Source organism: Trichosurus vulpecula, chromosome 1, assembly GCF_011100635.1.
Source record: "Trichosurus vulpecula isolate mTriVul1 chromosome 1, mTriVul1.pri, whole genome shotgun sequence".
Taxonomy (NCBI): Eukaryota; Metazoa; Chordata; class Mammalia; order Diprotodontia; family Phalangeridae; genus Trichosurus; species Trichosurus vulpecula.
In genome coordinates this window covers 373,374,891-373,446,979 of record NC_050573.1, presented here as the reverse complement: position 1 = coordinate 373,446,979, position 72,089 = coordinate 373,374,891, and the positions used below count along the sequence as shown (strand labels likewise).

At 36.5% G+C, this 72,089-nt stretch overlaps 2 protein-coding genes across 2 annotated transcripts; one reads left to right on the top strand and one right to left on the bottom strand.

The window, feature by feature from the left end:
* The first annotated feature begins 31,274 nt into the window (after positions 1 to 31,274).
* Positions 31,275 to 44,340, top strand: SYT4 (synaptotagmin 4). The gene is made up of 4 exons (XM_036742327.1): positions 31,275 to 31,855; positions 34,753 to 35,570; positions 37,975 to 38,095; positions 41,095 to 44,340. Exons 1-4 carry the CDS (start codon positions 31,822 to 31,824, stop codon positions 41,400 to 41,402), a joined length of 1,281 nt encoding a protein of 426 aa, XP_036598222.1. The 5' UTR covers positions 31,275 to 31,821; the 3' UTR covers positions 41,403 to 44,340.
* A 4,848-nt stretch (positions 44,341 to 49,188) lies between these two features.
* LOC118832717 (coiled-coil domain-containing protein 134-like) lies at positions 49,189 to 50,257 on the bottom strand. The gene has a single exon (XM_036740050.1). It carries the CDS (start codon positions 50,140 to 50,142, stop codon positions 49,462 to 49,464), a length of 681 nt encoding a protein of 226 aa, XP_036595945.1. The 5' UTR covers positions 50,143 to 50,257; the 3' UTR covers positions 49,189 to 49,461.
* Positions 50,258 to 72,089: the final 21,832 nt, after the last annotated feature.

The window sequence follows — 72,089 nt, the reverse complement described above, 5'->3', positions numbered from 1 at the left end:
TAAAATGTGTCACATTATAATTAGAATAACCCTGTCTTCAACAAGTTATGTCCACACCCTTTTTATATAATTTTAAATGGTAATTTTGATCCATTTTTACCAGATTTCTGTCAACTAGAGCATATAAAGGGCATTGTACCCATTTTAGAAATGAGAAGACTAGAGTAATCACTATTTAATGAGGGATTTGTTTTGCTGAGACTTTTCCTTGAGACTTTTAAAGCACTAGCTATGACTTGAAAGAATTTTTTCTCTTGATTTGTTTTTGTTAATAATAATTAACTAGTAAGTTATTGTCTTGAATTTGAACTGGAGGGAGGAAAAAATATAACAAAGTCCAATCTACAACATGGTTAATTTCCAATTGTTTCCAATAGATGACTCTTGTATATCAAATAAGTCATAGAGATTCACTCTACCAAGCATTTTTTTAAATTTGAAGATTTTACTAGTTTAATGGTTTTTACATTATAAATTCATTTAATTCCCACGAGGTTCATCTAAACCAGAGGAAAGAAAGAAAGGTCAGAGAAATGAAATGACTAGTCCAAAGTTACATATGGAGCATGTGGTAAAGCAAGCATTTGGGGCAGGGGGTGGGGGGCAGAGACAAGATGGCCATGTGAAAACAGCTTCTTACCGGAACTCTCTCACAAGTTATGTCAGATTCCTATAAAAAAGTGAATCTGAGCAGATTTGAGAGAGTTAGAAACTGTGAGAAGTCTGAGTAAGGCAAATTTCCAAGCTAGGAAAGTCTGAAAGGCCTAAGGCATGAATCTGCAGGCTGGGAGAGCACTCAGTAGGTGGAGCTGCTCCAGACGGCACCAAAGCAGAGGCAGCTGGGGAAACCAATGTAAGAGACAGGCTGGGAAAAAGCTGGGTGCCTGAAACCGGTGGAGATCCCCAAGCCTCCCAACACAGGACAGCAGTCTGTGGAAACAACGAGAGGCAGTGCAACTCCACAGGCCCTGAGACATCAACTCCTGAGGCTTACAGCCAACAAATCTGAAACACATCTTCTTGAACTTTCGGGGGACATAATGGCCAGGTAAATGGCTCTAATCCCTCCCCCGCCCTGACGCAGAGAATTCCTCAGGAAAAAAACCCTGGAATAGAGGAGACAGAAGTGGGGCTTAAGCGGCCAAATAGTGGGAGTTCCTGAGTCCTGGAGGGGCAGAGCCAGCAGGGGTCAACACCAGGAGCCCAGACATACCCTTGCTCCCTCAGACGAAGTGCCAGACACCAGCTCAAACAACAAACAGCTGAGACCATTGTTGTAGAGCAGCAGTGCTGGAGAGCAACCCCAGGGGAAGAGACTTCAGGCAGCCAGACCCCTCCCCCACACCTCAGGAAAATGAAGGCTATAATCCACAAAGCCAGTAACTAGACTCACAAGCCACAGAATAAGAAAGCTGGGACAGAGAGCCCTGAGCCCCAAAAGCAAATATTTAATGTAAAGCCAGGAAAAGGCTAACCAACATGAAGAAGAACACAAAAAAAAATGACCATTGGTTCTTTTTATGGAGACAGGCATGACCAAAATACCAATTTGGAAGAGGATACCAATGACACCATACCCACATCTCGTACCTGAAAAGGGAATATGAACTGGTCTCAAAACCCAAAAATCATTACTGGAAGAGCTAAAGGAGGATTTTAAAAACCAAATTAGGGAGCTAAAGGAAAAATTGGAAAAAATAGAAAAAAATACACTGACTAAATCAAGTCTCTAAAGATTAAGATTGGTGAAATGGCTACAGAGATTCAGAATCTAAATAGAGAAAATGACACCCTGAGAGGTAAAATCAAACAATTGGAAAAGGAGGCTCAAAAGCAAAATGAAGACAGTAACTCATTAAAAATTAGAGTTGAGCAAGTAGAAGCTAAATACTATATGAGGCATCAAGAAGTAGTAAAACAAAATGTAAAGAATGAAAAAAATATTTTTTAATAATTAATTTAAATTTATGTAACATATTTAGTTTTCAGCATTGATTTTCACAAGAGTTTGAATTACAAATTTTCTCCCCATTTCTACCCTCCCCCCCACTCCAAGATGGCATATATTCTGGTTGCCCTATTCCCCAGTCAGCCCTCCCCTGTATCATCCCCCTCCCCTCTCATCCCCTTTTCCCTTCCTTTCTTGTAGGGCAAGATAAATTTCTACACCCCGTTGCCTGCATATCTTATTTTCTAGTTGCATGCAAAAACTTTTTTTTTGCTTTTGAACATCTTTTTCTAAAACTTGGAGTTCCAAATTCTCTCCCCTCTTCCCTTCTCACCCACCTTCCCTAAGAAGTCAAGCAATTCAACATAGGCCACATGTGTATCATTATGTATAATCCTTCCACAATACTCATTATGTGAAAGACTAACTATATTTTGCTACTTCCCAACCCATCCCGCTTTATTGAATTTTCTCCCTTGACCCTGTCCCCTTTCCAAAGTGTTTGTATTTTTTTTATTTTTTTTTATCTTCCTCCCTCTTCTTTCCTGTGGGGTAAGATACCCAATTGAGTATGTATGGTATTCCCTCCTCAGGCCAAATCTGATGAGAGCAAGGTTCACTCATTCCCCCCTCACCTGCCCTCTCCCATCCTCCCACAGAACTGCTTCCTCTTGCCACCTTTATGAGAGATAATCCACCCCATTCTATCTCTCCCTATCTCCCTCTCTCAGTATGCTTCTCCCTCATCCCTTAATTTCATTTTAATTCTTTTAGATATCTTCCCTTCATCTTCAACTTACCCTGTGTCTGCTCCCTCTCACTCTTTTATATATATATATATATACATACATATATATATATGTGTGTGTGTGTGTGTGTGTATGTATATGTATATATACACATATATATATATACATATATATGTATATGTATATATACACATATACATATACATACACACACAGATACATGCATACATACACATTCACTTATATATATACATATATATATATATATATATGTATATGTATATATATGCATATTCCCTTCAACTACCCTAAGACTGAGGTCTCATGAATCATACACATCATCTTTCCATGTAGGAATGTAAACAAAACAGTTCAACTTTAGTAAGTCCCTTGCAATTTCTGTTTCTTGATTACCTTCTCATGCTTCTCTTGATTCTTGGGTTTGAAAGTCAGATTTTCTATTCAGTTCTGGTCTTTTCACTGAGAAAGTTTGAAAGTCCTCTATTTTATTGAAAATCCATATTTTGCCTTGGAGCATGATACTCAGTTTTGCTGGGTAGGTGATACTAGGTTTTAATCCTAGCTCCACTGACCTCTGGAATATCGCATTCCAAGCCCTTCGATCTCTTAATGTAGAATCTGCTAGATCTTGGGTTATTCTGATTGGGTTTACACAATACTCAAATTGTTTCTTTCTGGCTGCTTGCAGTATTTTCTCCTTGATCTGGGAGCTCTGGAATTTGGCAACAATATTCCTAGGAAATTTCTTTTTGGGATTTATTTGAGGAAGCGATCGATGGATTCTTTCAATTTCTCCTTGTTTATTTCTTGAAAGATGATATCTAGGCTCTTTTTTTGATCATGGCTTTCAGGTAGTTCAATAATTTTTAAATTATCTCTCCTGGATCCATTTTCCAGGTCAGTGGTTTTTCCAATGAGATATTTAACATGGTCTTCCATTTATTCATTCCTTTGGTTCTGTTTTATAATATCTGGATTTCTCATAAAGTCACTAGCTTCCAATTGCTCCAATCTAATTTTTAAAGTAGTATTTTCTTCAGTGGTCTTGCGGATCTCCTTTTCCATTTGGCTAATTCTGCCTTTCAAGGCATTCTTCTCCTCATTGGCTTTTTGGAGCTCTTTTGCCATTTGAGTTAATCTATTTTTTAAGGTGATGTTTTCTTCACTGTACTTTTCAGTATTTTTTGGGTCTCCTTTAGCAAGTCATTGACTTGTTTTCTCGTATCCTTCTCATTTCTCCTACCAATTTTTCCTCTACTTCTCTAACTTGCTTTACCAAATCCTTTTTGAGCTCTTCCATTGCCTGGGACCAGTTCATGTTTTTCTTGGAGGCTTTTGTTGTAGGTTCTGTGACTTTGTTGTCTTCTTTAGGCTGTATGTTTTGGTCTTCTTTGTCACCAAAGAAAGAATGCAAAGTCTGAGACTGAATCTGGGTGTGTTTTCGCTGCCTGCCCATATTCCCAACCAGCAAACTTGACCCTTGAGTTTTTCAGTGGGGTATGACTGCTTGTAGACTACAGAGTTCTATGTTCCATGTTTGGGGGGAATGCACCAGCTCTGCCACATCAGCACTCCTCTTTCCCCAAGAACCCCCAACCTGGGCTGGGCTTAGACCTTCAGCAGGCTGTGCACTCCTGGTCTGATCTGCCACTTACTTCCTCCCACCAGGCGGGCCTGGGGCCAGAAGTAGCAGCAGCTGTAGCTGCCCAACCTCCCCTGCCCCTGGGGTGGAAGCCAAACCATGAACACCTTCCACTCCCACAGCTTTTCCCACTAACCTTCTCTGCAGTCTTTGGTGTTTGTGGGTTTAGGAGTCTGGTAACTGCCGCAGCTCACTGATTCAGGGCGCTAGGGCCCCCTCTGCCCGGCTTCTGGTCTGGTTTGTCCATGCCGCTCAGGCTGGGTTCTGCTCCACTCCGTTCCCAGCTCCCAGCTCCCAGCTCCCAGCTCTGTGTGGGATAGACCTCACCCAGAGACCATCCAGGCTGTCCTGGGCTGGAGCCCTGCTTCCCTCTGCTGTTTTGTGGGTTCTGCAGTTCTAGAATTGGTTCAGAGCCATTTTTTATAGCTTTTTTGGAGGGACTCAGGATGGAGCTCATGCTAGTCCTTGCTTTCCAGCTGCCATATTGGCTCCGCCCCACGAATGAAAAAATATTTTAAAAAAATGTGAAATATCTGATTGGAAAAACAACTGACCTGGAAAATCGATCCAGGAGAGACAATTTAAAAATTATTGGTCTACCAGAAATCCACAATGAAATAAAAAGCCTTGACAGTATCTTCAAAGAAATTATCAGAGATAACTGCCCAGAGGTTCTAGAGCCAGAGGGTAAAATACTCATTGAAAGAATCCACCAATCACCCCCTAAAAGAGATCCCAAACTGAAAACACCAAGAAATATTATAGCCAAATTTCAGAATTACAAAGTCAAGGAGAAAATACTGCAAGCAGCCAAAAAACAGGTCAAATATCGTGGAACTACAGTCAGGATCACGAAGGATCTCTCAGCTTCTACGTTAAAAGCAGCAGAAATTGGAATATGATATTCCTAAGGGCAAAGGAACTGGGACTACAACCAAGGATCAACTACTGAGCAAAATTAAGCATAATTTTTCAGGCGAGGAGATGGACATTCAATGAAATGAGGGAATTCCAGACCTTCCTGATAAAAAGGCCATCACTCAATGGAAAATCTAATCTTCAAATACAAAACTCAAGAGAGACATAAAAATGTGAACGGGGGGGGGAACCCACACAAATCTTATTAACCAATACGGGCAAATTATTTGCATCTTGATATAGGATCATATCATGTTATATATGTTTTATATATTTATATGTATATATACATATATATATATATATATATGTATATACAGAGAGAGAGAGAGAGAGAGAGAGAGAGCGAGAGAGAATAATACAGCTACTATGACAATTGAAAGGGATAAGCCTAGAACGTAAATGTCTGTATAAAATAACTGATATAAGGATAAAAAACATAATTAAGAAATGTAAATGGAGGGTTATGGGAGAAGATGTAAGGAGATAGTAGAAAAGTGTAAATTACACCAAATGAAGAGGCACAAAAACATATTTTAGTAGAGAGAAAGAAGGGAGGTAGAAGAGCAGTATTTGAGCTTTACTGTCATCTGATCTGGTTCAAGAAGGGAATAACATACAGTAATAAGTACAGAAATCTAACTTGTGCTACAAGTAGTAGGAGGGGAAATGGGGGAAAAAAAGAAGGGGGTGGTCAGGAGGGAGGGGAGAAGTAGCAGGTGGGAAACGATAAGACAAGGGAGGGAATCAATAGGGAGGGTAAACTGAGAAAAGTGATGGTCAAAAAAGCAAAACTTTGTTGAGGACTGGAAGCGGAAAGGGAGAAATAAAAGCATAAATGGGGGGAAATAGGATGGAGAAAAAGATACAGATATAAATGATAACTGTGAATGTGAATGGGATGAACTCTCCCATAAAACAGAAGCAAATAACAGAATGGATTAAAAACCACAATCCTACAATATGCTGTTTATAAGAAACACATTTCAAACAGGGGGATACACACAGGGTAAAGGTAAAAGACTGGAGTAAAATATATTGCACCTCAGCTAAAGTACAAAAAGCAAGTGTAGCAATCCTAATCTCAGACAAAGCAAAAGTAAAGATAGATTTAATTAAAAGAGATAAGGAAGGACACTACATCTTTCTAAAGTGCACCATAAAAATGAAGTAATATCACTGTTTAACATATATGTACCAAGTGGTACAGCATGGAAATTCTTGGAGGAAAGGTTAAGGGAGTTACAAGAAGAAATAGACAGCAAAACTGTAATATTGGGAGACCTCAATCTCCCCCTCTCTGAACTTGATATATCCAACCTCAAAATAAATAATAAAGAAGTTAAGGAGGTGAACAGAATTTTAGAAAAGGTGGATATGATAGACCTGTGCAGAAAACTCAATGGGGATAAAAAGGAATATACTTTCTTCTCAGCAGTACATGGCGCATACTCAAAAACTGACCATGTGCTAGGCCTTAAAACCTCACAACCCAGTGCAGAAAGGCAGAAGTAGTGAAAGCATACTTTTCAGATCCCGATGCAATGAAAATCATTTGCAATAAATAACCATGGAAAAATAAGCTAAAAATTAATCAGAAACTAAATAATCTAATTCTAAAGAATAAGTGGGCCAAAGAACAAATCAGAGAAACAATTAATAACTTCATTCAAGAGGATGACAATAATGAAGCAACATGCCAAAACGCATGGGATGCAGTAAAACCAATTCTTAGGGGAAGCTTTATATCTCCAAATGCTTACATGAATAAAATAGGGAAAAAGTAGATCAATGGATTGGACATACTACTGAAAAAGCTAGAAAAAGAACAAATTGAAAATCTCCAATTAAATACCAAATTAGAAATACTGAAAATCAAAGGAGAGATTAATAAAATTGAAACCAAGAAAACTATTGAATTTATAAACAAAACAAAGAGCTGGTTTTATGAAAAAACTAATAAAATTGATAAACCTTTGGTCAATTTGATTAAAAAAGAAGAAAGAAGAAAATCAAATTACCAGTGTCAAAAATGAAAAGGGTTATTTCACCTCTAATGAAGAAGAAATCAAAACAATAATTAGGAATTATTTTGCCCAATTGTATGCCCATAAATTTGACAACCTTAGAGATGTGGATGAATATCTACAAAACCATAAATTGCCCAGGTTAACAGAAGAGGAAATAAAATTTCTAAATAGCCCCATCTCAAAAAAAAAAGAAATTGAGCAAGCCTTCAATGAACTTCCTAGGGAAAAATCTCCAGGGTCAGATGGTTTCACATGTGAATTCTATCAAACATTTAAAGAACAATTAATTAATATACTTTGTAGACTATTTGGGAAAGTAGGTGAAGGAGTCCTACCAAATTCTTTTTATGACACAAATATGGTACTAATACCCAAACCAGGTAGCGTTAAAACAGAAAGATAATTATGGACCAATTTCCCTAATGAATATTGATACAAAAATTTTAAATAAAATATTAGCAAAAAGATTGCAGCAACTTATCATGAGAATAATACACTACGACCAGGTAGGATTTACTCCAGGAATGCAAGGGTGGTTCAATATTAGGAAAACTATTAGCATAATTGACCATATCAACAACAAAATAGCAGAAACCATATGATCATCTCAATAGATGCAGAGAAAGCCTTTGACAAAATACAACACCCATTCCTATTAAAAACACTAGAAAGCATAGGAATAAATGGAGCCTTCCTTGAAATTATAAATAACATCTACATAAAACCATCAACAAGCATTATGTGTAATGGGGATAAGCTAGATGCATTTCCAGTAAGATCAGGGGTGAAACAAGGATGTCCATTATCACCCCTATTATTCAATTTGGTACTCGAAACACTAGCTATAGCAATAAGAGAAGAAAAAGAAATTGAAGGAATTAGAACAGACAAATAAGAAAGTAAATTATCACTTTTTGCAGATGATATGATGATTTACTTAGATAATCAAGTAAAAAATTCTTGAAATAATCAACAACTTTAGTAAAGTGGCAGGATATAAAATAAACCCATATAAATCCTCAGCATTCCTATACATTGCTAACAAAGCCCAACAGCAAGAAATAGAAAGAGAAATTCCATTCAAAGTTGCTGTAGGCTCTATAAAATATTTGCGAGTCTATCTGCCTAGACAAACCGAGGGACTATATGAACATAATTACGAAACACTTTTCATGTGAATAAATTCAGATCTAAATAAATGGAAAAATATCAGTTCTTCATCTTTAGGCCAAGCTAATATAATAAAAATGACAATTTTACCTAAATTAATCTATCTATTTAGTACCATACTAATTGAACTACCAAAAATTATTTTATAGAGCTGGGTAAAATAATAGCAAAATTCATCTGGAAAAACAAGAGGTCTAGAACATCTAAAGTATTAATAAAAACAAATGCTAGAGAATGTGGCCTAGCCATACCAGATATTAAACTGTACCACAGAGCAGCAGTAATCAAAAGTACTTGGTACTGGCTAAGAAACAGAGTGGTAGATCAGTGGAATAGGATAGGTAAACAAGATGGAGAAATCAATGACTACAGCAATCTCCTCTTCAATAAACCCAAAGAAGCCAGGTTCTGGGCTAAGAACTCAGTATTTCACAAAAACTGCTGGGAAAATTGGGAAATTGTAGGGCAGAAACTGGGCATAGACAAATATCTTATACCATATACCAAAATAAAGTCAAAATGGGTTCATGATTTAGGAATAAAGGCTGATAATATAAGCAATTTGGGAGAGCAAAGAATAGTTTACCTATCAGATTTATGGAAAAGATAAGAATTCTTGACCCAACAAGAGATAGAGAGAACTACAAAATGCAAATTGGATAATTTTGATTATGTCAAATTGAAATGTTTTTGTACAAAAAAAGCCAATGCAACAAAGATTAGGAGGGAAGCAGAAAATTGGGAGAAAATCTTTACAACTTGTGTCTCTGATAAAGGCCTCATTTCTAAAATATGCAGGGAAGTGAGCCAAATATATAGGAATACAAGTCATTCCCCAATCAAGAAATGGTCAAAGGATATGCACAGGCAGTTTTCAGAGGAAGAAATAAAAGATATCTATAGGCATATGAAAAAATGCTTGAAATCACTGCTGATTAGAGAAATGAAAATCAAAACAACTCTTAGGTACCACATCTCTCCTGTCAGATTGGCTAAAATGACAAAACAGGAAAATGATAAATGCTGGAGAGGATGTGGTAAATTGGAACATTGTTACATTGCTGGTGGAGTTGTGAACTGATCCAGCCATTCTGGAGAGCAATTTGAAACTATGCCCCCAAAGGGCTATAAAAATGTTCATACCCTTTGACCCAGCAATACTACTTCTAGGCTTGTATCCCAAAGAGATCACACAAGTGGGAAAAGGACCCATATGTACAAGAATATTTATAGTGGCTCCTTTTGTGGTAGCTAAGAATTGGAAATCAAAAGGATGTCCATCAATTGGGGAATTGCTGAACAAACTGTGGCATATGAAGGTAATGGAATACTATTGTGCTGTAAGAAATGGGGATGATAGGGACTTCATAACAACCTGGAAAACCTACATGACAAAATGCTGAGTGAGCGGAGCAGAGCCAGGAGAACATTATACACAACCACAGATATATTGATTTTGTGAGGACTAACCCTGACAGATTTTGCTCTTCTCAGCAACACAAGGTGCAAAGATAACTCCAAAGGACTCATGATGGAGAATGCCGTCTACAACCAGAGAAAGAACTATGGAGTCTAAATTCAGATTGAGGCAGACTTTATGCTTGCCATTTTTTCCCTTTTTTTCTCTCTTTGTTTCTGTTTTCGTGTTGTTGTTGGTTTTTTTTTTTTTTTGGTTCTGTTTCTTCTTTCTCATGATTCATTCCATTGGTCATAATCCTTCTCCACACCGTGACTAATGTGTAAATTAATTCAATGCAAAGTTATACATGTAGGATATATGGGATTCTATGCCATCTTGGGGAGGGAGAAAATTTGGAGAAAATTTGAAACTCAAAATTATGTAGAACCGAGTGTTGTAAAGTAAAAATAAAAAAAGAAAGTTAAAAAAATAAAAGAATACATGACCTAATTATTGCTAAAAAAAAAAAAAAAGCTAGCATTTGAACCCAGGCACTCTGATGCCAAATGTGGTGCTTTTTGCACTAATCCACACTCCATTTTACAAATGGGGTAACTGAGGGTGCAAAAATTTAAATGGTGGAGCCTGGACTAAAATCCAGATTTTCTTATTTCGACGTCTGACAAAAATGGAGCTAATAGTATTTTCATATTGCTATTATATTTGAATCAAAAAGATACTGGGATAGTCTAGTTAGAAATTAAATAAATCATATTGAAATAAATGCCTATCTTGTTCACTCCTTTTTCTCCACCCTTATGCTTACCCTCAACCCACCATGCAAGCAGATGAGGCTGATTTCTCAAAGGCTTTTTCACTATAACAGGAGATTTGGCAGTTCCTAGAAAACTGTCAACATTCTGAGCACCAGCCACCGTGCTAGACTGCCTGTTATCTAAAGGCCAGTTTAAATAAGGCTGAAATAGCTCTGCACCAGAAGATAAGCCATCAGGTGATAATATTTGCTTGTTTGTTTGTTTTTTGTTTCCTTCCAGTTATAACAACTGAGAAAGACCATCTCCTGAGCAATGAAATCTGTATCAGTGAAGGGAGTATTCATGCTGACAAAATCAGAGTTCCTTGACACAGAAGTTACATAAATGGAATTTTCAATATTGCTATGCATTGTATATGATAGAAATTCTGCACTCTAATCTATTTGGAGACCATATATATTGTGCTGGGAGTTAACGTCAAGGACCTCCTACCTGAAAATAATAATAGGGTTTTGTGCTGATTTGGAAAAATTCATTAAAATCCCTGAGAATACTATTGCTGTATCACATTAGCTTAATCTAAATGTCATAGTTCAGCATAGCAAAAAGGTCATTTTGGGAGTTCCTGTTAGAAAGCTTTTAGTAACCAAGACAAGGACATTTCTATCAGATTTTAATATATTGACCCTGAAATATATTTAATGGAAAATAAAAAGATTCTGGGACAACAACTAGTAAAATCCATTTTTTTTTATTTTAAGGAAGATAAAGGACAACAGTTCTATAGGAAATAGGAAAGGTTAAAGAAAGAATACAGTTTCCATTCAAACCAGGTTTCCTGATGTAGAGAAACACACACACACACACACACACACACACACACACACACTGCTGAGTTAGGATTTGGTATGTATTTTACTTTTCCACCACTTTCTAATGTTTTTCTTTCTGAACCATTGGACTTTAGTGTGGCCCTCAATGACTATTGCACAAAATAAACCAAATAAAATACAATGAAAGCTCATAGAAATGATTCAAGTTTTGGATGACTACAGCTAAACCTATATAGAACAGAAAGCAGAAAATGTAGATCATAGCTCATACAACAAAGAAGCATATTAATCATGCATACTTTTAATGGAATAAGGCCAGATGTACTATCTATAAGCCCAAAGATTCTATTTTAAAGAGTAGAAATAACAAAAATTCAAGAGCAGGTAGAATGAATAACCTATAATACATATACTGATAGTACTTAGTTGCCCAGGTGAGTCACATAATTTTTATCTCTTTTTGTTTGGTTAAGAATTCATTTTGATACTGATGGGCATATTAAAATTTCCTGAACTTTAGTATAGGAGACCAGGTTAGAAAACCTTTCTATACCCTGAAATGGGTGCAAAGAGCAGCTGATTAGGAGCTGATGAGGGGGCCAAATTAAGAATATCTTGGATATTGATCCTGAGAAATCCTTAGAAGAAATAAAAAGGAAGTTATAGTCAAGGGATAAATAGAGCCGTCTGCCTGCAATATGCCCTTCAATCATATAATAATCCAACTCTGAAAGATCCAAATAACTCTATACCTCTATAGTGAGAGAAGCAATTCCAATAGTCACTTCATTTACTACACATCAGATTTCAATCTTGGTGACATTTATTTAGCCAAACCACAGTACTTTTCATTCCATGCAGAAAATTATAGAATGGGATAGTGCATTTTGAATAACAGAAGACTTTTTTGCAGTAAGACTAAAGATGGAATTGATTCCTTAACCACTCCTTGAAACATAACTTCTCTATATTGGGATCCTAAAGGTAAAAATTAGCTTTTAATTTGTGTCCCTTAGCAAGTGAAGGAAGGACAATAACCTATCACCTATTCCTTCCCTTCTTTCTCTCAACTTCTTCCCCTCTCCAAGTTATCCTTGACCACAGAAGCATTTATTAATAATACGTGCAAAACACTGCACAAGGCCCTGTGGGAATAAGAGAATAAAACCAAATGAATAATCTTTCCCAGACTTAAAAAAACTACCATTACATTTGGGGGCATAGTAAATAAACAGACTTGTGTGTTTAAGTGTGAGTATACACATATACTAAATACATATGTGTGTATGTATATATGTATATGTATGCATATACACACTAATTATATACATTAAATATATAGTGTAGATAGAATAAATATGCACTGTCGTATGTGTAAATATGCGTTGTGTGTATACAAACATATGCATGAATGTGTATGTATACATAGATACAGATGTATGTATATGTGTATATACATGTGTGTATATATATGTGTGTATGTATGTATATATATGTATATATGTGTATATATATGTATATACATATGTAATTGAGCACTAACTAGGATAATCAAAAAAAGCATCCTATAGGATTCAGAGCATGAGCTGTACCTTGAAGGAAGCCAGGATTCTAAGAGCTAAGGCCAAAGGAGATAATGCATTTTTGTCTAAGTAAAGAAACAGAAGCAGGAGATAAAGTGGCAAGAATGAGGAATAACAAGTAGGCCAATTTGGATGGAAGAGAAATTGTGTGAAGCAGTATAATTTGAAATAAGTCTGAAAGAGGGACTGGATCCAGATTGCAATGATTTTTAAGTGCTAAGCTAAGGATTTTATATTTTATCCCATAAATAGTAGAGAGTCACAAAAGTTTCTTGAGAAGAAAAATGGCATGGTGACATCTGAGCAGGCAATTGTCTAGAGAAAGGAGGAGAGAGAAAAAAGTATGGGAAGCTACATGTCTAATTCTGAGGTTATTCTAATCATCCTGGCAAAAAGATGGTCGCCTAAACTGGGGCTGTGATCATTTGCGTATAGAAAAGGGACTAATTTGTGAGATGTTGTAGAGCTTGACACTAGATACATTGTTGGGAGCAAGACAATGAAGAGTCAAGGATGATTCTGAGTTTTTTGTTAAGTAGGGGAATGACATGGTGAGACTTGTACTTTTGGAAAAATCATGTTGGCAGCTATATGGAAACTGAAGCATGAGTAGATATGAAGTAAGAAGCCCAATTAGGAATTTAAATCAGTTGTCCAATACAGAAGAAATGAGACTCAATTAAGAAGGTGAATATGTGAGTTGAGAGAATGGCCTATACCTGAGAAATGTTGTGGAGAAAGAAAATACAATATTTTTAATTTATTGGTTATGTTGGCAAAGGAAGAGCAAGGAGGTGAAGATAATAATGAGAATTGAAGGGTTATGCTTGATGGTGCTGAAGCTGGGAAGTCTGAACAAGAGAAGGGTTTGGGGAAAAATAATAAATTTTGTTTGAATATGTTTAAGATGCATAGAGGGCATCTAATTCAAAATTTCTGATAACCCAAAACAATTGATTGGAGCTCAATAAAAAGGGCAAGACCAATAGGGGTGGGAAATCTGTGGCCTTTTCGGTCCTTCGATGGGGCCTTTTGACTGAGTTCTGTGACATTTGGATTAAGTAAAAGGACTGCACTTGAGGCCCTACAAGGCCAAAGTGTGACCTCGAGGTGGCAGGTTCCCCACTCCTTATTATTAGATAAATAGGTAGATAGATGGATAGATAGATAGATAGATAGATACGCAGATAGACATTGATGATTAAGTCAAGACATAGCATATATTGAGAGAAGAGGGCCCAGAACTAAACCTTAGTGTACAACCACAGTTAGAGCATATGACCCAGCAAAGCAGACTAAGAAGAAGTAGTTTGATCAGAAGGCATCTAGACGAGCTCACCCTCATTCAATGGATGAGAGACCATTAACTAATTCATTTTTTTTTATTTTAACATTTTGGGGATCACCATATAAGGAGTCCTTCAGCTCTAAATTTCTGGAATTCTGGTAGCTGTAAATAAGATCAGATTTGGCCTTTATGTTCAAAATACTAATCCTCTTACAGATTTTAATAGTATTTTATTTTTTCCCAATTACATGCCAAGATAATTTTTAGCATTTGTTTTACAAGATTTTGAGCTCCAATTTTTTCTCCCTCCTTCTCTCCCCTCTTCCTAAAATGGTAGGAAATTTGATATACATTACACAAGTGCTCTCATGTAAAACACATTTCCATATTAGTCACAGTTGTGAAAGAAGAAATGGATCAAAACAGAAAAAAACACAGAGAAAGAATAAAGTAAGTGAAAAAGTATGCTTCAATCTGCATTCAGAGTCCACCAGTTCTTTATCTGGATATAGTAGCATTTTCTTTCATGAGTTCTTTTTATTTGTCTTGGATCATCATGTTGCTGAGAAGAGCTGATTCATTTATAGTTGATCATCACACAATGTTGCTGATACTGTGCAAAATGTTTTCTTAGGTTGTACTCATTTCACACTGCAGTTCATACAAGCCTTTCCAGATTTTCCTAAAATTTGCCGTTTTATCATTTCTTATTACACAATACTATCCTACTATACTCATATACAATAGTTTGTTCAGTCATTCCCCAAATAATCGACATCCCCTCAATTTCAATGTTTTGCCAACATGAAAAGAGCTGCTATAAATATTTTTGCGCATTTAGGTCCTTTTCACTTTTTAATGATCTCTTTGGAATACAGACCTAGTAGTGATATTGCTGGATCAAAGGGTATGCACAGTTTGATTACCCGTTGGGCATAGTTCCAAATTCTTTTCCAGAATGGTTGGATCGGTGCACAATTCAACCAACAGTGCATTAGTGTCCCAATTTTCCCACATTCTTTCCAATATTTATCATTTCCTTTTTTATCATATTAGCCAATCTGATGTGTGTGAGGTAGTACCTCAGAGTTGTTTTAATTTGCATTTCTCTAAACAAAAGTGATTTAGAGCACTTCTCCATGTGACTACAGATACCTTTGATTTCTTTATCCAAAAAACTGCCTATTCATATCATTTGACTATTTATCAATTGGGGAATAGCTTATACTTATAAATTCAACCCAATTCTCTATATATTTAACAAATGAAGCCTTTTTCAATGACACTTAGTGTGAAGATTGTTTCCCAGCTTTCTACTTTCCTTCTAATCTTGGTTGCATTGATTTTGTTTGTGCAAAAGTTCTTTTTTATTTTTTAATTAAAAAAAAAAAGTTCTCTATCTCTTGTTTGGCTATGAATTCTTTCCTTCTCCATAAATCTGACAGGTGGACTATTCCTTGCTCTTCTAATGTGCTTATGGTGTGACCTTTCATGTCTAAATCATGTACCATTTTGCACTTCCTCAATTTCTTTCTTATTTTTTGGTTGGATTTATCCAGTTCTGAAAAGGGGTAGTTGAGATCCCCCGCTAGTATGGTTTTGCTGTATATATCTTCCTATAACTCATTTAACTTCTCCTTTACAAATTTGAATGCTATACCACTTGGTGCATATATGTTTAGTTTAATATTGATATTACTTCATTGTCTGTGGTACCTTTTTAGCAAGATGTGTTTCTTTCCTTATCTCTTTTAACTAGGTCAATTTTTCCTTTTGCTTTGCTCGAGATCGGGATTGCTATGTCTGTTTTTTTTTTTTTAACTTCAGCTTAAGCATAATAGATTCTTCTCTAATCCCTTACCTCTACTCTGTGTGTCTCTCTGCTTCAAGTATGTTTCTTGTAAATAACATATTATAGGATTCTGGTTTTTGGTCCACTCTAGTATGTGCTTCTGTTTTATGGGAGAGTTCATAACATTCACTTTCACAGTTATGATTACTAACTGTGTACTTCCTTCCATTCTAGTTTTCCTTCTGTTTATTCTTTCTCTCCTTTCACCTTTTTCCCTCCTCCCAGTGTTTTCCTTCTGTCTACCTCCTTTCTCTGTCTACCCTCTCTTCTGTCATGCCCCCTCCCCACTTTACTTAATCTCCTTCTTTCCTGTCAGGAAAGATAGATTTCTATATTCAACTGATTGTGTATATTATTCCCTCTTTGAGACAATGCTGATGAGAGTAAGGTTCAAGCAATGCCCATTGCCCAACGTCCCATCTTTCCATACACTGTAATAGGCTTTTCTCAACTCTTCGTGTGAAAAAATTAGTCTCATTTTACTTCTCCCTTTCTTCTGCATACAGTGTGCTCTTCTTTCTCATCCCTTTGTTAATTTTTATGTCATCTCCTCAAATTCACTTTATACCCATACCCTGTATGTATATTCTTTCTCACTGTACTATTAGTAGTACAGTTTTTTTTTTTTTTTAGAATTACAAGTATCATTGTCCCATGCAGGGATATATACAGATCAGTTCCAGTGACTCCCCTTTTGTTTTATTTTCCCTTTGTAATTTTTTAGGCTTATCTGGGGTCTTGATATTGGAGATCAATTTTTTTGTTCAATTTTGGGCTTTTCCGTATGAAAGCCTGAATTTCTTCTGCTTCACTGAATGACCATTATTCCCCATATTGTGCTTAATTTCACTGGGTATGTGTTTCATGGTTGTAGTCCTAGCTTCTTTGCCTTCTGGAACATCATGCTCTATCTCCTCCAATCCTTTAATGTTGCACCTGCTAAGTCTTGTGTAATCCTGATTGTGGCTCTCCAGTATTTGAATTATTTCTGGCCACTTGCCGTATTTTTGACTTGGCCTGATAGTTGTAAAATTTAGCTATAATGTTCCTTGGAGTTTTTATTTTATGATCTCTTTCCTGAGGTGATCTGTGGATTCTTTCAATGCCTATTTTACACTCTGATTCCAGGATATCAGGGCAGTTTTCTTTGATAATTACTTAAAAGATATTGTCCAGGTTCTCCTTTTGATTATGGTTTTCAGGGAGTGCAGTGATTCTACCATTGTTTCTTCTGAAGCTATTTTCTAAGTCAGTTGTTTTTCCAATGAGATATTTTATATTTTCTTATATTTTTCCATTCCTTTGAATTTGATTGACTCTTAAGACCTCATAGAGTCATTAGCTTCCACTTAACCAATTCTAACTTTTAAGGAGTTGTTTTCCTCAGTTAGTTTTGCACTTTCTTAGCCATTTGTCCAATTATACTTTTTAAGGAGTTGCTTTTTTTGGTGGATTTTCGCATCTCGTTTTCCATTTGGCCAATTCTATTTTTTTCTACTGTTTTCTATTTCCAAGATGTTGACTCTTCTTTTTTCATAATTCTCTTCCATCACATACATTTCTTTTCCCATTTTTTTCTTCTACCTCTCATATGATTTTAAGCTCCGTTTAGAGCTCTTCCATGGGCTTAAAACCACTTTCCATTTTTGTTTTTGACTTTTCCCTTAGGTGTTTTGACATTTTTGTCTTCTTCTGAGTTTCTTTTTCTTCCCTGTCACTATAATAAATTTCTATGGGGAGACTCTTTTTTGTCATTTATTTTTGCTCATCATTTTTTTTTTTGCCTTTTCCCTTTATTTAAAGTTTAGCTCTGCTCCTGAGATGGAAGGACAGTGTCTCAGGTGTCTTCTGGCAGAGGCAGCAGATGCTGTCTATTTACTTGCTGCTGCACTGATGTTGCCCTGAGGCCCCCAGAGGGCAAGACCAGACCTCATGTCTGGTGCTATACTCAGGGGGTGGATTGGTGAGTGGCTGGTGTTGCTGGAGGTTTCAGGAGGTCTGTCAGCTCATGTGGTGTATTAGGAGGGCAGAGTTTATAATTTCAAAGAGGATCACATATATGTCTGAAAGGTTTGGAACCGCTGGATATAAGAAACTCTCAAAGTAGGAGGCAGAAGAATTAAAGCATATATTTAGGCTCCACAGTAACCAACCCATGAACCAGCATCCCCATTTTGATATATTGATCAAAAGCTCCAAGCCCAATAAGTCCGCCTCACAGGAGTAACCAGGAGGCCACAGAGAACCATGATGGTGTAAAGCAAAATCATATACATGCTTCCCCTCTATGGTAAAAAGATTACCCACTGGCCTCAAGTCCTTGTTCAGCTTCCTCCCGTAGGTCAGCTCTGCTACCGGCAGCTCCTGCTTCAGCTTCGGCTGTGGCTGTAGCTGTAGCAGCCTCTGGCTCCAACGAAAGCTGTTTTTAACCATCCAGCTTCTGCAGGGGTGTAAGGTATGCCAGGGAAAGCACAGGTTCTTTCAATCTGCTTAAGCAAGGTGAAAGGGTTGACCGGGAGAGTACAGGTTCTTTCGATCAGCTTAAGCAAGGGAAGAAAGGTGAAGGGGCCGACAAGTTTACTCCAATCCAACATACAAACAGCATTCAATTAGTTCAGGGGAAAAAGCCAAACTATTCAAGGGCACTTGTTGACTAAGTGCTAAGGAGCCCATGTTCGGTTACCAACACAGTGGTGCTAAGCCAGCATTCTAGTGGTGGTGTTTAGCATGTGCTGAGGCCAATGGGTGTTTCTGCATTTCCCGCAGGACTTCACAGAAAAACAAGATGTCGCCACTGGACATTGCCTATTTGCACAGGGCTACTTTAAAGCATGTGGGGATTCTCCCCTGGCTATGCTAAGGCATGGGTGGAGTCCTTGTGCTGACATTTGCCTGCTCTACCATGCTAAGGTTCAGGATTTTCCACTAGTTTGCTGAGGTCGTTCTTCCTGCTGGCTTGATGGGACACTTCCTGACTTGTATTGTGCTCCTCTTTTACAGTAGTAAGACAGACCTTTCCTGATTATCTTCCAAGTGTCTTGGGCTTGAAGATTTTTTCACCTCATATTTTTGCTGCTTCTACTGTTCCAGTATTTGTTTGGGGTATTATTTTATGTTTGTTTGGAGGTGAATATGGGAGATCTACAGTGATTACTCTGCCAACTTAGCTTTCAAAAATCCATCATTTTCCTACTACAGATGTTAAAAACATCCTTCATTAATAATTTCATGAGGTTAAGAAATTAGAGGGAACTGCTGAAAGGTAAATGCTCTCTGGGAAAGGTAAAAAAAAAAATAGGGTATTAGCTATATAGATGTTGATTTGGTGTAAATCTTGAAGAGAACAGTGCCCAGTGAGACACAATATATAATATACCTGAAACAAAGAACTAAATACTATATATAATGAGGTTTCTCTGGAAAATCTATTTAGAGTTATAATTTGGGGCATTGAGGTACATATTCCATCCTTGAAACTCTATGCTGAGAAATGGGACATTTCAATCTAATATTCTACTTTTAAAGCAGGATCAGAAATTTCCTAAATTCCATATCATTAGTGATGCTTTTCATGGACAGTGAGGACTGCAGAGATGAAAGTTAGGGGCAGAGACAGATCATCTTTCTTGAGAGGGAAGTAGTACCAAGGAATCAGAGTTATGATGAAGATCACAATAACTTCAATCATTCTTCCTTTTTGAATTTATAATATTTTGATTTCTCATTAAGCCACTAGCTTCCACTTGCTGCAGTCTAATTTTTAAGGTAATATTTTCTTCAGTGACCTTTTGGACCTCTTTTTCCATTTGGATAATTCTGCCTTTCAAGGCATTTTTCACCTCATGGCCTTTTTGGAGCTCTTTTGCCATTTGAGTTAGTCTATTTTTAAGGTGTTGTTTTCTTCAGTATTTTTTGGGTCTCCTTTAGCAAGTCATTGACTTGTTTTTCATGGTTTTCTCACATCATTCTAATTTCTCTTCCCAATTTGTCCTCTACTTCTCTAATCTGCTTTTCCAAATCCTTTTTGAGCTCTTCCATGGCCTGAGGCCAGTTCATATTTGTCCTGGAGGCTTTTGATGTAGGCTGTTTGACTTTGTTGACTCATTCTGGCTATATGTTTTGGTCTTCTTTGTCACCAAAGAAAGATTCCAAAGTCTGAGTCTCTTAATCTGAGTCCATTTTTGCTGCCTGGCCATGTTCCCAGCCAACTACTTCACCCTTGAGTTTTTCATCATGGTATGACTGCTTGTAGAGTAGAGAGTACTTTGTTCCAAGCTTGAGGGGATACGCTGTTGTTTTCAGAGCTATTTCTACACAGCAAGCTCTGCCACACCAGCGCTTCTCCTCCCCCAAGAACCACCAACCCAGACTGCAATTCAGATCTTAAACAGGTTTTGCACTCCCGCTCTTGTCTGCCACTTAATTCTTCCCACCAGGTGGACCTGGGGCCGGAAGCAACTGCAGCTGTAGTTCTGTAGCTGCACCAACTCCACTGCCCCTGGGGCAGTGGGTGAACCTCAAGCTCTTTTCATTCTGTCCCCAGCAGCTTTTCCCAATAACCTTCTCTATTGTCTTTGGTGTTTGTGGGTTAAGAAGTCTGTTAACTGCCACAGCTCACTTATTCAGGGCACTAGGGCCTGTTCCACCTAGCTCCTGGTCTGGTTGGTCTGGGGGCGGCCCATGCTGGGCTCTGCTCCACTCAGCTCCCAGCTACATGGGATAGACCTTACCCAGCAACCATCCAGGCTGTTCTGGGCTGGAGTCCTGCTTCCCTCTGCTATTCCATGGATTCTGCAGCTCTAGAATTTGTTCAGAGTCATTTTTATAGGTTTTAGGAGGGACCTGGGTGGGGGAAGTTCATGCAAGTCCCTGCTTTCCAGCCCCTATCTTGGCTCTGCCCCCTTCCTTTTTGAATTTAATATTTCTCTTCTATTCCCCCACCCCAATAAAGTTGGCTCAGGATAAGGCCCTGGAATCATTCATCTGTCTAAGGACCAGTTCCCTTTTCTATATTATTCCCTTTTCTTTGTTTTCTAAGATACCTGGACTTCTCTTACTTTTCCATTACCACAAACCAGCCTGATCCACTCTAAAATATGCTACCATCTTTTCCCCATACCTCTGCTTCTAAATAAGTACCTAAACCATACCATTTGAATGTTTTCTAAAAGACAGCTGTCTTTCCTATGTCTCTCTTCTCCCTTTCCCTTCCTCCCTTCTTCCTTTTCCTTTTGTTTCCTCTCCCTTCTTTCTTCTATGCCTACTTTCATCCTTTCCTTGAAACTTCCATTTTCAGATAAATTTTCCTAATAATTTGTACAATTTCACCCTTATGCATTCAAATGCTAATTTGGATATTTCCACCAACTTGTGCAAGCACAATCCAGCACAATACTATTTGCATGTTGAGCAGCATATAAGTGATCAGAAAACCAGAAGACAACTAACAGTTTATAATATAATAAAATATGTGTCAGTAAAAAGGAAAAAAAGACTGAGTATCCTGTCCTAAAATCATTTCAATCACCTATTATTAAGATATGTAAACATTCAAATAAGGCCCATGAAAGATCATTCTAAATTCTAATCAGAGCTAATTATCTTTATTTTGATTAGATGAATCATTATTGGGCACTTATCTAGACCATGGAAACTTTCTCAGACATCAAACATATTTTATAATACATTTCATTTCTGAATCACTTTCCCTCAATTTTTTTCACTTCTATTGTTAACTTTATTGGGTACTACTGTCTATTAACATCACCAGTTGAAGAAAACCTATGCTGATAATTGTATTTCAATTATTAGTTTGCTTTCTTGTTTGCTATATTTTATTTTGTATACTTAAAAATATTTTGAGAAGAGCTACATAGACTTCACCAGAATGCAAAAGTGCAATATGCATATATATATATATATATATATATATATATATATATATATATATATATATATGCATCTGTCACCATATTGCTTAGCAAGGTATTAGGTTAATCCCTGTTCATTGCCATATATGTGTATGTGTGTACATATATAGATACAGATATGTAGTACCTGAAATTATAGAGATCACAATCTAATTGGACACTCAAAATTAGTACATCAAAAATATTTAAGAACCTTTAAGTTCCATATTTCATCTTTCTCCAGGCTGTACTAAGGACTTCATGCCCCAGAAACCTCCTCAACCTGGAAACTCATTCAAACCCTGGAATTCACACTTAGAAAATGCCCTCCATATATGAGGCCTTTAGCTCATTCAAGAATTTTCGCTCAGGGAGTGCTCCAAGGCTAGCCACTTTTTGTTCTTCCCCAGGATCTACTATGCTCTTCTCTAGCTTGCTTCTGTTTCAGATAGCCTCCTACTTTTCTTCAGTTTGCTTTTAAACATTGTTTTCTCTTCTTCTATTTAGAGTTTTCCTTAATGTTACTCTACTGTCAGAATTTAATAAATACTTTCAGATTGACATATTGAGAATGATTTTTTATTATAAGGACAAAAGAAATTGAAAAGGGTCCAGATGAAGAAGACTTCAAGGGGGTTATTGTTTAATTTTACTTCAAATTATAGACTTAAAAATCAAAAACTTCCTTAGCTATAGTTTAAATTAAGAGTTAAGGTTAACAGGCAACAAAGAATGGGAGTATCAATAAATTTTTTTTCCATTTTTGTCTTTCTTACCCCCCAGGATTCTAGGAGCAAAAGTGCGTAATGATTTCTTAAGGCTGGTAGTGAAAAGCTCTTATTGGCACTGCTTTGGAAAGATAATGTGCTTCAACATTTTGATTTGAATCTAGAGGGTGAATTTATATAACTAGCTTAGAGCCAAAGAATTTTTTTTTAAAAAAGGTAAGTGGAAGCTAATGAATCTATGAGGCATCAAGATGTAATAAAACAAAATGTAAAGAATGAAAAAATAGAAAAAAATGTGAAATATCTGATTGGCAAAACAACTGACCTGGAAAATAGATCCAGGAGAGACAATTTGAGAGTTATTGGTCTACCGGAAATCCACGATGAAAAAAGGAGCCTTGACAGTATCTTCGAAGAAATTATCAAAGACAACTGCCCAGAGGTCCTAGAACCAGAGGGCAAAATAGTCATTGAAAGAATTCACCGATCACCCCCTGAAAGAGATCCCAAACTGAAAACACCAAGAAATATTATAGCCAAATTTCAGAGCTATAAACTCAAGGAGAAAATACTGCAAGCAGCCAAAAAGAAGCAATTCAAATATCGTGGAACTACAGTCAGGATCACTCAGGATCTCTCAGCTTCCACATTAAAAGACAGGAGAAATTGAAATATGATATTCCGAAGGGCAAAGGAGCTGGGACTACAACCAAGGATCAACTACCCAGCAAAACTATGCATAATTTTCCAGGCAAGGCGATGGACACTCAATGAAATAAGGGAATTCCAGACCTTCCTGATGAAAAGGCCAGAACTCAATGGAAAATTTGATCTCCAAATACAAAACTCAAGAGAGACATAAAAAGGTAACCAGGGGGGAAAACCTCACAAACCTCATTAACCAATAAGGTTAGGTTGTTTACATCTTTATGTGGGATTATATCATCTTATGTATGTTTTATATGTATGTATATATATATATATATATATATATGTATATATGTATATATGTATATACATATACATATATAAGTCATTCTTGTGAATGGTACAACTATTATGAAATATGAAAGGGATATACATAGGTTGTGAATGCCTGTATAAATTAACTGATGCAAAGATATAAAATATAAATAAGAGATATAAAGGGAGGGCTATGAGGGAATTGGTAAGGAGGTAGTAGAAAAGGGTAAATTACACCAAAGTAAGTGGAAAAAAAAACATATTATAGTAGAGGGAAAGAAGGGAGGGAGAAGAGCAGTATTTGAGCTTTACTGTCATCTGATCTAGTTCAAGAAGGGAATAACATACTCTGATAAGTTTAGAAATCTAACTTCTCCTACGGGAAGTGGGAGGGTAAGGGGGGAAAAAGGGAGGGGGGAGGGCAGAAGGAAGAGGAGAAGTAGCAAGTGGGTAATGGTAAGATAAGGGAGGGAAATAAAGAGGGAGGGTAAACTGAGGAAAGCAGCGGTCAAAAGCAAAACTTTATTGAGGAGGAGAAGGGGAAAGTGAGAAATAAAAGCATAAACAGGGGGAATTAGGATGGAGAAAAAGACACAGATAGAAATCATAACCCTGAACGTGCAGGGGACGAACATTCTCACAAAACAGAAGCAGATAGCAGAATGGATTAAAAACCATAATCCTACAATATGCTGTTTACAAGAAACACATCTGAAACAGGGGGATACTCATAGGGTTAAGGTAAAAGGCTGTAGTGAAATATATTGTGCCTCAGCTAAAGTAAAAAAAAGCAGGTGTAGCAATCCTAATCTCAGACAAAGCAAAAGTAAAGATAGATTCAATAAAAAGAGATAAGGAAGGACATTATATCCTGCTAAAAGGCACATAAACAATGAAGCAATATCATTGCTTAACATATATGCACCAAGTGGTAAGGCATACAAATTCTTAGAGGAGAGGTTAAGGGAGTTACAGGAAGAAATAGACAGCAAAACTATAATATTGGGAGACCTCAACCTCCCCCTTTCTGAACTTGATAAATCTAACCTCAAAATAAATAAGAAAAAAGTTAAGGAGGTAAACAGAATTTTAGAAAAGGCACATATGATAGACCTTTGGAGAAAACTGAATGGGGATAAAAAGGAATATACTTTCTTCTCAAAAGTACATGGCACATACTCAAAAATTGACCATGTACTAGGGCATAAAAACCTCACAATCCAGTGCAGAAAAGCAGAAGTAGTCAATGCATCCTTTTCAGATCATGATGCAATAAGAATCATTTTTAATAAAGTACCATGGAAAAATAAGCTAAAAACTAATTGGAAACTAAATAATTTAATTCTAAAGAGTGAGTGGGCCAAAGAACAAATCAGAGAAACAATTAATAATTTCATTCAAGAGAATGACAATAATGAAACAACATACCAAAACTTATGGGATGCAGCAAAAGCAGTTCTTAGGGGAAGTTTTATATCTCTAAATGCCTACATGAATAAAATAGGGAAAGAGGAGATCAATGATCTGGGCATACAGCTGAAAAAGCTAGAAAAAGAGCAAATTGAAAACCCCCAATTAAATACCAAATTAGAAATACTGAAAATCAAAGGAGAGATTAATAAAATTGAAACCAAGAAAAATATTGAATTAATAAATAAAACAAAGAGCTGGTTTTATGAAAAAACCAATAAAATTGACAAACCTTTGGCCAATTTGATTAAAAAAAAGAAAGAAAAAAATCAAATTACCAGTATAAAAAATGAAAAGGGTGAGGTCACCTCTAATGAAGAGGAAATCAAAACAATAATTAGGAATTATTTTGCCCAACTGTATGCCCATAAATTTGACAACCTTAGAGATATGGATGAATATCTACAAAAACATAAACTGCCCAGACTAACAGAGAAGGAAGTGAAATTTCTTAATGACCCCATATCAGAAAAAGAAATTGAGCAGGCCATCAACGAACTCCCTAGGAAAAAATCTCCAGGGCCAGATGGTTTTACATGTGAATTCTATCAAACATTTAAAGAACAACTAATTCCAATACTTTGTAGACTATTTGGGAAAATAGGTGAAGAAGGAGGCCTACCAAATTCTTTTTATGACACAAATATGGTACTAATACCCAAACCAGGTAGAGTTAAAACAGAGAAAGAAAATTATAGACCAATTTCTCTAATGAATATTGATGCAAAAATTTTAAATAAAATATTAGCAAAAAGATTGCAGCAACTCATTACAAGAATAATACACTATGACCAGGTAGGATTTATTCCAGGAATGCAAGGATGGTTCAATATTAGGAAAACTATTAGCATAATTGACCATATCAACAACAAAACTAGCAGAAAACATATGATCATCTCAATAGACGCAGAAAAAGCCTTTGACAAAGTACAACACCCATTCCTATTAAAAACACTAGAAAGCATAGGAATAAGTGGAACCTTCCTCAAAATTATAAATAGCATCTACCTAAAACCATCAACAAGCATTATTTGTAATGGGGATAAACGAGATGCATTCCCAATAAGATCAGGGGTGAAACAAGGATGTCCATTATCACCCCTATTATTCAATTTGGTACTAGAAATATTAGCTGTAGCAATAAGAGAAGAAAAAGAAATTGAAGGAATTAGAATAGGAAAAGAAGAAACTAAATTATCACTTTTTGCAGATGATATGATGATTTATCTAGAGAATCCTAGAGAATCAAGTAAAAAACTACTTGAAATAATAAACAACTTTAGCAAAGTTGCAGGATATAAAATAAACCCACATAAATCCTCAGCATTCCTATACATTACTGACAAAGCCCAACAGCAAGAGATAGAAAGAGAAATTCCATTCAAAGTTACTGAAGGCACTATAAAATATTTGGGAGTCTATTTGCCAAGACAAACCCAGGGCCTATATGAACAAAACTATGAAACACTTTTCACGCGAATAAAATCAGATCTAAATAAATGGAGAAATATCAGTTGCTCATGGTTAGGCCGAGCTAATATAATAAAAATGACAATTCTACCTAAATTAATCTATCTATTCAGTGCCATACCAATCGAACTACCAAAAATTTTTTTTACTGAGCTGGACAAAATAATAAGAAAATTCATTTGGAAAAACAAGAGGTCTAGAGTATCTAGGATATTAATGAAAAGACATGCTAGGGATGGTGGCTTAGCCACACCAGATATTAAACTGTACTACACAGCAGCAGTCATCAAAACTGCCTGGTACTGGTTATGAAACAGGGGTGTGGATCAGTGGAATAGGATAGGTACACAAGTAGGTGAAATCAACAAGTTTAGCAATCTACTCTTTGATAAACCCAAAGAGGCCAGTTTCTGGGCTAATAATTCACTATTTCACAAAAACTGTTGGGAAAATTGGAAAATGGTAGGGCAAAAACTAGGCATAGACCAATATCTTACACCATATACCAAAATAAAGTCAAAATGGGTTCATGATTTAGGAGTAAAAGTTGATACTCTAAGTAATTTGGGAAAGCAAGGAATAGTTTACTTATCAGATTTGTGGAAAAGTAAAGAATTCATGACCCAACAAGAGATAGAGAGCATTACAAAATGCAAAATGGATAATTTTGATTATGTCAAATTGAAATGTTTTTGTACAAAAAAAGCCAATGCAACAAGAATTAGGAGGGAAGCAGAAAATTGGGAGAAAATCTTTGCAACTAGTATCTCTGATAAAGGCCTCATCTCTAAAATATACAGGGAGCTGAGCCAAATATATAGGAATACAAGCCATTCCCCAATTGAGAAATGGTCAAAGGATATGAACAGGCAGTTTTCAGAGGAAGAAATTAAAGCTATCTACAGGCATATGGAAAAATGCTCTGGATCGCTGCTGATTAGAGAAATGCAAATCAAAACAACTCTTAGATACCACATCTCTCCTGTCAGATTGGCTAAAATAACAAATCAGGAGAATGATAAATGCTGGAAAGGATGTGGGGAAATTGGAACATTGTTACATTGCTGGTTGAGTTGTGAGCTGATTCAGCCATTTTGGAGGGCAGTTTGGAACTATGCCCAAAGGGCTATAGAAATGTTCATACCCTTTGACCCAGCAATACCACTTCTACGGTTGTATCCCAAAGAAATCACGCAAGCGGGAAAAGGACCCATATGTACAAGAATATTTATAGCAGCTCTCTTTGTGGTAGCCAGGAATTGGAAATCAAAGGGATGCCCATCAATTGGGGAATGGCTGAACAAGCTGTGGTATATGAAGGTGATGGAATACTATTGTGCCATAAGAAATGGGGATGATGCAGACTTCATAACAACCTGGAAAAACCTACACGACATAATGCTGAGTGAGTGGAGCAGAGCCAGGAGAACGTTGTGCACAGCCACAGATATATGGATTCCGTGAGGACCAACCCTGACATACTGCGCTTTTCTCAGCAACCTAAGGGACAAGGACAACTCCAGGGGACTCATGATGGAGAATGCTATCTTCATCGAGACAAAGAACTGCGAAGTTTGAATACAGACTGAGGCACACTATATGCTCGCCTTTTCTGCTTCTCTTTTGTTTTTGTTTTTGGGGTTTTTTTTTTTTTTGGTTCTGTTTCTTCTTTCTCATGGTTCATTCCATTGGTCAAGGTTCTTCTCCGCGACTTGACTGGTGCGTGGATTGATTCAATGCGAAGTTATACATGACAGTTATATGGGACTTCATGCTGTCTTGGGGAGGGGGGGGGAGGGAGGGGAGAAAAGCTGGAACTGGAAACTGTGTGGAACCGTGTGTTGTAAACTAAAAATAAATAAAGAAATTTATAAAAAAAATAAAAATAAATAAATAATAGAATTTATCAAGGGATCTTAAAATAGCTTACTCTGATGAAGTCATCTCCTTTAAAGTAAAGTTCATGGTGTGTGTGTGTGTGTGTGTGTGTGTGTATGTGTGTGCGTGCGTACGTGCATGTCTGTGTTACAAATTTAAAGTTAGGGTTAGAATTGGTAAATTAGAGACTAGATCTTAAATTGCCAACTTGCAACCTGTTTTCTCCAGCTTCCCTGCCTGTGTGCAGAGAAACCTCATTCCTGTCTCTGGAAATTTTTACCTTCCATCAGGACTCTGCTCAGGTGCAGATCCCTCTTTTATGCCTTTGATGCACTCCAGCTGTTAGTGCTCTCTCCCTTTTCAAATTACCTTAGAGCATGCTGTTTCATCTCTTTTCTTAGTCACCTTCAGTTCACTCTCTACCTTATATTACATATGTCCTTATATAGGTTGTAACCTCCCATTTGCCCTCCTCCATGTAAGCTCCCTAAGGGCATCCATCCATCTTTCAGTGCTGAGCACTGTGCATTGCTGCACGTAGTAGGTGCATAATAAATATGCACTGTGTTTTCATATTACTTTTAATTAAATTGAATAGAAATCAGTGGTGAAAGAAACATTGTGAAGGCAAACAGGAGAAAACTGCATTGAAGGGTCTATTTCCCAGGCATGTGCGTGTTTGAGGCCTGTATGTTTTGGGTGGTGGAGGTGGTTGCCTAGCAACGCCCCCTCCTACAGTTCCCAGTTGTAAGACAGAGGATTGCGCATGTCAGTCCATTGATCACTCCTTTACTAGGCCAGAGGAGAGCATTCCTCTAAAGATCCGGTAGGGTGGAATACTCGGGTTGCAAGGAAACTTACCAGCTTTCCTCTGCGTGGGGACTTACGCCCACACATCCCATAGAAGTATTGGTCTCTCTGGAGAAACGGGGAGATAAACGACACATTACTCAGCTGGTGAGACGGTGGAAGATGTTGAGCGAAAAGAATTTTAGATAATTCAATCAATAATATTTCTTCTCCCTTTGATTTTATAGCATTGAGTTGTCGCTGCATCCAAAGCTGCATGAGCTCGGGACAGCGAGGTAATCATATCACACTGTGACCACAAGGAGTAAGACGATTCAGTGCGTGGGTGGGGCTCGGATTAAACAGTTAAAGAAATCTAAGCTGTTTATAAATGATAACGTTATGCTACATAAAGGAAGATTTAATGAGGCACTAAATAATATAAAGCAATTATAACCATAAACACACACTATTTATTTATGTAACACATGAGTTTAGTCATACACTACATATGTTAGTGAGATTGGATACACATACTTCAATAAACTGAATGCTTATATTTATGTATCTGTAGTATGCATTGAAAACAAATGCCCACTTCTTTATTTCTTTTAAAGGAAATGTTTTCTTTTATTTCTTTTTCCTAGAGAAAATCTTGCCAGGTAAATCAGTTGCTTAAAGTGTGACTCATCTGTATCAGGTATTAAGATGTGGGTACAGATCTCAAAGCCTGCCAATAAAGGGTGGTGGTAGAAACAATTGCTTTGTGTGCTTTCATAGTATGAAAGTAGTTTTTTTTTTTAATAGGTGACTGAGAAGGTAGGCATTTTGACAAAAATAAAAGCAATGTTGATATATAAAATTTTCCATGATACAGAATATTAGAGTCATTTCTTCCCCCAGACACAGCTTGACTAATCCTCCTCTAAGTCCAACATTTAGTACCTTGTTGATTGTACAGTAGATTCCTGACACTGTCTGCCTATACCACTCCACCCCACCCTTCACATCTATACACAGAATCTCTTTTCAGAAGCTCAGAATCAAAGGAGTTCTTTGACAAACAATAATTATATACATATATACACATACATTTATACACATATATGTATATGTGTATACACACAAATATACCCACTTTATATATTTATGTACAAACATATACCCACATTGTATGCATGTATATATGTGTGTGTATATATGTATTTATGCATGTGTATGTATAATGTATGTACATATGCATCTATACACACGATAAAACATGATTTTCCTTTTCATCTGGAGAAATTAACAACTACCAATACCGAGTTAGATATTTTCAAAATTTTAAGGTATTTTTTTTTCCATACATTAGCAGTCAAGATTTATAACCAAGGGTATCATCCCTAAAGTTTCTTGAAAAACTCACTGAATTTCATCAAAGATGAAAACACATTTGGAAGGGCTCTGAAAACGAAAGTGATTATTCCCATCTGTTTCTAATGATTTTACCAAGTGAAATTTCAGATATTAGGTAGAATAAACTTGAGTTGTTAGAATGGAATAGTTGTTAGTAGTATCAGCAAAAATGTTACATTAATAACAGGACTGAAGGGGAGGGGAAAAGAGAAGGGAAACACCATGGTAGTTTAATTTTAAATGTGTCAATCAGTTGTGGATTTTTTATTCTGACACGGTTTTTGCTTTGAAGAAGAGGGGGAAAAGTGAGAAAAAATGTGTTTGTGTGTGTGTGTGTGTGTGTGTGTGTGTGTGTGTGTGCGTAATTGAAATGGATCACACGAAACTGAAGTTTTCTTTCTTTTCCCTTGCCTTAATCCCCTCCTTGCATCACAACACTGACACACTGAGATACGTTCCCACCCACTCATGAAACCCAAAGATTTTATGTTACAGAGTGACAAGATTGAGTTTAGGGACTTCTATCTCAGTCTGCTTCTGTGTCCCACTGAATAAGACAGCTAATCTCCTGTAGCAGAGCAGTTAAAATAATTGATGAATGTGTGTGCTGAATCCCCTGGAGAGGCTGAAGAAAGAAGGGGGGTAGGGAAAATAGAAGGGAAAAAGGAAGGGGAGGAGGGCAGGTGCTGATTTCAGCCCTGTAGCGTCAGGATTGCGTCAATTTGGGTTTCAACCACGTCTACAATCAAAGAGCGGAGCTACTCAAGAGAGCCAAAACAGGAACGGGGGTGGCAAATCCCTGTGTGAGGGAGAGCTGAGGTTCCTCTCTGCTTCCTCGCCCCCCACCCCCACTTTGCTCCCGCTTGAAGGTCCCCTGGGCTGCACATTGCTGTTTTCATCACGAGTAAAATCCAGCCTCTGGTTCTGGGAAGAGGAAAACAGCCGCTTTCACAGTGAGGCAAGCCAGGGGTTGCTGTTCAGTACCTCGGACAGAGCACGCAGCAAACATGGCTCCGATCACCTCAAGCAGAGAGGAATTTGGTAAGCAAGTTCTTAACCAAACTTAAAAAAGGTTGTGTTTGTTTGTATGTTTGTTTTTCTTTCGAAACTACTGCTTGGAGTATATGTAGCATCTAAAGGCTGCATATGGGTTAGCTAGCCGCTGGATTCTGGAGGATGGGAATGGTCTTCCAATAGTCTTAGTAAACCCCGGCTGTCTCTTTCCCTTACCAGGTATCCTCCTAGTAAACTGCATTCTTCTAAGGTTATTTTACCTTCAAGAAGTTCTCAAAGATTCCGAGAGCTCTATATATTGTAGTAGCAGCAAAGTGTTTTGACATTTAATTGTTGGTTTTATTTTATTTTATTTGGCCTGGTGAGGATTCCTTTTAGGTAAATATCTTGTGTCTGTCATTTGGGGGTGGGGGTGGGGGCCGGCAGCACAGAGCTTAAAAGCAAATATATATTTAAGACATCCTAAAAGATGGAGTTACTTCAAAATAATTTTAAGTAGTGGGCTTTGACACCCTCATTTTACATCAGAAAGTACCATAATTATTTTATGGCCATATCGCTAGGCTTCATTTTCCTTTTTTTTTTCTTCAGAAGATGTTGCTAGGTAGGATTCTAGGGCAGCTTTTCTATCTGTCCCTATTACATCATACCAAAGTGTACTGTTTTCTATTGAAATGTACCCCCCCATTCCCCTTTTAAGTTTTTAGTTCTATTATATTCAATCTTTATGCAATAGGGCAGATCTGTACTTACTTTTAAAATGATTCAGCATTGAAAGTCAAACATTCTCATAAAAGTGTGCTAATGAGAGTGAGGATTAGGAGGGGTGAAGGAACTGTTATTATCACTGGGTGAACTAGATTTTTTTTCTGTTTTCCCCAAATCTATGCATTCTCCCAGTAGGCAGGACTTTGAGAGTAATTATTCTTTTCTATATTGCATTGCATTGTTTAGTTATTTGATAAGAAAATTCAAAGAAGCTAAGGTGTCACTCTAATTGACAGTAATCACTTCTGTTCAGCACTTCTCATTTGGTTCTTTGTAATTACATTGATATTGTGTCCATCACCCATGCTTGATGGGAAAAAAAAAAAAAAAACTACTTCTATTAATGAGCCATTATCTGCGTTGCTTCCCCTCCAAAAAAATCTCTGTCTTGAAATGTAAGATCTCTCCCAGTTCCGAGTTCTTTGATCTGTTTCGTTTAACTGGAATGGTTTACATTACTTTCTACTTTCCTTGAAATATGAAAGAATTGCCTCACAGTGTCACTTTGCAATAGTAGACTTCATGGTCAACCAAATTTTGTGTACGTCTTTATTGCCTTAATAGTAAGGAAAACTTCAAAGCTTATGCCAAGTTCAGCTAGTCGTGTTCAGTTCTTCACTTTTTTTCCTATGCCATACAAGAATATTTCAGGTCTTAGGAATTCAAATATTGATTTCTCATTTCTAAACAATGTAGTTTTTTATATTTCCTTAAATTACTGTTTTTTTTTTTCCTTACTGGACATTTTTGATCAAACATTTCTTAATCAATTCTTCTTCCTTAACTTCTGGTTTGTATTTATTCAGAGACATATACAGAATCCTAAAGAGAAAGAGGCTACTGAGAAGTGTAGTGACAAAAGATTATTCTTTTTGGAGATGTATAAACCAATCTTAACCCTTTGCATTACTGAACTTTCCACCTCAATATGAGAAGGGAATATATATATATATATATATATATATATATATATATATATATATATATATATATATATATATACACATACATAAAATAATATTACAAAACTTAGGTAGCCAGTGCAGAAACCACATTGTATTTACTTTCGGTGTGTTGCTTCTACTGAACATTGATTTGACATGGACAAAATATCTGGACAAGATAATACTGAGCTTTCATATACAGTAGCTAATTATTTGTGGGAGAAATACACATACATATGGAACATGATTACCTTAATGTATAAGCAATGTTACTAAAAATCAATAATTTAATACTCTATTCTCAGGAGGAATGTGAATTTGGTTCTGATTACTGTATTGCCCCATTGAAATGTGCTAAGAAAAAAAATCAGTTATGGACAAGAGCAGATTCTCACTTATGTTCATTCTTTTTTCCTCATTATATGTTAAAAGGAAGCTATTTACTGGAACACACTGTTCTATTTTCTTGTTGTTTGCATTTGTACAAATAGTACTGTTTCTTCCTTCATACTTTGGCAGTCATAAGGGAGGATTTTAAAAGTAGGAAGACAATTTTTTTTATTCTTATAAGGTAATTACATATTTTCTTTCTGTTTTTACTTTGTTTTTAATCAGTTTGTTTCCCTTAGTCCATTATCTGACAAAGAAACTTTTAATGTATATGGCAGATTATGGTAAATGTTGTATAGCTACTTCATAATTGCTATACTTTCACTATACTATCACTATATTTTTGATTCTAGGTAAACTAGTTCAAGGAATCCCTAACACAGTGTTTGAATAGTGTATGCTTTGAAACACATAGTAATGATGCTTCAGGAAAAAAAATAATAGGGAATATGATGTTAATGAAAAAATAATATATTAAGCACTGACCTGCCAAACTGTGGTTGTCCTGTGTTATGATGGAGAAATATTCTTAGGTTAACAGATTTTTTTCCTCTCTAGTTTCTCCCGGTCATTTTGTTTATGGCACAGAACTGAAATGAGGGAGTTTCCATCATACTGTATTTCTTTCTTGGTGTCACCCAGGGGATGTGTTTATACCTGAAGGTGGCGTGAAATATGTACATAACTCTTATCCTGAGCAGCTGGAAAGTAATTCAATCTGTCCAACCTACTGCAATTGCCATCTCTATTATGTTTTTCAAATTGCCTTGTATCTCAAGCTTTACTCCTTTAATATAACTTATTGGCCATTTCATTTTCCAGATGAAATTCCTACGGTGGTGGGGATCTTCAGTGCATTTGGTCTGGTGTTCACAGTATCTCTCTTTGCTTGGATCTGCTGTCAGAGAAAATCATCCAAGACTAACAAGACTCCTCCCTATAAATTTGTGCATGTGCTCAAGGGAGTTGACATTTATCCAGAAAACCTGAGCAGTAAGAAGAAATTTGGAGCAGATGACAAAAATGAAGCAAAAAACAAACCAGTTGTGCCAAAGACCTCACTACATCTTGACCTTGAGAAGAGAGACCTTAATGGCAATTTCCCCAAAGCAAACCCCAAAGCCGGCAGCCCTTCTGATCTTGAGAACTTGACTCCTAAACCATTCTCAGAAAGGGAACAGAAAGAGTCCACTTCCCCCGACAGCTTGAAGTCTAGTTCATCCTTATGTTCTGTAGAAAAACAGGATAAACTTGGCACCCTCTTCTTTTCTTTAGAGTACAACTTTGAGAAAAAGGCATTTGTGGTGAACATCAAAGAAGCTCGTGGCCTGCCAGCTATGGATGAACAGTCAATGACTTCTGACCCATATATCAAAATGACCATCCTTCCTGAGAAGAAGCACAAAGTGAAAACCAGAGTCCTGAGAAAGACCTTAGATCCAGCTTTTGATGAAACCTTCACCTTCTATGGGATCCCATATAGCCAAATACAAGATTTGATCCTTCACTTCATCATCTTGAGTTTTGACAGGTTTTCAAGAGATGATATCATTGGAGAAGTCCTTATTCCCCTCTCAGGCATTGAATTGGCTGATGGAAGAATGTTAATGAACAGAGAGATCATCAAAAGAAATGTTAGGGTAATTGATTTTAAGTATTTTAAAGTATTTGCAATCAAGATTGAGTAATTAGTATATTATTGGTAGCCAATTTACAATATCTAGAGCTTTTACTTGAAAATTCTATCAGGTTTTAAGACATTATTTTTACCATGTTTAATGCTAATTTCCAATATAATAACATGTTCAAAATAATTTCATTTATTTAACTTTATATTTCCATGAATACTTATAATAACTTATAATAATCAAGTTTTATGAAACTTTTACAATATCATTCTAAAGATTTATTTTTCTCTTTTCTCATAAGTATTTGTATTGGTTTTTAGTGAAGTTATTTGCCAAAAAAGCAGAAATTGCATCATATTGAATGTTTATTTTATATACATATGTATATCAACAATATCATTGGTTAGTGATCATAATTTTATTTTAGTCTAGGAACTATCACAAATCTTGTTCAACATTTATAATTTATCAATAGGATGTTATTTAATCTGTTTTTGGCATCATTATCTTTTAGTTTTCCTGACAGTATTAGAAAATGGTAAGACATAAAACTAAACAAGAAAAATTCTGTTTCAACTTAAAGTATCACATTCAAATATCTTCTTCCAGCAGTTCTGTAGTACATTAGCTGTTTAGTGATAGAAATGTCACTGGGGATTTTGTAATTTGAGAACTGTATGTTTTAACAAAGAATCATTAAAAGTGAAGGGGACCTTGCACATGACCAAGCCTTTGCCTGTCTTGTGCCAATTTTTGAGGAGGAAACTTAGGCCCAGGGAGGTAAAAGTTTTAATCTAAAATCATTATGTGACTTTTAACAAGTCCTTTATACCTTCCCCCTCACCTGTAAAGTTGGGAATGGTAAATCAAAATGCTTATTTCACTTCTTGGCTCTAATTTGTTATTCCCAAAATTTATCTCCCTTATCGCTACCTACTTACATTTGTTCATGCATTTTCTGTGCCTGATATGTTCTCCTCACCTAGATCACTTTATCTAAAGATTACCCATCATTCTTTGATATCGCTTTTAAGTGGGAAAAGAATCTCAGGTCTAGAACCCTAGTCTCTTGATTTCTAATCCAGTGCTTTTATGCCATGCTATAATGCTCCACATGTTTGCCTTATGTATTTACTTTACTCAAACTATTTATTCCCAATGAGACTTTTTAGTGTTATTGTAAAACTTCACCTCAAGAGAACACATGTACAGGGAGAGCATATGCACTAATCATAAAGTAAAAGACCATACCTCTTTATCTAGCTAGGCATTTGGAATATTTTGACACAGTTCACACTAGTAAAGTACATAAAAATAAATAAGGTTAGGCATTTTTACTACTTGCATTGTGAATAGGGATTGTATAAGTATCTCAAATATCAAATTAGTATTAATTTCTATATTTTATTTCATAATATGGAATAAATTCACTTCATCAATTGCCCAAGGGCACCCCAAAGTTGAATGTCATCTCATTTTTCATCTGTCTTTTATGTTGGGGACCATACCATGAATATCATCCTCTAGCTCACAGATTCTTATGCTAGAGCCCATGATTTTAAAAAAATGACAGCTACATTTCAATAGCTTCTTTGTAATCCTATGTGCTTTATTTCATAAGTTTTAAAATATTTCTGAAGAGGTCAATAGAGCCTGACAAAACAGTTTAAGACAAAAATGGTTCCCTACTCTTATTCTCAAGCCTTCAAGCTTTTTCTCAACTTTTTTTTTCATTAAAACTTTTGTTTTAAGTTAGTTGTCATCTGAAAAGCAGAGGTCAAATATAACCCAGAGAATTTTGTAATCAAATAAACCCAAACTGAAGGGACAGAAACTCCAAATCAAATTCTCCCTAGACTTTAATACATTCCCTGAGAGCAAAACAAATGGTTGAATCCTATTGAAATCTCTGAGGGATTTTTGAAGAAGCTTTATATCTTTGACTAGAAAGAGCTCCCACAATGAAAAAAAAGTAGGGTCATTTTATTCTTCTCTCACTGTTTAGGAAGATTTAATATTATGTTAATCATTCAAGGTTACTTATACAAATATAAAGTGATCCCCAAAATAAAAGCTATGGCTAGCTGTATATAAACTACACATTGAATCTTCCCTTGAAAAAATTAAAAAGGGGTGTGGCTAACCCTTGGAATATGAAAACATGAAGCAATAAACATGACAACCACTAGATGGCAGACAGAAGTGCTAAGAGACAAGATTGTGATGGTGAGCATGAAGCTTTCTATTATAATTACATTTTGCTGTATTGTATTAAAGTCAGAATAGCAAAAAATCAGTTAAATAAAATAGAAGTCTGTAATAGTGCTAAGTATAGTCTATTAGAACATATTTCACAAGTAACAGAAAATTTATAACTGTCAGAAAGTGTTTATGAAAAGTGTTTTTATTTCTCTAGAAGTCTTCAGGACGAGGCGAACTTCTGATCTCTCTTTGCTATCAGTCCACAACTAACACTCTCACTGTGGTGGTTCTAAAAGCTCGGCACCTACCTAAAGCAGATGTTTCTGGATTATCAGGTAATTTTTCATCTGAAACAAATCCATTTTTATTGGAAAATAATTGATCCAAGATTAGGAAGAATATATATGTGTATATATATGTAATTATGTCAATTTTTTCTTCGCTACAAGGTACACCACATATCCTTCTTTGGTTGCCTAAATCAGCCCTAAATCATCATTGTTATCATCATTATTTATCTTAAGGGTTCAGGAACATGAATAAAACAGGTAAAGTTAGGGTTAAAGAGAGATGGAAAAGTTTTATAAAATATATACATATACATATACATACATACATATACATATATATATATATATATATATATATATATATATATATATATATATATATATATATATATATACATATATATAGTTGGCCTTAGCACAGGAAAGGCTTAGATGAAACCCAGACCAAAGAAGCAAGATTTTTATTTACTTCTTGATCTGGTTAAAAATTTTATAAAACTGGCAAAGGAGTTTAATTTCATGCCTAAGTCAAATTTGCTATTCAAATTTCCATCAAATCTTTGCATTGACTCTCCCTTTATCTTTATTAATCATTTTTATTTACTAAGGCCAATAAAAGTCAGCATGGATTCTTAGTTCTGTGAAAGACTATAGGAAGGAAGCATTAATCAACAATAATTTATTAGGTACTTATTATGTGTGACTACCAAATATACATCACTGTATTAGTTTAATTTTATAAAAGTATTTTTAAGCAATAATCATTGTGATAGGCACCAAAGAAGTTACAAAGATTAGAAAAGCATCTGGCCCTTACTTTGCTAATCTTGCAATCAAATGGGATATGTCATTGTTGAGTTACTTTTCAGTCATGGCTGACTCTTCATGACCTGATTTGGGGATTTCTTGGCAAAGACAAAGGAGTGGTTTGACATTTACTTCTCTAGCCCATTTTATAGACGAGAAAATGAGGCAAACAGGATTAAGTGACTTGCCCAGGTTCACAAAACTAGTAAGTATCTGAGGCTGGATTTGAACACATGAAGACAAGTCTTCCTGATTCCAAGCCCTGTGCTCTAAACTCTGTACCACCTAGTTACCCTGTCAAATAGCATGCAGATAATTATAATATATGATAATACATGATGAGAGAAAAAATTCTGTATGAGACCCAAGGAGTGAATTTGTTGCAAATAGATGCTATCTTGGTTTAAGAAGACCAAAACTAACTTTATTAACATAAAGCTCCTGTCCCTTATTGATTTGATCATCTCATCTTTCTATTATGCCCTAACTATGGACTTCATTCCTGTGCTACCTACTGAGTCTTATTTCTCTCTACAATTGTCTACTTTACACCTTGAAACAATCTCCAATTCTTTCCTATGCTTCAATTCAATTGTTGCCACACTGTGTTCATTCTTCCTTCTTAGTTTCTCTGGTATCATATTTTTGTCCATATTCATTATATAATTCTAGGCTAGACCTTTGTGATTTCTCAAATGGCCTATTACAGTCATGTCCTGACCTGCCTTCTTGCATCTAGCAATATTCTAGCCTGTATCATCTTGTTATTTCATTCCATCCTACACATTGTTATGGTAGGAATCTTGTGAACTTCTTATCACATTATCTCACTGTTTAAAAAGATAGCTCCAGTCTTCCTCCAACATCCATAGAATAAAATTCAAACTCAGCCTATCATTAAAAGTCCTCCATAACTTGATTCTAATATATCCAGTCTTGTCTCAGGGTATTTCCACTCATATTCTGTAAATATGAAAAACAGTGGATCAAGTTGCCATTCCCCAAATTTTTTTTTATATTTTTCTAACTTCTTGCCTGTGTTTACAAACCACCACAATGAGGGATGCATATTTTCTGCCACCCTTACTCTCACCAGCATTATTACTGCCAAATGAATGACTACCCTTCCCTCTAGACAGAGCTTAAAGTCTGCCTCTTTCATGAATTCCTCATTAATCCCTCAAATAAAAGTAATCTTTTCCTCTTTGTATCTGATGTAACATAATACTCACTTTTCACTTGTATCTTTATTATGCTGTTACATACATCATTATTTCTTGTGTCCTTAATTTATTTTTCTCCAGTTAGATTGTAAGCTCCTTTTGTGTAGGGGCCATATTTAATTTATCATTGTTTCCTTAGTGCCTGGCACAATTCCTTTCAACATATATATATAGTAAACTAAGTTTTAAGTTATATAATAATCACTTATTTGATTACATAAAGAGCAGGATACTCAGACAGCAATATCCAATGGAGTATAAGACTGATGAACAGAAAATAAGTATACTAGGACAAAACTTATCCCAAAAAGAGATACACTTTTATAGTTAGACACAAAATTAGAAATTTATCTATGCAAAAATATGCACAGCTACTTTATGGGTAAATGTAAAAATAAAACAAAATGCAGACCAAATGGTTAGAAAATTATTTAATTAGAATGATCCATTGTCTAGTTAGAGCAAAAACAACATATACTTCATCTACAAATACATTTAACAAAACCCAAAAACAATTACATACCATAATAATATAGACTACATAACTTATTTTTCTTTTGTGAAAAAAAAATTAATACCACTGTACAGGCTTTACTTAGAAATTTAATTCCATGATTTTAATTTATGCGTTTTGTGTATATTTGTGTTATTATTAAAGTTTTCTATAACATATATAATGAATTGTCTAGTCCATGATTTTTATTTTACACAGGAAGCTGAGACCTAGAAAGAGTCAGAAACTTATTTACACAAAGGTCATGGTGTCAATGCAAAATTGAAATTAATATTCTACTTTTGATTCTTTAGCCTAGTGTTATTCCTACTATACCATAGTGGAACCTCAGGATGAGGATGTTGTCAGATGGTTTATCAATTCTTTTCCTTTTTATACCTACTAAGTTTTCATCTAGACCTTCTTCTCTTTTTTGGCTACTTTCACTTGCCCTCATATTTTCTACTTCACTACAATTAAAATTCTTACTTCCTCCTACATTTTTTCCTTTGTCATTGCAGATCCTTATGTCAAAGTGAACCTGTATCATGCAAAAAAGAGAATCTCCAAGAAGAAAACACATGTGAAGAAATGCACCCCTAATGCAGTATTCAATGAATTGTTTGTTTTTGACATTCCTTGTGAAGGTCTTGAGGAGATCAGTGTAGAGTTCCTGGTTTTGGATTCTGACAGGGGATCAAGGAATGAAGTCATTGGAAGGTTGGTTCTTGGAGCATCAGCAGAAGGAACAGGTGGAGAGCACTGGAAGGAGATCTGTGAATATCCTAGGAGACAAATTGCCAAGTGGCATATGCTTTGTGATGGTTAGCATCCTAGCAATGAATTGGAACTTAATGATTTTCCATTAACAAGGAGTAATTTTCTTTCTTTGTTAAATGTGATTACAAATGTGATTTGACAGAAAGACAGCCTTTTTGTTAAGACTGTGTTGAATTAGTAGATCAGGAGGTAATTGTAAAATTTTATCATTCATTTTATTCTCCTTCATTAGAGAAATTTGATACAATTTCATAAGAGATTCAACTTCCCTGATGGTAGCTATTGTCATAATGTAAATTTCAGTAAAAACAGTCAAGTCTTTCATAATTATATCATTGTATCCCTAGTTGGTAGCTGTGGTTTTGAGGATGATGACCTCCTCTTCATTTGTCACTGGAACTCATTGTGTCTCTTGAGACATTGACATGTCTCTCTGAGTCCAATATATCAAAGCTCTTGTGAAAATCATTCATTTTTCCTAAAAGTTGGAGAAATCCATTATTTTGATCAATCCAAAGACTTTGAAGAAATGTTCACAAGTTTGATTTATTAATTATGTTATGCATAAATAGCTGTTTTGTATGAAATGGTGTATACTCGTCAGTTTGTGGTTTGGAACTACTAGGTACCATTTTCTCACAGGGAGAATAACTTCAATACCTTCTAAAAGCCAGTTAACACACTTAAATACTTAGTTTTAGAAAAGGGCTCAACTGGGATCCAGTTGTACTGTTGTATTACAGGTGAATTCTGTGACTGAATATTAAAATCATTGTCCTTTACCAAAAAGTTATATGAGAGTATCTTGGGCTCAAACAATGTTAAGCATGAAAGGGACCTTAAAGAATATCTTATTCAAACCCTTCATTTTACAAATAAAGAAACTGAAGTCCAGAAGTGGTTAATTGATTCCCCAAGATAAAAGAGTATAAAATGTCACATAAAAAACCTCCTAGTGAATTGTCTATGATTTTGTCATATTCCCAAATATCAGTATGGCCTAAGGAATTAGAAAAAAGACAACTTGTTTCACTTTGTTATGTCATCAGTCAAAGCAAAGGATAAAGACGTGATACCTAGCTAGAAAACTGGCTGGGAAAATGCTACCTTAAATATTTTTTTTGGAAAATATGGATATTGAAGAGATACATAGTCATTTTTCTGCATTAAGAGATGACAGTAATGACTAATTCTTCATTTAGCTTTTTTAAAATTTTCAATCAATGTGAATGGGCCAACTATTTACATACAAAATCAAATTGAGATTGTAAGGATCTATTGGTTGCCAGATGGAAAAAGGAATTGTTCCCCAAAGCCAAAAACCAAAATAATAAAAATAATATTTAGAAAATAGAAATAAAGTAAAATATCTTTAATCTCCATGCAAATATATTTGCATTAATTCCACATATATTTAGCCCATCCCACTAGCACAGACCTGTGTGTAATGTTTACTCTTCTTGGTTAAGTTGCCCTGGCAGTGTTGCCTACAGACAAACTATATAATTATGCCCTATATCACTTTTCAGGGTTTGGGCTCTGTAGGCCACTTTAGTACTACTAGAAAACAATGCAAAACTTAAATGATCACTTGGAAACAATTATCTTTGGTCACTGCATGTGAATTTCAATGAGAGGGAGAAGAGATGTTGGAAATTCCAATGCAGTTGGAATATGAAATATGCAAGTAAGAAATAAATACCACTGAAAGAATTACATTTTGATTCTTTCAGGTTTTGTGTCAGTACTTTATCAGTTTTTGAGACTGTGTTTGATATCATGGTGTTTATAAAATTCTATGAAATTGCATTTTTGAAATAACTTATACATGCTTTTTATGACAGTGCTCAATATAAAGTAAATGTATTACATTCTGTGTGTATAAAGGACTGGAATCAACTGTCTTTTGTTTGAAAACAATTGTATTTGTTCTTATGTCCCTACTAGTATCTTCATCCCACCACAATATCCTCTTAGAGCATCAAGTTCAATATAGCATCCTTGTGAAAACATCAGCAGCAGAGACAGCCTCATTGAACTATAGAATTCTCAAGCTAAAAGGGATCTTAGAACTCATCTAGTTCAACTGCCTCATTTTATAGATGAAGAAACTAAGGTGCCAAGAGGTTAAACAATTTGCCTAAGGTCAAATGACTAGTTAGTGGCAGAGATGATGCTTGAATTCAGTCCTCCTGATTCTCAAGTGTAATGCTCTTTTTTCTCTACCACATCTAATGCCTCTATGCAGTTATAGGTTCTAGTTTAGGGAAAGGCAAATTGCTTTCTATTTTGATTTCTTTAGCTTCTTGGGCTGTGTGTCTATTTTATTTGAATTTCCATAATGGAATAAGTGAGAAGTTGGTTGGAAGTACCCTTTACTGGCAGCCTAAGCATTAATGTTATTACCAGCTAAAGAATGACTGTTGATAGTGGAGGAAGGTAGGGAGAAAATGTTAAAAAAATTGAAAAAAAAACTTTTTACTACAATACAGATTTGTAAATAGAATTCTTTTTTTTTAATTTGAAACTTTCTTGAGTGTGAAAAGTTGAGTAATTGACTTGTAACTCATTCGGAGGAAAGAAAAGGACAATGAAAAAAATATATATATATATAAAGAAATTGAAACAGGAAGGAACATGTGTCATCCTGTCATTTGAGAATTTTTTTTCTGTTTTATAATGTGTTAAATATCCATGTGCATATCTTGAATTCTGTTAAGGATCCTGCACTGTATCAAACTTGTAAAAATAATTGTTTGTCTGAGTAGCCTGCCCAGTCCCCCTTATTGGGAGGAATCCATGTTTGAAGAACTGTTGTAACTCAATAACTGATTTGTTCTGATGTTGTGATTCAATAGAAGTGAATTGGAAGGAAGCATGGTGTATGAAATTTTCTCATGATTTTTTTTGTGCCAGCTCTGTATGATGTGCCATGTTTGTAAGACAAGAATAAACTGCTGCTTTCATTCATGCCATCCCACCCTAAACTTCTTACCAATGTGTGTTTTTATCTAGCATTTATTACCCCTCTATCTGGGCTCTACAGTTATCTTCTCTGAAATAATATTCTTGGCAACTGCCTCCAAAACATCAGAAGCAGAAGTCAGAACTATAAATGGCGGTGTTTCAGGGAGGGGATAGGTTCAGAGGTTGGCCTCTCTATTTCCACTTTTCTTTTTTATTTTCTATAATCCATCATTTTCTGTACCTATTTCCACAATTTTCTTTAACTTATTTCAAAATTCTTTGCCTATTTCATAATTTTCATTTTCTTTTCTTTCTAATTTCCCTCAGTTTGACTTTTCTATTTCTCTCTTTTTACTATTTGTTATCACACTGGAACTCCTCTATCTATCCCCAAGCTGTGGAGAAAAGTAGGCTAGGGACCTGGTCACCACTTTGAAGGGCCAGATTTTTTTTAATCACAAAAGGGTTGTGTAATAAAGATCCAAAGAGGATGGAACATTAAAAATGGACTGATTCATAAATTTAATACAATTCCTCCACCATGGGGATGAGAAATAAATGGAAGGGAAGGGAAGGGAAGGGGGAATGGAATGACATTTACAAAGTGTTTAGGCTCTGTGCTAAGGCACTGTGCCAGTGCTAGGTCCTTTTTATGAATATTAACTCATTTGATGCTTACAACAACCCTGTGAGGTAGGTGTCATTATTATATTCATTTTACTCTTGATGGAACAGAGGAAAACAGAGGTTAAGTAACTTGACCAGGGTCACACAGCTAGTAATTGCCAAAGGACAATTTTTTTTGGAGCAGGAAAGGCGGGGCAATTGGGCTTAAGTGACTACTTACCCAAGGTCACACAGCTAGTAAGTGTGTCAAGTGTCTGGGACCAGATTTCAACTCAGGTCCTCCTGACTCCAGGGCCAGTGCTCTACTCACTGTGCCACCTAGCTGCCCCTTTAAGGACAACTTTGAAGTCAGACCTTCCTGCTTCCTGGTACAGCACTCTACTGTACCACCAGCTACAATATTATTTGAAGACTGTCTATAGGATCATGTCTCCTTTTATATTAAAGTATATATATGTTTATGTATTTTTGTAGAATCAGAGAGCATTAAACCTGGAAGACACTTTACAGATCATCTAGCTCAACTCCTTATTTTGTAAATGAGAAAACTGAGGTTCTAAAAAGGGAAGTGACTTATTCAAGGTCATATGATTATTAAGTGTCAGAGGCTAAACTAGAGAGAGACTGTGTCTTTTGATTAATAGACTAATGTTGATTCAATCAGCCATATGTTCTTAAATACTGTAAACATGGAATGAGCCAGATAATTATTTAATCCAGGAATGGATATGTAATTTGAAGGTAGTTCTCATAAGTACTGGGGATTCAAATCCCATTTCCCAATACCACTGACAAGGCAGGTCTCCAGAATATGGTTCATTACACATCTCCCTCAGTGTGGTAGGAATGACCATGAAGGTTTATGTCTTTCTCTTGCCATTGGCTTGAGCTCCTGTCCAGGGACTTCTCCTCAGGATAAATCACAATTTAAAGTTAATACTTCCATTATATCACCATTATCATGCAGTAGTTAAATCTCTGAATTATTTAACCAATTAAAATCAATTAGGTTTTGCAAAGAGATATTTAGAAAAAATATAAAAGTACAAATATTTCCAGGGGGCAGATGGGAGGAACAGTGGGTAGATCCCTAGACCTAGAGTCAGGAAGATGATCTTTCTAAGTTCAAATCTGTCCTCAGACACTTACTAGCTATGTGACCCTGAGCAAGCCACTTAACCTTGCTTGCTTAAATTTCCTCATCTGCAAAATAAGCTATAGAAAAAAATTTAAGCCACTCCAGAATCTTTGCCAAGAAAACCTCAAAAGGGGTCACAAAGAGTGGGACCCAACTGAAAGGTGGCTGAACAACAATAACAACAAAAACATTTCCCTCCAAGACGTAGAGGAGCATACCCTCCCATATACTACCTCAGTTTAGGGAGAGAGTGTGCTCAACATTTAAGAAAAAAATCCTACAAAGCATTTGCCCCATCAAGTTTACATTAAAATACAGCATGGCCAGCAGATGAGTTTCTGTTACTCTCTCTCAGTTGCTGTCTATATACTTTTGTGGTGGGTTAAACAAGCTGCTACGATCTTTGCTCATCACCATGCTTGGCTGCTGCCAAACCTGGCATGGTCTCTAGCTCCCAGATCTCTGATGGCTCATTTTCCCAACCTTCAAAAGCTCACAGGGTCACAAGATAGTTTGATAATCCTTCATCTAAGAGTGTGAAAAAACAAATTCAAAAAGGCAAAGAACAAAGTTCCTAATTCAAATGCCAAACTAAAATCATCTGCTTACTGCTTTTGGTAAATATTTTTGGCTGGATTTCAGCAGGAAATAGACCATAAATAATTCTTGTGCATACTCTGATATTTATGTGAAGATTGAATCAGCAATACATGCTTCATATGCTTATAAGTATTGGGTTTACTGGACAGTCCTTCTCGTTTTCATCAATTATATGAATGTCAACTTATCTGAAATGGTATAAGATTTCTTCCATAATTCTCTAACACCCTTACTATTTTCAAAGTCCAATTTCAATTTAATTTATTAAAACAATAGATTGGTTTCTTCACTAAGCACATTAAATCATTCTTGATGAATTGAACCATTTTAATAGTTTATTGCCTTTAGTATATCCCCTAAAGGCCTTGTGTGAAAGCTGACTTCCTTGTTTCTAAAAATTTCATGTTATTTGTGTCACTTCACTAATCTATTTACCAACTTCTTTTTCTTTTATCTATCTATGCTCTTTGACTTCTCCAGTTTTTATCTTTAAAGACTCACAGAATCATGGAATGTTAAAGATAGAAGGGACCTTGAAGATCATCTAGACCAGTAATTCTTTCCATTTATTTATTTATTTAGTCATTCTTTTTTTATTTGTTTAATTTATTTAATATATTTAGTTTTCAACATTGATTTTCACAAGAGTTTGAATTACAAATTACCTCCTCATTTCTACCCTCCCGCCCATTTGAAGATGGTGTATATTCTGATTGCCCCATTCCCCAGTCAGCCCTCCCTTCTGTCACCGCACTCCCCTCCTATCCCCTTTTCCCTTCCTTTCTTGTAGGGCAAGATAAATTTCTACACCCCATTGCCTGTGTATCTTATTTCCTAGTTGCATGCAAATTTTTTTTTTTTGCTTTTGAACATCTGTTTTTAAAACTTTGAGTTCCAATATTCTCTCCCCTCTTCCCTTCCCATCCACCCTCCCTAAGAAGGCAAGCAATTTAACACAGGCCACATGCAAATCATTATGTAAAACACTTCCGCAATACTCATGTTGTGAAAGACTAACTATATTTTGCTCGTTCCTAACATATCCCCCTTTATTGAATTTTCTCCCTTGACCCTGTCCCTTTATGAAAGTGTTTTTTTTTGATTACCTCCTCCCCCTATCTGCCTTCCCTTCTATCACCCCCCCCTTTTTTATTTCCTTCCTCCTTTCCTGTGTGGTAAGATACCCAATTGAGTGTGTATGGTATTCCCTCCTCAGGTCAAATGCGATGAGAGCAAAATTCACTCATTCTCCCCTCACCTGCCACCTCTTCCCTTCCTACAGAACTGCTTTTTCTTGCAACTTTCATATGAGATAATTTAACCCATTCTATCCCTTCCTTTCTCCCTCTCTCCATATATTCCTCTCTCATCCTTTAATTTGATTTTATTTTTTTAGATATCATCCCTTCATATTCAACTCACCCTGTGCCCTCTCTCTATATATACACACACATACATATATACATACACACACACACACGTGTGTGTGTGTGTGTGTGTGTGTGTGTGTGTGTGTGTGTGTATTCCCTTCAGGTACCTTAATACTGAGGTCTCATAAATCATACACATCATCTTTCCATGGAGGATTGTAAACTAAACAGTCAACTTTAGTAAGTCCCTTGTGATTTCTTTTTCTTGTTTACCTTTTCATGCTTCTCTTGATTCTCATGTTTGAAAGTCAAATTTTCTATTCAGCTCTGGTCTTTTCACTGAGAAAGCTTGAAAGTCCTCTATTTCATTGAAAATCCATATTTTGCCTTGGAGCATGATACTCAATTTTGCTGGGTAGGTGATTCTTGGTTTTAATCCTCGCTCCACTGACCCCTGAAATATCATATTCCAAGCCCTATGATCCCTTAATGTAGAAGCTGCTAGATCTTGTATTATTCTGATTATGTTTCCACAATACTCAAATTGTTTCTCTCTGCCTGCTTACAGTATTTTCTCCCTGACCTGGGAGCTCTGGAATTTGGTGACAATATTCCTGGGAGTTTTCATTTTGGGATCTATTTCATGAGGTGATCTGTGGATTCTTTCAATTTCTATTTTAGTCTGGCTCTAGAATATCAGGGCAGTTCTCCTTGATAATTTCTTAAAAAGATGATATCTAGGCTCTTATTTTTGATCGTTGCTTTCAGGTAGTCCAATAACTTTTAAATTGTCTCTCCTGGATCTATTTTCCAGGTCAGTAGTTTATCCAATGAAATATTTCACATGGTCTTCTACTTTTTCATTCCTTTGGTTCTGTTTTATAATATCTTGATTTCTCATAATGTCACTAGCTTGTAGTTGCTCCAATCTAATTTTTTTTTAAAGAGTTTGCTGAATTTATTGTCTTTGCAAAGGGGGCAGGTGACTCATTTGCCAAGGCAGGAATGTGCCGGGGGGCCCAGCAGGAGCCCTCTCTTGGCAAGGAGATGCCAGGCTGAGGCCCCAGCCTGGATCATTTCGGTCTAGGATGCTCCACACACTTATTTGGTTGGCAGAGCACGAGTCTTGGAGAAGAAAACAGGCTTCTTAAGGTCCTGGGCTTGAAAGGGGCAGCATGGGCCCCTTCTGGTGGGGGGTCCTAACTCCCCCAGGACACTTGGTCTTCACCTCAGGATGAGGTGCTCTTTCTCAACTGTCTGCACCCTTGGGAAGCAGTGGGACGGCTGAGTCCCCAGGGGGAGGCCAGGATGTCCTCTACCCACCTGAAGTAAGAGGCGGTCTCCAAATGCACCATTCCCTCCTCTTCTGGAATCCCAGCCCTGCCGGCCCAGGAGCAAGCCAAGGGCTATAACTCTGACTGGGAGCGAGAGATTCCGGGGCCCTTCCGGATCTCCTTCGGTTTCTCCTCTTTCCTCCGGCGCCTCTCCTCTTCCTTCAGGGCCTTCTGGAAGGGGTCGGTACCTTGGAAGGACTCTGAGTGGTCTGTTGTAAAGGGGTTCCTATAGTCTGGGGATCTCTCACCAATTCCCAGCTCCTGAGCCATCAGGCCCAGAAGCTGGGAGTAGGTGCCCTGGTCGAAGACGCTTGTCTGGTTGCAGAAGCTGATGCCCCAGCGGATGAGGTGGTTCCAGTTGGAATTCCGGTCAAAGTAGTGATGGACGATCTTGGGGAAGCGGAGCACGACGTCGCCAAAGAAGGCAGTGTTCTCCACCACGTGGGAAAATGCGTCCTTCAGCTTCTCGTCCTCTGGGAAGGGCCCCTCGGGGAAGACGTCAGCTGCCAGGAGGGCAGCCCGGGAGTCCTCCAGCACCTTGAAGAGGCCCTTGAGCATGACGTCGATGATCTTGTACTGCTGGTGGATGTCGTTCAGCTCAATGAGGTTCTTCGGGGCCTTCATCTGGTCCTTGCGTTTCACCGCAAACAGCTTCTTGTAGATCTCCAGGCTCGGGTCCGGGTCCGAAGCAGCCGCGCCGGCCAGCGTCAGCATCAGCATCAGGCAGAAAGCGCTCAGCCCGGAGAGGTCCATGGTGGAGGCCCCCGAGCCCCGGAACCCGGGCCGCCGCCGCAGGGGAGTCTTCACCGGGGAGTGCGGGCAGCCCACATGGGGATCGCTGCGCGGGGCGCCCGGGGTGCTGCTGCTGCTGCTGCTGCCGCCGCCGCCGGTGCCACAGGTCCCGCTCCAATCTAATTTTTAAGGTAGGATTTTCCTCAGTGGTCATTTGGACCTCTTTTTTCCATTTGGCTAATTCTGCCTTTCAAGGCATTCTTCTCCTCATTGGCTTTCTGGTGCTCTTTTGCCATTTGAGTTAGTCTATTTTTTAAGGTGTTGTTTTCTTCAGTATTTTTTTCAGTATTTTTTGGGTCTCCTTTAGCAAGTCATTGACTTGTTTTTCATGGTTTTCTCGAATCACTCTCATGTCTCATCCCAATTTTTCCTCTACTTCTCTAACTTGCTTTTCCAAATCCTATTTGAGCTCTTCCATGGCCTGAGAGCAGTTCATGTTTTTCTTGGAGGCTTTTGATGTAGGCTCTTTGACTTTGTTGACTTCTTCTGGCTGTATATTTTGGTCTTCTTTGTCAGCAAAGAAAGATTCCAAAGTCTGAGACTGAATCTGAGTGCATTTTCACTGCCTGGCCACGTTCCCAGCCAACTTACTTGACCCTTGAGTTTTTTGTCAGGGTATGACTGCTTGTAGAGTAAAGAGTACTTTGTTCCAAGCTTGAGGGTATGTGTTGTTGTTGTTTTCATGGCTATTTCTATACAGCCAACTCTGCTACACCAGCACTCCTCCTTCCCCAAGAACCACCAACCCGGACTGGACTCAGGTCTTCAGCAGACTCTGCACTCCTGCTCTGATCAGCCACTTAATTCCTCCCACCAGGTGGGCCTGGGGCAGGAAGCAACTTCAGCTGTAGTTCTGTAGCTTCACCACCTCTGCTGCCCCCCAGGGTGGTGCCTGAACGGTGAACTCCTTTCACTCCCCTCAGCTTTTCCCACTAACCTTTTCTGTTGTCTTTGGTGTTTGTGGGTTGAGAAGTCTGGTAACTGCCACAGCTCACTGAATCAGGGCTCTAGGGCCTGTTCTGCCCAGCTCCTGGTCTCTGCTCCCCTCCACTCCCAGTTCCGTGTGCGATAGACCTCACCCAGCAACCATCCAGGATGTCCTGGGCTGGAGCCCTGCTTCCCTCTGCTATTTTGTGGGTTCTGCAGTTCTAGAATTTGTTCAGAGCTATTTTTATAGTTTTTGGAGGGGCTTGGAGGGGAGCTCATGCAAGTCCCTGCTTTCCAGCTGCCATCTAGACCAGTATTTCTTAACCTTGGGTCCATGAACTCTTAAATTTATACTTTTGATGAGAAAATGTAGTTACAGTTTTTTCCCATAATCTTTTGTATTTTATGAATTAAAAAATATTATTTTAAGGAGTCCATATGCTTTCCTAAACTGCCAAAGGTGTCTGTGAGAAACAGAAGTTTAAGGAAGAGGGACAAATGAGGCTCAGAAAAATCTGTGAATTGCTAAACACATAAGAAGTAGTAAATTTACCAACACTCAAAAATCTGGACTCATAATCCAGACCTTTTTAGGGCTCCTTTATCAATTTATGTCAGATTCTTTTTTCCTACCTAAACCAAGCAACTATTAAGCCAAAAGAGTATGGAATTAGTGACAGAATATATTATCTGATATTGCAGAATAATTTCAGAGTTTATCATCATTAGGTTGGCCACTGTTTGATAAATTTTTCATTTACAGACATTCAGTAAAATTTACTAAGACATATGGAGATTCAGACTATGTTGGTCAACATATGTGAATTACAATTACAAAATAATAGATCCTTTAAGTATTATAATAAGAAATAACATCCAAGTTTTATCTCTAAGTAGTGATGATGGAACCAGTGAGCGATCCAATATAGTAAACCAAGTAATAACTCATGTTAGCACAGTTTATTATACTTGAAGTCATGCAACATTCTTCATATCTCTTTTTCCCCTTCTCCCAACTTCTAATGTAGGCCACTGTGCAGTGAAGGAGTAGACAGAGAGAGCATTGGGCAGGAGTGGGGGGGGGGGGGAGGCAGGCCAGAGTTGGGCTATGAAGTAAGCTGTGGGGGAAAAGAGAGGTATAATCTTGAGCAAGAATGAGTCAGAGCCAGTTTTTTTTTAACTCATACTGCAGATGACTTCACCAATTGTTTATTGGTAGTCCAATAGTGGGAATAATTCACTCTCTAAATGTGTAAAAGAAGCCAGATACATTGTTTGTTACACAAGCCTGGTAACATTTTTTTCTCCCAAGTTGTCATAGTTTGGTAGCTCTTGAAGTCCTGCCCAGTGACTCCTATGACCTTGCCCACACATTGTTCAAGCCTATATGCCAGGTACTTCATTTATCTCATGCCGACACTGAACTAGCAACTTTGTGACTATTTGTACTGATAAACTTTTAAATTCATCATGGGATCTAGTAATATAAAGTAAATTTTCATATGATTTAATGAATTGGATTCTCTTCCATTAATTTTTTTGTAATAAGACTTTATGTGGAAATCTCATGGTCCCAAATATATTTCAGGTCCAGCTTATCTGGTGTTGCCAAGAAATGGACTGATACATGGTATATATTCCACAATACTTTTTTTAAAAATGTAAACCATGAAACAGGACTCAAAGCTTTGGATTGGATTTAATACTAAAAATTAACAACAAAAATAATATCTCTTTGAAATATTGTGTTCTCAACTCAAGTTTAGTTATTCTGGGATATACATCTCTCATCTAGGTATCAAAGATTTGAGTAAAGTTCACCAAAAATTCTGTACAAGCAATCAAGGTAAGAAATGTATGATATAGAAAAGTATGTATATAAATAATAGAAATGACTCAAAAAGACATTAGAGAAATGTAAATAAAAGAATAAAACCTCTTGTGATGGTTTATGAACAATCCATACAATTCTTCCCTTTTAAGCACATTCCAATCTTCTAGAATCTTTTTCTTCCAGCCTGTACCATTGAAATTCTTCACTAAAATAGTTCAGTTCAGAATTTCAGTCTGGACTTTATTCCTTTGCCATTGATTCTCCCAGAATTGGAAGTCATTTGTGCAATCTAAATTTCTCTCCAAGATGAATATTCTCCATAAAATTATGTTTTTGTAAATGGAAGTATAGATCTCCAAATTCTAAAACCTTGAGTTATGCACTAGGTAATACAAAACCCTGTGCTATACCCACAATCCTCCTTCTCTGGATTTAAGATTAGATTCTATTATCAACTTGCTTAGGAAATTTTGCTTTGATGAAAAAATTATTTTTCAAGATTGTCAATCTGGGAATGACTCACAAAGCAATCTTCAAGAATGTCATTACCTACTAAATCTAATATCTGTCTAGAACAGTTTCTGGGACTATACTTTCCTACAGTCTGCCCACCCCTTATCTGCTTCTTTTGTATAAATAGAAACTAAGTTTCAAGAGTTACAGTATTTAGGAACTCATCTTTTGGACGATGTAGATAAGCTTTAGACAAAAGAATATCATTGATGGTTCTGTTTTTTGGAGGAGGAAAGGGGAGGAAACCTGCCCCCACTCCCCACTATGTTGTCAAGCTTTCTACAGAACAATGTAAAAAGTGCAGAAGGTCAAAAGACACAATTCTTCAATGAAGACTCTTTTATAGGGAAAAGACAAATGATCTAAACAAACTAATTTTTCTTGGGGACAGCCCCCATCAGTAAAACTTACTCTTCAGGAAGCACCTAGCACAACTTTAAACCAATTCATGATCCCCAAGGCCAATTTCAATATTTTATGATTAATCAAGAAATATCTTTGGTTCTACACTCAAGGTCCCAATGCTCATATACATATACTTCATAGGTAGATGTTTTTGAAAACTGCAATCTAAAGTCCAGTGACTCATAATGTATATTTCTTATGTTTCATTATATTTCATTCCCACAGACTCCTTGCCCTTTTGTCCCACAGTCTTTTCCTTTCCAATTTTGCTTGCCTGTTTCATACAGGCTCTATCCCTGAACTTTCAAACTCTGAGTTAGTCATGAGGTAACAAGAAAAGTTTATGTCCCCCACCCACCCCAATCTCCTTTCTTTGGATAGAGATTATTATGAAAAAAATATAACACAGCAATATCAACAACTAAAAACACCTTTGTGTCATCCTATTCTTACTTTCAAATTATGGTCTTTTATCCCATTTCTATATCCCTAGAAAAACTTATCCACATATAATGTCTACATTTCTTCTCCTCCTTGTAATATGACTTCTGACTTAAGAGATCCACTGAAACAACTATCCACAAAATTTTCTCTCTTAGTCCTCCCTTCCTCCCTATACCTATCTTTTGTTTCCTTCAATATTTTTTGGCATCATTCATGACTTGCACCCCATATGGTGAGTTTACCTCAAGTTCTCTGTCTTCAACCCTTTTCTTGTTGTTTCTGTCTCTCTTTCTGTCTCTCTGTCTCTCCCTCTGTGTGTGTGTGTCTCTCTCTGTCTCATGGTCTTCAACAATCATCTCTGTGCAAATAACTCTAAGATTCATATAAACATATCCTGCTTTAATCTCTGTCTTAATTTCTGCTGTTTCTTTATCAGCTGCCTATAAGACATTCCCACCTGGATGTCTCTCAGGTATTTCAAACTCAACATATTCTTCAAAAGTGGACTTAATTGTCTTTCTTCACATTCCTTCACATTTCAAATTTTCCCATAAAATTGCCTACAGTATAATCTAGTTGAGAGCAGTATTATAGAAGTAGTATTATCTTCAGGTAGTTCCTAGGATAAGATCCACTCCATGTGACATTGGAGTATAGGATGCTTAGTTACTATTGAATGTGACTTTAGAGTATTGGATGCTTAGTCACACATTAAATCATGTATCTTCCTTTTATAGTCACATACATCTCATGCTTCCTATGATTTTTTTCTTTTCCCATAAGACATTAGGCAACAAATCAATTCAATATACATAGATATTAGATCAGTTAGGAAACAGCTATTCAAGCCTACTAAATGCCAAACTATTGAAAGATCCAAAGAATTACAAATTATCCATTAATAAAAGTTTTACAGATATGAATATTTTAGAAACAGTTACAATATTAGTTTGAATTTCTCAGATTTTTTTCTAAACCTTGCTTGACAATAGCTGAACACAATTGGCAGTTTTGCTCTTATCACCATTAACAGAGAAGTTATGATTAAAATGATACCTTGGGAATCACACTGAAATTTCGCATAGTTTCATCATTTATTACATGTTTGGGGAAGAAAATTTCATGAATCCATAGTTCATTACTTCCAATGAATGTCTCTTTTCACAATAGATGGTATTAAATATGAAATATTTGGGGGAAAATAAGATAGAAGAGAATGTTAATTAAGACAAGCAATATTATTGATAAAACTGAACAAAATGCCTTTATGTCAATGGGAAGTTAAGTCAAAATGCCTTTTTCGTATTAAATGCATTTTAATATGATAAATTTGCAAAAATGTATTTTTGTATATTTAATTATAATTGTATAAATGTGTGATTTTACACATTTATACAATTATAATTGCAAAAATGTAATTTTTGTATGTTTAATTTGTAATTGGTAAATATATATATATATATACATATATACATACATATATATTTAATTTAGTGTTGTGATTCATTGTTCAATTTCCTCCCTTATAAAATTAAGGATTTGATTAAATTCTCTATTAGGCCCCTTCCAAATGTAAATCTCTCACCCAATTATGATAAGATGGTAAGAAAGTGGAGGCCTTGCTGTATTTTCACATGCAAGGCAAGCGACCTTTGAAAGCTTCAGTTTTCACACCTGTAAAATGGAGATAACATTGTCTGTTGTACTTAATTCCCTGTTTGGTGTAAAGACCATTTACAATAATGTATGGGAGGTAATTTACAGACATCAAATTACTACATATATGCCAGCAGTGGAAATAACTGGTCATGCTAGAATTGTTGTTACTCAAGGAGAAATCTGAAATTATGATATTGTGATCAAATTGTTCATTATTACTATTATTGGTAGTATTAATATTGGTATTCTTATTATTATATTTCCTTCTCCTCATTTTTCTTCCCAATAGAGTAGATGTAGAAAGGAACCAGAAACCAGTTGCTTTCATTTTTCATTGTTTTATATGAAATGTTATGTAGATGATAGCAAGGATGGATAAAAACATATTGAATTCAAGTTTTGGGATATCATTTCCTCTTCTATAGACTTTCTGAAAGTATCTTAACAACTTTCATAGTAAACATAATAACAGATGATTTGTGATTCATGCCTCATCCTTATATTGTTATTGGTTGACCAGTGAAAGAGAAAATAGATACTTTGGGAGAGTATCAGGTTCAATTCTTTGAAGTCCTTTTGATTGCTTGCCCTTCCCTCCCTTTTCCCCTCACTTCTCCTCTCCATATCCTTTTTCCCTCCTGTTTTTTAAAGGTTAGATTACATGAACATTTGTAGGCATCAGAGAAAGATCTTGGAGGAAAGGAAAAAAATTGAAGATGAGAGATGGAGGGAATAGGAAGAGGGTGGAATCCTAGGTACAAATAGTGTGTTTGATCTTGTCAAAGAACAGTAATGTCTTTGTCTGGGTGAGAAGGAAAAAGGACCTGAGGGCAGGAGAAATTGGAGAAGAATTTTATTTGTAGAGCAAGGAAACTCATGAAGGATAGAATCCGTTATATCAGTAGAGTAGATGGCAAAGGACATCTGGTGAAAAAGCAAACATGAGCAGTTTCACAGGTTTGGAGGGGAAAGAAGCTTTGGAATACATGTTCTTACTTCAGGCCAGAGAATCCTTTAGGGGAAAAATAAACAGATTTCTTTGAAGAAATAGAAATTTATAATAGATTACATTAAGTGAGTTGGTAGTGGATTCAGTCATTTTGGTTGTGTTGTCTGTAATACTATTAGAAAAATGGTGGGGATGACCCACAGTTGAGGACAGTTGGTGGTAGCACAAAAGGGCAAGAAATTCAAGAGTAGAGCAGAGTATAAAGAGAAAGTGAAAAGAGTAAGGGGAGGTCAGAACAGAGGTAATGAATAGAGAAAATGGTGAATGATGGAATGAAAAGAAGGCAGAGGCAGTATAGTACATTAGATGTTCAATCAGAACACCTCAATTCATATGTTGACTCTTCCACTTAAAATCTAGGTGATCAGATTCTACCACTATGGGCCTTAGTTCATCACTGGAGGGCTAGACTGTAGACATCCAAAGTAAGAGTGATTTATATAGAGAGACAGAAGGTATGGCAGGGGGGATCATCTAATTATTTCATTGATAACAAAACTGAGAACACAGGAGTTTTAAGGATTTTACTATTTCCAAATAGGTAGTCCCTTAGGTGTTATTTGAACATGGTCCACTTATTCTTTAGCCTTTGTTCTTGATGCTATATGGTTATTAGTGTATGATTTTATGGTGAAGCTAAAGGATAGGTGAGATGGGTAAGATCAAAGGACAGGAGATTTGGGCCAGAGAGAAAAATTTCAAAGTTAAAAAACATGAAATTAGCAGTTTTGGGGGATGGAAAATCTAAGATGTGATTAATTATTTTGGTGACTTAAATATAATGAATATATTTGTTAGGAGTGGGGGAGGTTAATGAAATGGAATCCACCATCTTTGAAGGTACATCAGCATGTTTTTTGAAGTACTCAAGTATGTAGACAGAGTTCATGGTCTAGAAGAAGAACATGTCAAGTAGAGATATATTTGAGAGTGAGAGAGTGAGAGAGAGAGAGAGAAAGAGAGAGAGAGAGAGAGAGAGAGAGAGAGAGAGAGAGAGAGCTTATATGTGAAAATTGGTCTGTTTGTAGGGGAACTTAATCTAAGCAGCCTTGCTACAAGAAACAAAACTAACCTAAAAAATTTAGCCCATTCTAGAACATTGGAAATGTGATTTTACTTCAGTAGATGTCTATTAGCATTATAAAATCATGTTACCTATATTTAGTTTAAATATATTAAGAATTTAGGCTTTGTGGATTTGATCTTGCTGAGTTAAGTACACATAGATAGAAATCCGAAGGGTTAAGGCAGAATAGGGGTTAAAATGACATTTTCACCATTTTTATATGCTTTATTAGAGTTAACAGGTATTACCTTATAATATAGTTATTGGTCATCTGTAGCTGCCATTTCAGTGGTATATAGAACTTTTAATGAGGAAATGTTCTTGAACACTTAATTAATTAATCAATAAGCATTTATTAAGTATCTTCCATGGAGCAAGCTCTATGCTAGCCTGGAAAAAAAAAAACAAAGTGAAACAGACCCTACCCTCAAAGAACTTACATACTAGAAACAGTGGACACCAAGAATCTTTAAACCAACTATAAATAAACTAGGTGAGGATTTCCACAGGGGTTGGTAAAATTCCATTGTGTTCAACGGTTACATTTAGAAATTCATTAATCTATCTAAGAAGTTCTATTTTTGTCTACCAACATCCCTCTAAGGCAAGGTGCCTGGTCTGACAAGATTTCTTTAGCCACACAACACCTGAACAGGCATGCTGAGAGAAACCTTGAAAACACTTAACAGTGGTGTGCTCCCTAACCCTACACAGGATAGCATAATTTGATTCAACATTGCCCATGAATTTAAAGAAAAAGATCCTAATCCATTATATTCATTTTTTTAATGAGAGTCAATATTATCTCTTGATATGATGTCAAAATATTCAGCCTTAAAATAATCATCGTTTTCTGGGTAGTCAAATACCGTCTCTTTCATTTAGCTTATGTAGGCTTATTCAGTCCAGAGTGATTTCTGTCTTGTCTGATTCCCTACAACCATACTCATTTTGGCATTTATTCACATAACACTTTGTTTTGTAATGTAATCATTCCACATGTGTACCCCTCCCCCTAAAACTTTCTAAGATCCTTGAGAGCAGGGACTTTTTTCTGATTCTGTATCCTTACAAACACTCAGCACAGAGATGGGCATATAACAAGTGCTAAATATGTACTCATTGAATATGAATTGAATTGAATTAATGGTCAGATGGAAGAACTTCATGATGCCATTTGGTGGATAGGAATAGTAACAGCCAAAGCAATAGTTCTCCAGAAATCTATAACAGGATCATCTGTCATTCTGCTGTAATACATTAGCTCTGATAAGCTCTGCCATTGAACAGGCACCAAGGAAACAGTCTTGTCTAAAATTATATGTATCACAGATAGACCCATGTATATATTTATACTTACCACTCTATTATCCAATGTAGAGTGTAATGACATGGATAATCCAAATCAGGTGATAATGACTTACTACATTTTTATCTGGATCTTGGACTTGTAGTATGGAAGAAGAAGCAGAAGATTTATTTTCTGAATTCTGTCTTGCTTAGGCTAATATTAAATGAATTTTCATTCTTATGTCATGTAACAACTGATGGTGAAATGTGACCAGAGGGTAGTATGGAAACCAGTGGCATTATGAATTCACCTCTTTTCACCCAGTCCCAACCCCATGCATACACTGCTTTGCCTTGAGCCAAAAAAACCCTATTCTAGTTCTAGATATCAGATAGGGTTTTGAATGGTCAGAGAGGGTGGCAGTCCTAGGGCACTTCAGTGCATTATGTCTATTTCACTTCACCTCCCTAAATTCTTGCCCTTCCCCCATTAGGAAATTAAGTGAGAGGGGAAAGAATGTGGCTGCCATAATCATACAGTTTCAACCCTGGAATTCTGTGAAGTGTGAAGATAAGGAAGCAGCAGTGACCTAGAGAATGAGCCTTCAGGCTGAAGGGAGGAAAGAAGAGGTTGAAAAAGAAAAGGAATGGAGTTGTTCTTCCATTAAGTTCGCTCTCCTGAAGGTGCCTTGTTTTTATGACTACATGACAGTATGAATGGGGAAAAGGGTGAGAGTTGTGGGTGGGACATGATTGATTTTAAAAAGGCTCACTCTTATACAGTCTTGCTATAATTATAGGTGGGGATAGACAATAAAGACAGGGTACTGTTTCCCCAGCAGGAAAAATGGTGGGTTTGGGGATTAAGTGAGCTCTTGGGATGAAGAAAACAATGTACAGAATAAAAAAAAACAACAAGGGTATAGATAAACAGCTATAGGTCAGAGGGCAAATAATTAAGAGAAATAAGGAGCATATAGACACTGAAAATCTGAGCAGACACTAAAAATCTGAGCAAGGTGGAATGCTGAAAGTCCAGGCATATACTTCATGTTGACCATACAAATTTTAGAATTGAAGAAGCAGAATTAGTTGCACTGGTCTAATGGACCCTTACTCAGCAATCTGGAGGCAAACATGACTTGAGGAAAAGAAAACTATGTAGTAATTAAAATATTTTCATCAATCCAACAACAAAGTAAAGATTTTGATGTTGAGGTTGTTTATGGTTTCAGCCTCAGAAAACAATCATGAAAAAGCATTGCTTATCATCTGGTTACTGTTGAGGATACATTCAAACATGTGGTTGTCTTGCTTAGTAGTCTATAGAGGAAGAAAGAACAGCTAGAGATCTTTAAAAGTTATAGTTACTAAATATATTCATTTCCCTTTCATAGGCCTATAACAGAAAATGCATCATCTATGGCCTTGGGTAATTAAATTCAAATAAATCTTAGAGCCAGAATGAATGCAATGTTATTCACCATCCAAGGCAGCTAGATGGCTCATTGGCTATGGAACTGGGCCTGGAGTCAGGAATACCCGAGGTCAAATCCAGTCTCAGACCCCATTTGAACATGGGCAGGTTATTTAATCTCTGTTTACCTTAATCCATTGAGGAAGGAAATGGCAAACCACTCCAACATCTTTGCCAAGAAAATTCCATGAACAGTATAGTCCACCAGATCACAGAGTCAGACACAACTGAAGTCTGAACAACAAACAGACATTCAAACTGCATTTGATTTGTATCAACATACATTTTAATAGTGTGCTAAATGTGATCAAAATCTTTCAACTCCTTAAAAGGTATCACAGAAATACTGGTTTTGCTGGATAACCTTTTCTGTCTCTTTCAAATCTTTTTCTCTATTCATATTGTCATCACCTTGGTTTATCACTATGTTATCACCACTGTTAGACCACTGAAATAACAACTCCTTTATTCTGGACACAATACTCCTATCAATGTTTCTAAGGGTATTGCTTTTTTTATTAAAGTTCTTTTATTATTTTTAATTGGCATGTTAAGCTCTTCAATTTTATTGTATTTTCAATTTAGTAAATGCTGATTTTTTTTTAAATAAAGAGTGTATTTCCTTTTTGTAAAGTAATTTTTATTTTCAGTTCCAAATACTCTTCCTTCCACTACTCCCTTGCCCACCCATTGAAAAGGCCAGAAATATCTTGCACATTATACATATTAAGTAATGCAAAGCATATTTCTATATTAAGGATGTTGAATAAAAAAAGAAAACAAAAGAGAAGGAAATATGCTTTATTTAGCATTCAGAGTCCATCAATTCTCTATGTGGAGGTAGATGGCATTTTTTTACCCTGAGTACATTGGAATTGTCATGGATAATTGTATTGATTACACTTGCTATTTTTTCACATCTTATTATCATTATAATGTTACTATTACTATGTATGTTGAAGAATATATTTCCCAAACAAGGTTTTGTTTATATAGTTGGTATGTTGAACCCAACTGCAGGACTTAACAATTATGCCTATAAAGAGATCTTTGGAGGGGGTTATGTTGAGTAATAGGAGGGCAAGGAAGTGAGTGGAAGTAGGGGAGACAGGAAGGAGAGGAAATAAGATATGCACACAAACATACAGAAGAAAAAAATGTAATTGATTAATTTTGCCTTCACTTGTTATCTTTTATCACCTTTCTATAAATCCTAATCAGGGGTCTTATACCTTCTTTATTCTTCTTATGTTCATCATATCTTTAAAAATATCCCCTTTCTCCTTAGTTTTCATTCCAAGTTGAGTTGAAGTAAAAACTTGTATTCAGAGAGAGGACTCTGCATAAGAAGCCCGTATTCAGAAAGAGGACTCTCAGAAGATGGCAGAGTGGTTTGGAAAATTCCAAACTCACCAGACTTTCCCCCATAAACAAGACAAAATAGCACTTTAGGGAAAATGCAGAGTGGTTAACAAAAAAAAAAAAAAGAGTACAGACAGAACCTTAGGTTTGGTCACCTCCAGGCTAGTTCCACCAAAACAGGAAGAGGTGAGCCTTGGGGCTATCTGGGTTGGGAGGTAGCCTCTGCCCCAGCCACAGGGATTATTACTTCCTGGGCAGTGTAGAGAGTTGGGAATCTGAGCAGGGGAAGATTAAGGGAACCTCTTCTAATAAAGGATTCCAGGCTCAGCTGTGCTACAGAGAGGAGGTCCTGGGTAAGAAGGAACCAGCACACGCCCCTGGTGAGTTCAGAAGCTGTGGGGCAGGGATTCTTCTGGATATGGGCACATACAGAAGGGCTAAGCTTCTGGTTTTAGTTCCAGGCCAGAGGGGAGAACTGAAGGAAGATCTGAGGCAAGAGGCACCATCCCTCATACCCCATCACTAGAGGTGATTACAATAATATACAAAAAAAAATAAGCAAGCAAAGGAGAAGGAACTCAAACATAGAAATTTACTATGGGGATAGAGAAGACTGGAGTTCATCTTCAGAGGAGGATAGTGAAGCAAATAAACCTTCTTCTACCCAAAAGAATAACATCAAATGGTCACCTTTCCATAAAAATTCATAGAACTTAAAAAAACAAACTTTAAGAATCAAATGAGAGTGATTGAGGAATTTTTTTTAAAAGAACAAACCAGGAAAAACAAGAATATTATTAAAAGAAAGTTATATGATTGGAAAAGGATATCCAGAATCTTAAGTAAGAAAACAACTCCTTGAAAATTAGAATTGGGCAAGGAAGGCAGCAAATTTAAAAGAGACCAAGAAATAGTAAAACAACTATAAAGGATGAAAATTGGAAGAGATTGGAAAACATCTCATAAGAAAAACAACTGATCTGGAGAATAGAGTAAGAAGAGAAAATATAACAATATTCAGACTATCTCAAATTTAAAAATTAACAATTTAACAATTAAAAAAAAAGGAGAATCATAATACAATAAGAAATAATTAAAGAAAATTGTCCTGAAGTTTTAGAACAATAAGGGAAAATAGAAGTAAAAAATAACCCACCAAAAAAAAAAATAACCCACCAATCACCACCTGAAAGAGACCCTATGAGGAAAATGCACAGGAATATCATAGTCAAATTAGGAAATCCCAATCTCAAGGAGAAAGTACTACAACAAACAAGAAAAAAAAATTCAAATATGGTGGAGGCACAATTGGAATCACATTAGACCTAGCAGCAGTGACATAAAAGACCACAGGTCTTGTGACCATACATATCTAAGTGCAAAGGCAATGTGGTTGGGGCTGAAAATATCATAGCCATCAAAGTTAAGCAAAATCCTGTTCACGTGCACACAAACGCACATGCGGGCACACACACACGTAGACATTAAATGAATTGCCAATCTTTGAGGATTTTATTTCAAAAAGAACTGAACTCAATACAAAATTTGACATATAAGATCCAAGAGAAACTGTTTCAACAATCTGGCTAGCAGCTTCTGTGGGGGTGTAAGATCCACCCACAGCCAGCACCCAGAAAGCTGCCAGCATGCCGGGAAAGCACAGGTTCTTTTGATCTGCTTAACTAAGGAAAACAAGGTGAAGGGGTTGACAAGTTTACTTTAATCCAGCATACAGAGAGCATTCACTTAGTTCAGGGGAAAAAACCAGCACTCTGAACTTCAGAATAAAATACAAACAAATTACGAACATTAACAGACACACCAAATACAGATTCATAGTTACCTGAACTTCAGAACAAAATACAAACAAATTACAAACATTAACACACAGACCAAATACAGATTCATAGTTACTAACATCTAGGTTCAGCCCGGGAGCTCAGAGCAAGGGCTGGCCCAGAGACGTGTGCCACCACTGCTGCGGCAAAAAAGTCCAACAGAAAAGGATCTTCAAGCTGTCTTCTCTCTTCTTATAGAGTTTTCGACATCATCAAGCGTCATCTGAATGACCAGAGCCCAGGCTCTGGTGATTGTTTCTTGAGTTGGCCACTCCCCTTAGGACCTTGGGAGATTCCCATCCACATAGATTAGGTTAACACCCAATAGGGCATGGCTCTGGAGTTAACACCTCCCCTTAGCCATCTCCATCTTGGGCCCCACCCCAGTCACCAATCCGCACCCACATAGGTTCCACACCTAATAGGGCTCTGGGCCTGGGGCCAAGCACCTAGAAAAGCTCAATGAAATACACTGAGTTACTCAAAGAAAAAAAGGCCATTTTTCTTACCAACACAGAAATATAAAGTAAACATCAAAGCCTGATTACAAGGAAATAAATAAGGACAGACTATTTACTTTTTATACAAGGAAATGTTAACTGTATGTCTAAGATTGTGATTAGTAATTGGGTAGTTCAAAAGGAAAATTGGGGTAGACCTGAGCATGATGTGATTCTAAAAAGTAATACCACCTAGGAAAAGAAAAAGAAAAGAATAATATCTTATAGAAATGAGGTGCAAGAGGAGGAATTGACCCAGAGCAATTAGATGGGGGAGGAGGGCTGGTAGTTATGGAACCCTAGTCTCATTGGGAATGAGTTAAAGAGGGAAATATGTGTGTGTGTGTGTGTGTGTGTGTGTGTGTGTGCGTGTACACACACACACATATATGTATATATTTGTATACATATGTATATACGTAGAAATGTATGTCTATAAAAGTCTTCTAAATTTAGAAAGAAATAAAAGAGTAAGGTGATAGGGATGGAGAAGAAGAAAGGGAAGGGAAAAGAGGGTAAGGGAATAGGATAAGGGGGGTATAGAAGTGTCTAGATTAGCAGGAATGGCTAAAGGGAATAATTTATGCACTTGGAATGCTATAAAAGTCTTCTAAATTCAGATAGAAACAAGAGAGTAAGGGGAAAGAGTGGTGGAAGAACTCTTTGGAGGGGGTATGTTGAGTAATAGGAGGGCAAGGAAGTGAGTGGAAGTAGGGGAGACAGGAAGGAGAGGAAACAAGATATGCACACAAACATAAAATAAAGATCAAGAGTAGAATTGGTTAGGAAAAAAAGCAGGGATAGTAATAATGATCTCAGATAAAGTTAAAGTTAAAATAGATTTAATCAAAAGAGAAAAATAAGGAAAATAAGGAAACTACACTATATGCCAGCCATATTAATCACATTAATTAGACTATTTAAAATAACTAGAAAGTATAAGATTGGAATATTGCTGTTATATAGGAAATGATGAGTTAGTGCACTTCGAAAAATATGGAAAGACTAGGACTTATCAAGGAAGATGTTATCCACCCTCAGAGGAACAGAAGACAAACAAGTATAGAATGGTCTTACATATATCCATATGAATGTATATGTCTATATATGACTATGATTATAGATATCTGAGTGTATGCATGTATTTGTGAGTTTATTTATGTAGGTATATATGTGTATATATATATATATATGTGTGTGTGTGTGTGTGTGTGTGTGTGTCTGTGTGTGTGTGTGTATGTGTATATTTGTATGTATACACCTATATCTATACCTATCTATCTATGTATCTATCTCTCTAGATATATCTGCACTCAACTGTAGCCTTCTTGGGAGGGGGGATGGAAGGGGGAAAAGAACAAAGAAAAAAGCGTACAGAAGAAAACAAAATAAAACTTACAAGGAAGCAAAGAGAAGATGGATACCTCTGAGCACAGTTTGTAATATTTATTATACAGGCTTTCTTGAAATGGAAATCTATTGCTGTATATTTTATATCTTCTCTTATATTCTGCTGTGCATATGGCAATGTTTTTTTCCTTTTCTTATTTTGTATTTGTCTTGGTGTTTATATAATGTGTTTCTTTATCTCTTATTGTATATTTAACTTTCAGTATTAAGTTTCAAACAAATTTTTAAGGCAGAAAAAAGAGACCTGCATTCAGCCAATATTATCTTGTATTTCTGCTAAGTATCCATAACTCCTAGTTATTAGGTATGCTCCATCCCATTGCTAGATGATCACTCAGTCTTTTGTAAAAGTAGTATAAAAAGGTGATACATTCAATTGCTTCCACAATGACCTAACCCTTATCTGATTTCTTCTACATTCTACCCTCAATTCAGTTCAGTTAAAATCAATTCAGGTCAGCAAATATTTATTATGATCCACTACGCATAAGATAATTACATTAGGTGTTTGCAATATGAAGACAAAAAATTTAAAAAAATCTTTTGCTGGGGGGCGGAGCCAAGATGGAAGATGGAAAGCAGGGACTAGCATGAGCTCCCCACTGAGTCCCTCCAAAAATCTATAAAAAATGGCTCTGAACCAATTCTAGAACTACAGAATCCACAAAATACCAGAGGAAAGCAGGGATCCAGCCAAGGACAGCCTGGATGGTCTCTGGGTGACGTTTATCCCGCATGGAGCTGGGAGCTGGGAGCAGAGCGGAGTGGAGCAGAGCCCAGAGTGAGCGGTATGGACCAACCAGACCAGGAGCTGGACGAAGTCTGCCCTAGAGCCCTGAATCAGTGAGCTGCGGCAGTTACCAGACTTCTAAATCCACAAACACCAAACACAGCAGAGAAGGTTAGTGAGAAAAGCTGCAGGAGTGGAAGGAGTTTGCTGTTCAGCCACCGTCCCCAGGGCAGCAGAGGTGGGGCAGCTACAGAAGTTCAGCTACAGTTGTTTCCGGCCCCAGGCCCACCTGGTGGGAGGAATTAGGTGGAGAATCAGAGCAGGAGTGCAGAGCCTGCTGAAGATCTAAGTCCAGTCCTGGTTGGGGGTTCTTGGGGAAGGAGGAGTGTTGGTGTGGCAGAGCTGGCACATCCCCCCAGGCGAGGAACATAGTTCTCTAAACTCTACAAGCAGTCATACCCCACTGAAAAACTCAAGGATCAAGTTAGTTGGTTGCGAATATGGCCAGGTAGCAAAAAAGCACCCAGATTCAGCCTCAGACTTTGGATTCTTTCTTTGGTGACGAAGAAGACCAAAACATACAGACAGAAGAAGTTAACAAAGTCAAGGAGCCTACAACAAAAGCCTCCAAGAAAAACATGAACTGGTCCCAGGCTATGGAAGAGCTCAAAAAGGATTTGGAAAAGCAAGTTAGAGAAGTAGAGGAAAAATTGGGAAGAGAAGTTAGAAGGATGAGAGAAAACCATGAAAAATAAGTCAATGACTTGCTAAAGGAGACCCCCAAAAATACTGAAAAATATACTGAAGAAAACAGCACCTTAAAAAATAGACTAACTCAAATGGAAAAAGAGCTCCAAAAAGCCAATGAGGAGAAGAATGCCTTGAAAGGCAGAATTATCCAAATGGAAAAGGAGGTCCAAAAGACCACTCAAGAAAATACTACCTTCAAAATTAGATTGGAGCAAGTGGAAGCTAGTGACTTTATGAGAAATCAGGATATTATAAAACAGAACCAAAGGAATGAAAAAATGGAAGACAATGTGAAATATCTCCTTGGAAAAACCACTGACCTGGAAAATAGATCCAGGAGAGACAATTTAAAAATTATTTGACTACCTGAAAGCCATGATCAAGAAAAGAGCCTAGATATCATCTTTCAAGAAATTATCAAGGAGAACTGCCCCAATATTCTAGAGCCACAGAGCAAAATAGAAATCGAAAGAATCCATAGATCGCCTCCTCAAATAGATCCCAAAAAGAAATCTCCTAGGAATATTGTTGCCAAATTCCAGAGCTCCCAGGTCAAGGAGAAAATACTGCAAGCAGCCAGAAAGAAAGAATTTGAGTATTGTGGAAACCCAATCAGAATAACCCAAGATCTGGCCCCTTCTACATTAAGAGATCGAAAGGCTTGGAATACGTTATTCCAGAGGTCAATGGAGCTACGATTAAAACCAAGAATCACCTACCCAGCAAAAATGAGTATCTTGCTCCAAGACAAAATGTGGATTTTCAATAAAATAGAGGACTTTCAACCTTTCTCAGTGAAAAGACCAGAGCTGAATAGAAAATTTGACTTTCAGACACAAGAATCCAGAGAAGCATGAAAAGGTAATCAAGAAAAAGAACAAGAAAAAGAAATTGCAAGGGACTTACTAAAGTTGAACTGTTTTGTTTACATTCCTACATGGAAAGATGATGTGTATGATTCATGAGACCTCAGTACTACGGTAGTTGAAGGGAATACGCATATATATATATATATATGTATGTATGCATATGTATATATATATGTATATGTTTATGTGTGTATATATATACACACACACATATTTATATATATATACATAAGTGAATGTGTATGTATGTATATATGTATGTGTGGAGAGAGAGAGAGAGAGAGAGAGAGAGAGAGATAGAGAGAGAGAGAGAGAGAGAGAGAGAGAGAGAGAGAGAGAGAGAGCGGGCACAGGGTGAGTTGAAGATGAAGGGAAGATATCTAAAAGAAGTAAAATCAAATTAAGGGATGAGAGAGGAATATATTGAGAGAGGAAGATAGGGAGAGATAGAATGGGGTGGATTATTTCGAATAAAGGTGGCAAGAGGAAGCAGTTCTTTGGGAGGAGGGGAGAGAGCAGGTGAGGGGAGAATGAGTGAATCTTGCTCTCATCAGATTTCACCTGAGGAGGGAATACCATACATACTCAATTGGGCATCTTACCCCACAGGAAAGAAGAAGGAAGAAGATAAAAAATGTGGGGGATGATGGAGGGGAGGGCAGATGGGGGTGAAGGTAATCAAAAACAAACACTTTCGAAAGGGGACAGGGTCAAGGGTGAAAATTCAATAAAGGGGGATGGGTTGGGAAGGAGGAAAATATAGTTAGTCTTTCACAACATGAGTATTGTTTAAGGGTTATACATAGTGATACTCATGTGGCCTATGTTGAATTGTTTGACTTCTTAGGGAAGGTGGGTGAGAAGGGAAGAGGGGAGAAAATTTGGAACTCAAAGTTTTAAAAACAGATGTTCAAAAACAACAAAAAAAGGTTTTGCATGCAACTAGAAAATAAGATACACAGGCAACGGGGCATAGAAATTTATTTTGCCCTACAAGAAAGGAAGGGAAAGGGGGATTGGAGGGGAGTGGGGTGACAGAAGGGAAGGCTGATTGTGGAACAGGGCAACCAGAATATACACCATCTTGGAGTGGGGGGGGGGAGGGTAGAAATGGGGAGAAAATTTGCAATTCAAACTCTTGTGAAAATCAATGCTGAAAACTAAACATATTAAATAAATTTAAAAAAAATATTTAAAAAAAATCTTTTGCTTAAGAAGTTACATTCTACTAGGTGATATGTAATAATCAAACAAATAACTGAGTACAAGAAAATTAAAGGAAGGAGAAAGCACTAACTAAGAAAGCTTCCTATATAGGATGTGTACCTAGAGCTATCTTGAAGGAAATTAAAAATTCTTGGAAACTGTGGTCAGAAAGGTGTTCATTCTAAGCACTGGAAACTATTGTGTAAAGTCACAGAATGTTGATTACAACTATGAGCGTAGATTGTATGAAGGGTATTGAAGTAAAATAAGTGCAAAATCATAGTCTTATATAGGATTATAAAAAGTTTTAAGTGTCAAGCAGAAGACTGTATATTTTAGCCTAGACGAAGAGAGAAATGTAAAAAAAAAAATTAGCAGGGGAGTGATATGGTCAAATCTCTGCCTGAAGAATATTATACTTATAGCCATGAATAGCATGACTTAGAGATGGGAGCGATTGAGAGTAGGAACAAAAATTAGTAGGTTATCACAATATCCCAGGCAACAGGTAAAGAAGACCAGAAGCAAAGTTTGTGGGAATATAGTTCACAGAATGAATGTGAGAATTGTTCTGTTAGTAGAAGCATCAAAATTTTAACAGTTATTGAATGGTGGGCGGGTGGTAAAATAACAGTGAATTATCAAAGACAATTCTATGGTTGAGAGCCTGGCTGACTAGAAGGACAATTTACAGCTATGTTTTCACCAAATAGGGTAATTTAGAAGTAGGGCAGTTTTGGGGTGTTCTGAGTGGTGAAGTAGATAATAAGTTCTGACTTTAGATATGTTGCGATGGAGATGACCAGCAGACAGTTGTCACCACAGAAATAGAATTCAGAAGAAAGATGAGGACTAGATTTTTAAATTTTGGTAATATTTATATGGCATTCCCCCATGAAATTACCCCCCAACTTGCACCAAAATTTTGAGTTTATTAGGGGAAGGCTATACTGGGTGCAAAATTTCCTGTGGATACACCTTTCTAAAACTTTACCTTATAAGCCTTCAATAGGTACATATTCATTTAAATAGTAAACTGCTTGACACAATGCACTCAAAGCAAAGGAGTTTACTGCAATGACATAGAGCCAACAGTTATTAAAAAATCCTCTCATAAACCTGTAGTTCAGGCTTTCATCATTCTTACAATTTTGGTGGGGAAAATAGACATGCTTACAGTGTACTAGTAGAGAAAGACATATGGGGAATACTTATTGCTAAAGCAAATCACATTTTATGCACTACAGGTCACTGATACCTTTTCTTCTCTCTCCCTACCTTCATGATGCATCCTTTCATCACTCTGTTGGGATCCTTGGGCCTGTTCCTTATTTACACTCAACTTGATTCAACACCTCACTACCTTCTATACTATCAGGGATAACTCACAGGCTTTGAAATTGTCTGTGTTTTATAAGCCTACTAGTGGCATTGTTGTTTCAGCCAATCAGTGGGTAACACTTCTATAATTTCATCAAGTTGACTGAGGAAGTTATTCATATCTTCTTCAAAAAGTAAAATATACATATATGTGTGTGTGTATATATATATATATATACACATACACACATATGTGTGCATATATGACTGTGTATGTGTGTATATGGGTATATATATTAATATATACATGTGTGTATATATACATACACACACACACACACACACACACACATATATATATATATACACACACACACCTATATATACACGCATACACTTGCTTTATGTTGGCCAATCACAATTTGAAAGGGCTAAACCCTTAGTAACTTTTGAATTGTGTCTTCTCAGTTTCACAACCTCCATCAACTACAAATAATTCTTTCAGATTGTGAGCCACTCAAGGAAATAAACCCTTTATGGGAGGTGAATGCAACCACTCAGATTCTGAAAGGCATAAAACCTTAACACTTAATTTTCTCTGTTAGCTGTCTTTTACATTTTGTAATTTCGCCAAGCCATAAATTTGATTGGTGAAAATGAACTGATCTGAGATCACTCAGTCATGTATTCCCTCTCCAGCTCCTCACAAACACATCTGCATGGAGATGATCGGAGATCACTAAGAGAAAGTGTGCAAAGCATCATTACATCATAGGATCATAAACTTACATGTGAAAGAGACCAGGATGGGGGGAGGGCATTATCTCATTACTGGTTGAAGAAATAAGGTCCAACAAATTAAGTGACTCACACAAGTTTACCCAATTAGAATTAGGACCTGCTACTACTGATGGAGGTATATTCTGGTAAATCACCCTCTCATGAAAAATAATAGGGGAAAATATTAAACAAATAGTTAAAATTAAATATATATATATATATATACACACACACACATATATATGTATATATATACATATGTATGTATGTATATATGTGTGTTTATATATATAATATATATACATATATATATTTGAAATTCACTTAAGGCCTAATTATTTCAATTGTAATACTACATGAATCATTTTGTGATTTAAAAAAAAGTATTTGGAAATATTGGAATTTGTATCTTGGGATATAAAGTAATGGAGCCACTAGCAAATTCCTCATATTTTCAGAAGGGACCTGTTCTAAACCCTATTCACAGTATCTACCTAGACCAAAATACATTTTTCTTCT

What these genes read in the sequence shown, in the direction of transcription:
- SYT4 (XM_036742327.1), top strand. Translation starts at nt 31,822, where the DNA reads ATGGCTCCGATCACCTCAAGCAGAGAGGAATTTG. An exon ending in TCATCAAAAGAAATGTTAGG is followed by an intron (nt 35,571 to 37,974) that starts GTAATTGATTTT and finishes TTATTTCTCTAG; the next exon opens with AAGTCTTCAGGACGAGGCGA. An exon ending in AGATGTTTCTGGATTATCAG is followed by an intron (nt 38,096 to 41,094) that starts GTAATTTTTCAT and finishes TTGTCATTGCAG; the next exon opens with ATCCTTATGTCAAAGTGAAC.
- LOC118832717 (XM_036740050.1), bottom strand. Translation starts at nt 50,142, where the DNA reads ATGGACCTCTCCGGGCTGAGCGCTTTCTGCCTGATGCTGATGCTGACG.